At 45.7% G+C, this 69514-nt stretch overlaps 18 protein-coding genes across 18 annotated transcripts in view; 10 read left to right on the forward strand and 8 right to left on the reverse strand.

The window, feature by feature from the left end:
• Nucleotides 1-5347: 5347 nt before the first annotated feature.
• AOL_s00043g106 (uncharacterized protein) lies at nucleotides 5348-6505 on the forward strand (the record flags this gene model as incomplete). Its single annotated transcript, XM_011120593.1, has 1 exon — nucleotides 5348-6505. The coding sequence occupies one exon, from the start codon at nucleotides 5348-5350 to the stop codon at nucleotides 6503-6505; it is 1158 nt and encodes a 385-aa protein (XP_011118895.1).
• Nucleotides 6506-7455: 950 nt separating this feature from the next.
• On the forward strand, nucleotides 7456-8536 carry AOL_s00043g107 (uncharacterized protein; the record flags this gene model as incomplete). The annotated part of the gene is made up of 3 exons (XM_011120594.1): nucleotides 7456-7520; nucleotides 7607-7786; nucleotides 7867-8536. 3 exons carry the CDS (start codon nucleotides 7456-7458, stop codon nucleotides 8534-8536), a joined length of 915 nt encoding a protein of 304 aa, XP_011118896.1.
• A 1205-nt stretch (nucleotides 8537-9741) lies between these two features.
• AOL_s00043g108 (uncharacterized protein) lies at nucleotides 9742-11936 on the forward strand (the record flags this gene model as incomplete). The annotated part of the gene is made up of 7 exons (XM_011120595.1): nucleotides 9742-9981; nucleotides 10086-10632; nucleotides 10707-11297; nucleotides 11394-11426; nucleotides 11498-11576; nucleotides 11649-11709; nucleotides 11781-11936. 7 exons carry the CDS (start codon nucleotides 9742-9744, stop codon nucleotides 11934-11936), a joined length of 1707 nt encoding a protein of 568 aa, XP_011118897.1.
• Nucleotides 11937-17063: 5127 nt separating this feature from the next.
• AOL_s00043g109 (uncharacterized protein) lies at nucleotides 17064-17456 on the forward strand (the record flags this gene model as incomplete). The annotated part of the gene is made up of 1 exon (XM_011120596.1): nucleotides 17064-17456. One exon carries the CDS (start codon nucleotides 17064-17066, stop codon nucleotides 17454-17456), a length of 393 nt encoding a protein of 130 aa, XP_011118898.1.
• A 798-nt stretch (nucleotides 17457-18254) lies between these two features.
• Nucleotides 18255-18905, reverse strand: AOL_s00043g110 (uncharacterized protein; the record flags this gene model as incomplete). The annotated part of the gene is made up of 1 exon (XM_011120597.1): nucleotides 18255-18905. One exon carries the CDS (start codon nucleotides 18903-18905, stop codon nucleotides 18255-18257), a length of 651 nt encoding a protein of 216 aa, XP_011118899.1.
• A 5361-nt stretch (nucleotides 18906-24266) lies between these two features.
• Nucleotides 24267-26649, forward strand: AOL_s00043g111 (uncharacterized protein; the record flags this gene model as incomplete). The annotated part of the gene is made up of 3 exons (XM_011120598.1): nucleotides 24267-25158; nucleotides 25222-25662; nucleotides 25727-26649. 3 exons carry the CDS (start codon nucleotides 24267-24269, stop codon nucleotides 26647-26649), a joined length of 2256 nt encoding a protein of 751 aa, XP_011118900.1.
• Nucleotides 26650-27010: 361 nt separating this feature from the next.
• Nucleotides 27011-28324, reverse strand: AOL_s00043g112 (uncharacterized protein; the record flags this gene model as incomplete). Its single annotated transcript, XM_011120599.1, has 3 exons — nucleotides 27011-27916; nucleotides 28020-28149; nucleotides 28239-28324. 3 exons carry the CDS (start codon nucleotides 28322-28324, stop codon nucleotides 27011-27013), a joined length of 1122 nt encoding a protein of 373 aa, XP_011118901.1.
• Nucleotides 28325-29269: 945 nt separating this feature from the next.
• On the reverse strand, nucleotides 29270-29668 carry AOL_s00043g113 (uncharacterized protein; the record flags this gene model as incomplete). Its single annotated transcript, XM_011120600.1, has 1 exon — nucleotides 29270-29668. The coding sequence occupies one exon, from the start codon at nucleotides 29666-29668 to the stop codon at nucleotides 29270-29272; it is 399 nt and encodes a 132-aa protein (XP_011118902.1).
• Nucleotides 29669-30533: 865 nt separating this feature from the next.
• On the reverse strand, nucleotides 30534-33839 carry AOL_s00043g114 (uncharacterized protein; the record flags this gene model as incomplete). Its single annotated transcript, XM_011120601.1, has 1 exon — nucleotides 30534-33839. The coding sequence occupies one exon, from the start codon at nucleotides 33837-33839 to the stop codon at nucleotides 30534-30536; it is 3306 nt and encodes a 1101-aa protein (XP_011118903.1).
• A 4038-nt stretch (nucleotides 33840-37877) lies between these two features.
• Nucleotides 37878-39569, forward strand: AOL_s00043g115 (uncharacterized protein; the record flags this gene model as incomplete). The annotated part of the gene is made up of 2 exons (XM_011120602.1): nucleotides 37878-39069; nucleotides 39367-39569. The coding sequence occupies 2 exons, from the start codon at nucleotides 37878-37880 to the stop codon at nucleotides 39567-39569; spliced, it is 1395 nt and encodes a 464-aa protein (XP_011118904.1).
• A 2623-nt stretch (nucleotides 39570-42192) lies between these two features.
• Nucleotides 42193-44802, reverse strand: AOL_s00043g116 (uncharacterized protein; the record flags this gene model as incomplete). Its single annotated transcript, XM_011120603.1, has 1 exon — nucleotides 42193-44802. One exon carries the CDS (start codon nucleotides 44800-44802, stop codon nucleotides 42193-42195), a length of 2610 nt encoding a protein of 869 aa, XP_011118905.1.
• A 974-nt stretch (nucleotides 44803-45776) lies between these two features.
• AOL_s00043g117 (uncharacterized protein) lies at nucleotides 45777-51600 on the reverse strand (the record flags this gene model as incomplete). Its single annotated transcript, XM_011120604.1, has 4 exons — nucleotides 45777-45887; nucleotides 45962-51274; nucleotides 51366-51432; nucleotides 51515-51600. The coding sequence occupies 4 exons, from the start codon at nucleotides 51598-51600 to the stop codon at nucleotides 45777-45779; spliced, it is 5577 nt and encodes a 1858-aa protein (XP_011118906.1).
• A 2343-nt stretch (nucleotides 51601-53943) lies between these two features.
• AOL_s00043g118 (uncharacterized protein) lies at nucleotides 53944-60343 on the forward strand (the record flags this gene model as incomplete). The annotated part of the gene is made up of 3 exons (XM_011120605.1): nucleotides 53944-56424; nucleotides 56484-59190; nucleotides 59253-60343. 3 exons carry the CDS (start codon nucleotides 53944-53946, stop codon nucleotides 60341-60343), a joined length of 6279 nt encoding a protein of 2092 aa, XP_011118907.1.
• A 439-nt stretch (nucleotides 60344-60782) lies between these two features.
• Nucleotides 60783-62534, forward strand: AOL_s00043g119 (uncharacterized protein; the record flags this gene model as incomplete). Its single annotated transcript, XM_011120606.1, has 3 exons — nucleotides 60783-60913; nucleotides 61446-61692; nucleotides 61797-62534. 3 exons carry the CDS (start codon nucleotides 60783-60785, stop codon nucleotides 62532-62534), a joined length of 1116 nt encoding a protein of 371 aa, XP_011118908.1.
• A 619-nt stretch (nucleotides 62535-63153) lies between these two features.
• AOL_s00043g120 (uncharacterized protein) lies at nucleotides 63154-64593 on the reverse strand (the record flags this gene model as incomplete). The annotated part of the gene is made up of 1 exon (XM_011120607.1): nucleotides 63154-64593. The coding sequence occupies one exon, from the start codon at nucleotides 64591-64593 to the stop codon at nucleotides 63154-63156; it is 1440 nt and encodes a 479-aa protein (XP_011118909.1).
• A 1392-nt stretch (nucleotides 64594-65985) lies between these two features.
• AOL_s00043g121 (uncharacterized protein) lies at nucleotides 65986-67154 on the forward strand (the record flags this gene model as incomplete). The annotated part of the gene is made up of 3 exons (XM_011120608.1): nucleotides 65986-66474; nucleotides 66548-66699; nucleotides 66782-67154. The coding sequence occupies 3 exons, from the start codon at nucleotides 65986-65988 to the stop codon at nucleotides 67152-67154; spliced, it is 1014 nt and encodes a 337-aa protein (XP_011118910.1).
• A 1210-nt stretch (nucleotides 67155-68364) lies between these two features.
• Nucleotides 68365-68688, forward strand: AOL_s00043g122 (uncharacterized protein; the record flags this gene model as incomplete). The annotated part of the gene is made up of 2 exons (XM_011120609.1): nucleotides 68365-68567; nucleotides 68664-68688. 2 exons carry the CDS (start codon nucleotides 68365-68367, stop codon nucleotides 68686-68688), a joined length of 228 nt encoding a protein of 75 aa, XP_011118911.1.
• A 180-nt stretch (nucleotides 68689-68868) lies between these two features.
• The window catches only part of AOL_s00043g123 (uncharacterized protein), a gene marked incomplete at both ends in the record, with an annotated part of 2509 nt that continues 1863 nt past the window's right edge, over nucleotides 68869-69514 (reverse strand). The window contains 2 exons of the mRNA XM_011120610.1: nucleotides 68869-69182; nucleotides 69272-69514. The exon at nucleotides 69272-69514 is cut by the window's right edge and continues 10 nt beyond it. Coding sequence (XP_011118912.1) covers nucleotides 68869-69182; nucleotides 69272-69514 — 557 coding nt within the window. The remainder of the gene's footprint in view (nucleotides 69183-69271) is intronic.

Below are 69514 nucleotides of genomic sequence, written 5' to 3' on the forward strand. Positions count from 1 at the left end.
TGGCCGTGGCACACCGGCACCACACACCAGATCCATTGTGTGTGGGATGAAGTCATCTCATCGCACCCCGTTTCTCCTGCGTGGGGGCTACCTCACAATCTCGAACGTCTGATTCATGAGTTCAAATACGGGCTTCTACATGAAGTCATGCTGACAGACCTTTGCGATCCAGAGATAATGCATTTTCGAACGGCGAAGCAGTTTCGCAATATTTTAGAAAATCGCTCACGATAAATTAGCCTCCAGTGACGGTGACTTTCAGACAGACACACACACTAAGCTAAGAGATTTTGAAAAGTATTTGCTCCTTAAGTGATATCTAGGCATAACGGCGCCCGGCCAGGATCGAGAAGATCCATGGCGATGTTCAAAATCGCAATAGTCCCTCGTTTGATATCCTTGAAGCGAACCCACGTTCTCCAGTCGGCTCAGCTCATCCCAAGGTTCAGTAGTCGAAAAGTGGCCTCTCGCCCGCGCAACAAAGGCAGGATTCAGTGCTGAGATTTTATGCACTGTTTATCGATATCAGCGTGCATACACGCTTGCATACAACTAACTGACAATAAGCTGTGGCGGTATAACCGACCACTGGCTCGTGTGGCCTTGCAGCAAATGAAACGAGCACTGCCCAAAAAAAACCTTTAAATACCAAAGAAGGCTAGCATTCTTATGCTAGTAAACGTTTTTTTTCCGTCTCACACCATAAAGAGTGTCTACAACCTCTGATACGGTTAGAACAAGCGAATATTTGAGCCACCTCTTTGCCTCTTTCATCATTGTCACATCCATGGTGTTATGGTCACGCTTTTGCTCTGCTCAAGAATTTGCGAAAAACATTTTTGTATCCGCGCCACAACTTTTGAGAGGACCAGGGAACAGATTCTAGCGTCTTTCTGGAAGATCTGGCATATTAAGACATCGCGTTTCAGAAAAAATGTACCCGGCACAGGGGAACGCGGATTCAATCACACCCCGAAGTGGATATTGAATGGATAAACCACTCGGGCACAAAACCGCAGGAACGGTATCCTTGCAAAGGGAGATCTCGCTGAGAGACAGCAATGAGTGTTAGGGGATGATATCCTTCGCCAAGAACTCGGAACCCTTAATCTCTCGTCAACAAAAGTTCGCGTTCGTGGCCTTTTCGCTTCCCAACGAGTGATTTTTCGACGACGATGCAGTTGTGGAGAAACCACCATCAGCTCCCTAGCTTTTCAGGACCAAAGCTTGACAATTTTAAATGTCTGAGAAGAAAAACTCAAAAGCTCGACGCGAAGCTAATGATGCGAGCTGCCTGTGAAAGCACAAGTCTGCGAGACAAGGTCGATTTACAGAGAGTACTTTCCCAATGGTGGGCCGGGACCGAAAACCTTTCTCATTGAAAGGGGGAAGCTCGGGTGGCAATGAAGGGGTCATCTCCTGGGATGGCCCAGGCTCCTAAATCCGCCCTCGAGTCAGCTTCGCGAGAAAGGGGGACTTTTGTACCTGCATTAGCTCCAATTTGCAAGCAGAGGGATTGGCCTGTCTGCCTCCGTCACGCTGCATTGCAGTTACCGATGGGCCGGTTTACCCTTGATAGGAAGAAAATTATTAGTCCGAGGTTACAAGAACAAACACTCCTGCTCTGGAATGAACACCCGCCCTTTGTCCACTTCCGTGGAATGCTTGATGATCATCGAGAGATAGGAATTTGTTTCCTAGTTCCGAAGGGTAGTTGCTTGGAGATCAGATAATCATCATCACAACAGACGGTCGGGCGCCTCTAAAATTATCATATCTTGATCAACATGTTCCGTCGCATAAAGGTGACTTTACTCACCGGCTTCGCGTCACCAAAAGGTGGATTTCCAACCGTTTTCTCTACGCCGTCTGTACCACGGCAACATGTACATGCAACATCTCTCTCTTCTGAAACTCGAAAGAGGATGGCGGACGCTACGGGCCTTTCCAGGAACTTGGAACCCGCAGAGTACATAGTACATGTACACAGCCTTACCATTTCTCGCCATGTCACACAACGTGTTTCGTCATGCCAGAAGCCGGAATCCGCGTCCCCATCTATCTTTGAACCGGCGCCTGTGGATTGATCAATTGACTTGTACCCAATGCATGCCGACGAGATTACGCCGGGCAGTCGCACAGACGAGTGATTCGGCAAGACTCATCCAATCTTACCTGTCAGTGCGACCCAAATTAATCGTGAGTTGTGCAACATTTGATTCCAATTTCGTCAATGATATCCAGAAACAGGGCGTGCGAAATTACATGTCTACGAGACAGATCCGGTGGTATACCTATTTTAGGAGCCCCGGCGAGCGGCCGCTCGTATCCCCTACGCCAGGCCAGGGCTAATTTTTCCGCATCATGAGCCGGAGCTTTATGGTACGACACTGTAACCATTATGTTCGCAGTATAGTAACATGACATGCTCCAAGCAAGCCGGTAAAAAACAGCTAAAGTGCCCGAGCTATAAGGTTGGTTTTGCACTGAACCCCAGTATGCAACAAATGAAGCTGTGGTCCCGGTTCCTAGTTAATTGACCAACCACCCCCCAAGTTACATATACAACTGGGGAGGTTTGAAAAAAAAAAAAGTCTCTACTGTGTAAGTGCATCGGAAGGAATAATCTCCACAGTAAATCCTATAATTCGACAGTGCACTGGCCTGGCAGCATAACGCAGTCTGGGCGCTAGACAGCCTGTGAGCATAAGGAGCACAGGGAGGGCATGTAAAAGACAACACACAACAATGACCACGTCACTTTGCGTTGGAGAATCTGGCAGCTCCAGCAGTCCAGCAGCTTAACCCTAACTCTCACAACCAATCGTCAGTCTCGAGTCCACCAGTTGTAGTCTGCAGGACGAAAATGGGGTTAATGTATGATTACGATTGACATGTTCAATAACCTGATATTGAAGCGATTGCTCCCAGCTATTCCTTTCGTCGGAACTCTCGTGCTTTATCAGATAGCGCGGAGCTCTGGAACATGCATATATAGGTAGTTTCTTCATATGCGGCAGTTGCATATGCAATACTTTAATGATGTTCATCCCGGGGATTAATGGCTGAAGATGGACATATCCGATGCTCTTCGGGGAGGATCGTGAAAAGTCTCCCTCTTTTTTTTTTTTTTTTTTGGGATAGTATCTATATATACATGACATGTTGACAAATTCGCAAAAGGTATCTTGTTACGCCGTAGCTAACTAACTTCATGGATCATGGCTTACCTTGCCATTGAGAGTTAGCCAGGGCCTCCTTGCTCCATTTTTTAACATCTTAGATGATATGATGTAGATGACACGTATATGGGTGGCTGGGGGTGTGCAATTACGACCGACACTGCCCATTATCAGGACCTTACAGGAAAGTAGGGGTGGTGGTTGTGAGTTGGACTTGGATCCTCACATTCCTGTTGAAAGGAAGAAAGAAACAAAGAAAGAAAGAAACAAAGGAAATAGGTACGTGAGGTATGTAGTTCAGCTGTGTTCAACTGTTGGATATCCGATCCTGCATGATTAGACGTTAGAGCTTGGTTACACAGACTATAGACGGTTCGCTCCGATTTCGCCCTGGATTAAGTCGGTGCGCGATATGACCCGGTGAAGATACGGCATGTCGACATACATGCATATGCCGTAGAGTAGTTGCAGCCGTGAACCGGCGCGTAGTTAGAACTAAGGATACGGTATGTCTCAATGACTGGTTGAGAAAGGGTCGAAATATACCTTTAAGGGAGTTAGCAGGTCTTTCGACTGCCTTATCATATGCATGCACATTGCATTCCGAATGCAAGTACGGGACCGAGATACCCGTTCATCCTGTCATTCGAGTTCCAAATGTTGCAGATGCTGCAGGTATATTGCAAATGCATGTTGTCCGGAAAAGGCCAGTTTAGTTCGAAGACAAGTGTATCGCGCTCCGATCAGATTTCTAAAATTTCAATTGATCGAGTTTCGATTCTAGGTTCTAGTCATGTCTTATCTGATGTAAAGAAATATTGATCATGCCATAGCTGCATTACAAAGTTTACTGTGCCAGAGAAGCACAATCTTCAGTGGTAAAATTTTTTTCTTCCAACTGCCGTGTCGTATACGTACTGTTTTATTTTGAATCCTAAGGAATTTTTTGGTTCTCAATCACATTTCTGATGTCGCCCCAAGCTCTGCCTTGTTGGTATCATTTTTGATACGTATAAAATTTTGGGATACTATCTTGAGCCCACGCGCGATAGGAAGCCCGGATTGATATCCTATTGACGAACTGGACAGCGAGGGCGGTATCCTTAAATTACACAAAAATTATCATATACTATTCGATGTTGAATCTAAATTCTATGTAAAGAGAAAAGGTGTATACGTACTATAAATAACGCCGCTTTGATGAATCTCAATGGTAAGTATTACTAGTTAATGTACAGTATACATTTGATCTTAATATATTAGTACCATATGTATACGTAGATGTACTGCCCCAAATGGAGCACAGTATGATACCATGTGGGTAGATACTTGATTAAACACGTTCCATAGTACGAAAGGACAGTGAATGGTAGATATAATCTGTAGATATCATATGTAGCTGCATTAGGTATTTATAAAATACCGTGCCGGAAAGGGTTGTATTTTGAATACCAGTGGGATAAATCATTGGCAATGTATAGGTTTGAATATCATTCTAATGCCTACTGAGGCCTAAAATACAGGTTTATTTCAGTAGTACTACGATTAATCGTGTTAATACCGTAGTCCTGCCGTAATAATAACACCCCATTTGTCGGCATAGTACCCAATATAGAAGTTAGAATAAAACATTTACAATACATGTGCGTAGGCCGTATGGGACCGGATAGGGGCCTATGGAGGCCGCACGTGCGAGTCACGTTACTAAGCCTGGGCGCCTGGCCAGCTGGTGACAGAGGAAATACTCTGTACACAACTGTTCAAGGTGCTGATTTATACTATGTTACCAATTGCTTAGCCTCAGAAACAGACCATATGGCCATAGAAGGTGTCCCCTGAGGACCCGAGTCGGCCGGTTGTATAGTTGGTAGATCGACATCGCGAGAGTAAAACACAGATCGGTGAAAATGCAACAAATATAAGAATAAATCAATAATCGTCTACATATATATACGCCCAGGAGAAGCTAATTTATATGTAATAAATCTAAGGATTTTGAAAGCAACGAGCACCTTAGCTTAGCCATTGAAGTACACATACCGACTTATATCAATACCAGCCCGTCTATTCATCGTCTCCAAGAAACGTGAAAAGTTAGAGCCGGTCCACAAGTGCATACACGGCAGTAAACAAGATTCCAAGGCTGTCAGCCCAAAGATATCGAGATGGTACAGCATGACGATGACGCCGTAATAACATTTTCCGAACGATCTCTTAGTCTGCGCCAAATGGCAGCCGCAATTTCAGATGACAAAAGTGGCCTCCCTCCGGATGACTGGGTTGTGCCACCATGTGTACATCTAGACCCAGTAGAATGGAAATATTATGTGCGTGAAGGTAGATTACAACGGTCAGAAACTAATATATTCTGGAGCGAACGGAAGCAAGATTTTCCTCATCTCCTATTCGAAAGGACATCCAACAGGGAACCTGGCACTTGGATCTGTGGGTATTATATACTGAAGGCAGAACTTGGCTTCGAGATTGGAGCTGCCTCACGATCAGATCCACTCTGGGGTTGTGTCATCGGATTGATAACAGGGTTTCACGGTCTGAGAAGGAGGCTAGCTAGAGACTATAGGCGCTGTCAGGTCGACGTCAATAATATTACTTATGAAGGCACCGGAAATATATTGTACGACGTGATATTATCCCCTACGGACGGATTGTTCATCGTCTACAAATCGAATAGGCCCCATGATCCTGCGCCAATTCAGCAACAATACACCCCGGAAGGCCGTCTCATACGAAGCGAAGCTTCTCGGACTGCTACTTGGGGCGATATGATGTATTCTATCTGGTTCACCCAAGTTTTCGCCCATGACCAACCTCCCGAGGGAAGTGACCCCGGTCCGCGAAGTAGACTGCAGCTTCCCCCACGGCCTGATGTTGGATCACAGACACCCTCGTCTCATGAACCTCATTCTGGAAACTCGACTTCGGAGAGCCCTCTGGCACCCCGACTTGATGGACTATCGGTCATCATCTTTCGAGGTATGGACAATGTTAAGGGACTTCGAATTATCGACGAAGGGTACAACAAATTGAAATTGTGTCGCGAACTCGATACATTGCGTGTTACGCATTTAGACAAGCGTATTAAGTCACTGGTTTTCGATACTTTATTGATGGTTCCAGGGGTCTGTGGTATGCATGAAATGCTTTCTAGGCATTGCAATGCGCTCAAGTTCAAGTTTATCGAGGAGATAATAGTTAAATATTCGAGGGATGGAGGAGTCGAGGGTAGGATACTCCCTACAATCATGCTAAAGTTGGGGAAAACGAAACTACCACTTGAAGGTCATGGGCATACGTTAATGTAAAAAGGAGGAATGAGTCGGTCTGTTACTCGCTCCCTAGGGATTATAAGTCTCACATGAGGTCTTATCACTATCAGTATTTGCATTACTAAAGGCTTTAAGGATGTCCGAATATGAAATATTAAAACTTATGAAGCTTGGATCCATGTATACCCTAATTTGAAGTTCATGAATTCAATTCGCGATATCTTTTTTAGACACAAGATTGAAGCTGTCATTGGGTGTACACACATGGCCAATTCTTGAGGATTCGATGGCTTTCCAAAGAAAATTTGCCCCCATAACTCTTTCTGACGTTAGCTAGTTCGTTCCGCTAGCCAACTCTATAGCTTATATTTTAAATTTTCAAAGCTAGGGTTTTCAAAGATAAGTATGCGAGCGTCTGGCTCCGAGACTAGGTTTAATGTGACTACAATCCTATGGATGAGACCATTTCGTTTCTAGAATATAAGTATATATACGTATATATACGACTTCGAAGCCTTTGGCCCGTTCGTTTCGTTTAAATTTAGATGCGGATTAAAAGCTAGTAAGATTGAGGCAACAGGAATGACGAATCTAAAAAGCAATAATTCAAAAGGATCGCCGATTTTTATTATTGCATAATATCAAATCCGATAATAGCCATATGCTATGCTTGAGCTCTAGGAAGATATTGTCCTCGACATCGCATGCGCGCAGCGGCCAGCCGTGAGTGATCTGGTAGGTGACAAATATCTGTTGTGTTGCCGGCTGTTGGATATTATTCGCTGGGTATCGATCCGGTCAGTCAACCGGGCCGGTAAGTAAATCTAGTTACGGACCATCTTCCATATCTAATCAATGGCCCCTTGCAAGTTGGGATTCTATAAATCAGAGGGGCCGACTGTGGGGGATATGGTTGAGCATCCGCCAGATGGTCGTATATTGTCTTATTTAACGGTAGAAGTTAAGAAATTTGGTTTCACTCAACAATGGGAAAACTACCTGTAGTTGCTGTAGCGGGCGGAACTGGAGTTCTTGGGAAGGAGATTGTCAGGTTTGTATAATTTAAAATTGGATCCAATTTGGAGACGGGTGTGTCTTTCGTTTCTACCTTTCTAACTTCGTGGTGTAATAATAAAGAGCTTTGCTTGATCCACAGTTCCGAAGCAAGTACCAGGATGTTATCCTTCTCACTCGAAATGCCAACTCTCCTAGCGCTCTAGAGGGGATTAGCAAAGGTGCAATTGCCCGGGAATACTCTACGGACAATAGCCAGTCCATTGCAAATGCACTCAACGGTGTTGATATTCTTGTCAATGTGTAGGCGACAAAAACTCCGGATCTCCCAAATAGTCAGGTCGAATGATCCGATCTAACCGTGGCTATTAATATAAATTTAGGGTTGCTCCCGTTGACAAAGAATTCGAAAACAAAATTGCCGCCGCCGTCACGTCACCCTCGTCCAATGTCAAGCTTTACCTTCCTTCGGAATTTGGAGTGGAGCATTACCTCCATGACTTCAAACACGCGGTATGGGGTAAAAAGAAAGCACACGTTGAAGCCGTAAGCGGGCGGAAAGATCTGAAGCTATGCCTAGTTTTCCCAGGTCTATTTACGGAATACTCAATCGGCCCATGGCTCGGATTCAACACCAAGGAAGGGAAATATGAATTCATTGGATCCGGAGACACGCCTGTTTCATTCACATCGATTGTGGATATCGGCAACGCGGTTGCGAGCGCTCTCGCAAATATTCCAATCCAAAGTTTTCCTGAGAAGTTGTATTTCTCGGGTGATCCGGTTACTTTGAGACAAGTAGCTGAGCTTATGAAAGCCGCTGGTGCAAATGAGGTTGAGGTTTCGAACCTAGATCTGGTGGAGTATAAAGCCAAGACTATCTCGACTGAATCGGATCCTGCGGCGTGCTTGCGGTTCCTTATGGCGGAAGGGAAGATTAATAATGAGAAAAATGATAATGAGCTTGTTAATCCGGGCGGGAAGCTATGGAAATGGAGAACAATGAAGGAGTATGCTCAGGAAACTCGAGGCCGGCCTTGGGCAAACCTCTGACTGAATGAAATAGAAGGCTCTTTGATTGTTAGAAGCAAGGCAGTCTCAAAGGCGAGAATGAATACTAATGTTATGTTTGTTCAGAATTTGTAATTCTTTGAGATAGCAGTTTTGTCTTGATCAATATATCACCTAAAGCGTGTCCATAGCGAACGTCAGGTTTCGGCAAATCCCTTGATTTTATCGATATCAAACTTGATCCATGGATCCATTATTAAGCTTGGCAAATGAATATAACATAACCCGTAGGCTGGCAGCCGCATACATTTCGTATCGAGTTTGCCACAATTGCAAGTGGGATATCGTATCTGCGATAGGCATGCTTAGTTGTTCCTGCGGCTGAAGGCCGTTCTCCGCAAGTGTGTCGCGTAATATCTCCAGATTTAATATTTCGAAATTTCGGCTTATCGAATCGATCTAGAACAAGGCCAACATTGATACTATCTTCTTAAGCAGTAACTTGTCAATTTGTTTGTTCCAGCCTCCAACATATGAAGTTCTTCGAATCGAGTTTGTTAGTTGTCTGATCCGCTAGGAAATCGATTGATTGCACCTGGAAAACTTCAATGAAATTGCAAGCAAACAAGCTCTGAATGGAATCTGACGCTGCACTGGACCGGTTACGATCAAAAACATTAGGTACGGCAAAATCAGACGGGTTCTGGCAGCAGAATCCCAGGTTTTGAAGGATCAAAATCTGCAAGCCGGCTTGTCTTGGCGCACGTATTTTCAACTGATTGATCCCGAAGTTTTTATGGCCTGGATGGGTCAATCCTACACATGAGGTATATTCTGTGGCTACGATGTAATACCGACCAAGGTCCTTGAATCGATCTCAACCTAGGCCGTCGGTTTTCGCTTGTGCTACCTATAAAATTGATGGTATGATAGCCCTGGTCCGCCAAGCTTAGAAAGGCACAGATGTGGGCTTTTGGCTGCATGGTCGGTTTACCTTTGGCGCCCGCTGCAGCTGAATTAATCAAAGTTGGGAAGCTGTGAGCACCGAAGCTGGGTATCCGGATATCGAGTCGGCGCACCTATTTAAACCAGCGCTTCTCTTCAAAGCCTAAAATATTGCCAGCAGTAGTCTCAACGAGCAGGATTCTCGTGATATTCAGTCTAGAATTCCGAGGGTTTAATTGGACTTTTTCTTTCTCAATCATCTCAATTGCAATTTTTTTTTTCTTTGACAAAATTGGTGCAAAATGGGTGTTTTATCAGCCCTTCGAGTTGCATTAACGGTTAGTGCCTTTGTAGTACAGTGTGCAACCATTCCACTGGAACACTCGCAGCACGCGGAGAAGATAAAGCTTGCTACAAAATTACTATTTTCGCGACAAGCAGATCCTATCACAGAATATGATTTTCGTTTTGAAACATTAACGCCGTCAGAGACACTTCAATGGGTGGATTGTTATGGATCCTTCAAGTGTTCTAGGCTCAAGGTTCGTTCTTTGTGTGATTCATGTCTCCAACGGGGGGGGGGTTTCCAGGAGGGTTTCCGGATTATTTGTAAGGAATCATGAGTTAATATGGGCTATGAATATAGGTCCCGTTGGACTACCAAGATCCCTCCAAAGGCAGCGCCGCAGTTGCCGCAATGATGTTGCCTGCGGACCCTACTGTGCCTTTTCGAGGAACGATCTATTCCCATCCAGGGGGTGCAGGCAATCCGAGTGAGCCGTTCTTCATCGGAGTGGCTCAGATATTCCGAGACTATATCCTCGAACCCGGTTGGAACTTTGTGACATGGGACGCAAGAGGTGCTGGTCAGACTACACCAACTCTCACATGCTTTGAGACCCAAGAAGAACGATATGCATTCCAACAGCGCCAGCGGGCACTGCCGGCCCTCACTAAGGCCACCTGGCCAGAGTATCAAGCATATTACCGCGACTATAACGCTAAGTGTCAGGCTCTAAGCGGAGATGTGATTCCATACATCGGCTTCATCCAGACAACTCGAGACTTGGTTAGCCTTGCTACTGCAATGGGTCAAGATAAGATAAACCTTTGGGGGTTCTCGTATGGTGCCAATATCGGCGCGTTGTTGGTCGCCTTGTATCCCCAGAAGGTTGGAAAGTTGGTTCTTGATTGTGAGTTATCTCAAGTTCCTTCGATATATCATTTATGATTGTTTAACATGACTGACATTCGTAATCGGTACTAGCCGTCGGCAAGATCCATGAACGTTTCGCCCCAGGCACAAGCGTTGAGTTTGAGCTTCGAGATCATTGCAAGATGGTTGAATATTTCCTTCAGGCTTGCCACTCCACAGGAAGCACCGACGGTTGTGCCTTCTATTCTCCCAACATTGCTATCATGCGCACTCGCCTCGAAAACATCCAGAAGAAGCTAGTCACAAATCCAATCACAATGACCAGCCCACCAGGCAAATATAGCTCTGAAAACTTCAAACAAAATATGTTTGCTTCACTACCTGGTCTCGCTGGAGGTGCAGCATATTTGTGGCCAGCGCTAGGGTACCTCCTTGCCGATGTTGAAACTGCACTGGCGGGAGGAGCCATCGGTGGTACTCTGGCAAGTTTCTATCAAGGTGGATTTGCCGCCATTGAGCCTAGCCCACCCGTCGACGGCAGACAGCAGGGTTCAACGGATTCGCAACTCGGAATTCCGTGTACAGATTCGGGACCTCTCGGTAGCATCACACAGAAGGAGTTCGAAGCGCTACTTTCGAAGTTCAATAGGAAGGATCCGAACTTTGGTACTTTGTTTTTGCAGAACTACCTTGTCTGCACCGGTAAGTTGAAACATTCTTTGTTGCATTTTTTAGTGGTTAGTGCGTTGTTGGATTGTGAAAAGCTAATCGTACATATGTATATCCGCGTTTTGGTAGAATGGACTGGTGATAATGTCGAGAAGTTGGACTGTAAGCATCCCAAATTGAATGTTTTATCGAATGGGGTTTATTTGTTCTAATGATTTGGCTTATATAATCAGTTGCCCTACTGGACCAAAAAACCGACAATACTATTACTTTCATTTCTCATAACATCGATCCGCTTGGACCAGTTGAAGGGTAAGCCAGACATCCCGATCGATATTGATGATGTAGCCGCGCATATCTTCTAACCCTAATCCAAAAACCTAGTGCGAAGAGCATGAGCAGGAAATTCAGGAATTCGAGAGTAGTCACAATCGACGCGGTCGGGGTAAGTTCACCAAACGCCCAATGAGACTATCAAAAGGAACACGTGCTAATACCCTCCCTTATCAAATACAGCACACGCAACTGCTCGGCCCTAACTCCACGCCAGCATATATGATTGTTCACGATGTCTTCAATGTCCCAAATTATAAGGCACCGAGAGACCTTGTGTTAAAACCTGATGCAGGGACACGAGGCTTTGGCTATGATGCCTCCACTTTCAACCTATAGCTTAGGCGCGGTTCGTGAGTTGGGGGGCTCCGAGACCCCAAAAAGTGGGGGTGAATCTACGAAATGTCTATACGCAGCCTTGTTTTAGGAAATACTTAAGTAATATCGGCGATTGTAATAGTAATTTAATGATAAAGAACTAGTAATTGGATACTTAAAAGTGAGGTTTGAATGATACCGAGTGTGCATCGAATTTTCGAGTTTTAGTTTTCTTAATTTAAAGACGGGATCGGGGAGTCTTCCTTGATCTTGGATCTAGGAGCGTGTATCCGCCCCCTCGAATTCGTTTGGTTGGCCGGACGATTGTAAAACCTGCGTCTCAAAGGCACAGCATTCAAGCGGATTTTAGAAATATAAGTCGCAAAACTCGGCGCTAGAAAAAGGAGAGCAAAACCACAAGGGCCTATGATTCCGTTCACTCAATACGATTCTACGGTGAGTGGCTATAGGTGAAGGTGAAGGTGATTCAGTTTTCTACATGTAAAAAAAAACTCCATAGATTGATTGCCGCACGCTAACACTACGCCATGATTACTTGGTGGGAGGCGTGCCGGCACATACCCATGTAATTGCATATGCAGCACTTGCCCCTTCGATTCCAGCCCCATACAGTACAGAAATACGGCCACAGCTAGCTGCAAGTCCAGTTCTCATTACGGAGCTCTCGGACCTAAGCCCTCGTTGTTTCGGACACCCCGATTTCAGACAGAGAAAAAAAACTTCGTATACCCGCTTAACGCCGATTAAGAAACTTCTGAATGATATTATTTATCTGGGGAAATACCTGGGAAATATAATGCAGAATTTACGTCATTATGTGTATGGTATTGAGGCAAAATTTGACTGTCTATCCCCGCACCCACGAACCAAAATCTTTGTTCCTCTATGTAGATAAGACATACATGTAAATTTGCGCATCAATCGAAGGGAACCCTGTAATGTAATCATGCGGGGGATAGATTGCGGATCTGAGATCAAGGTCGCACAATAGATGATCATCTCAGCTCTGCATGGTCACTGAATCTAGCCCGATGGGGTGGATAGTTTTGTGGGAGCTAGCGGGGCTATCCCTGGAAGGATATTGGCCGCAAGCGCCCTTTCTTATTGGCTTAAGCTTGTTCTATAGATCGACCGCATTCCATAGTTGTTTTTTACCTTGAAAATGCAAGTATTATGATATATATTAACCTGCGAGATTCCCCCCCCAAAAAAAAAGTGAGGTCATAGATTTCAGGATCTAAGATTTCGATTCTCAATCTGCGGAGGGCGTATACGTATAGTACAACTCAATTATATGGAACATCAATTGTTCTCCGTTGCACTGGATGTATTGCATTGGTGTCGCCGCAGTTTCGAACGAACGTACTTGATTGTAGAGTGGTGTTGGTGTGTTATATTTTCGACAATTTTGTGTAACAGGATTCCTGGTTGATTGTAGCCTTTTAGCCTTGCTTTGCTTCTGTATGGTATTGATAGGCGGCATATTTTGCCGCTACAGTCACAAAATACTAGGTACCTAGTCCGTCAAACGATTGAGGTATTACGACTACGAAGTTCTAGAGTCTTCTAACAGTGCGATTCCAACCGTGAGCTGGTCACAGCCTCGTTTCCTAGCCTGGCTGTCGCGCGGGGTATTTATACATGTTGCATTTTTCATGATTGCTATTGGATATTCGGTAATTTGCACCCACGATTCGATAGCCTAGGTCTCACATTGCTATAGTTCTCTTAACATCTTAGGAACCCGAGACCCAGTCTCAAACCCTCTTGCCACTATTTTATCCGGCTCGGAAACTCGGTTGATCTCATCGAGAAGCTTGATCCATGGCAGCGTTTAAGTGTAATGGGGTGACTCATCAATTAGGAATCACTCAGCTGAAGAGATTTTCAAAAAGGGAGAGCCATCTTCAAAAGTCCATCAACTTGGGGCGGAATGGGTCTCAGGTTCTTCCCATGAAGCGGTGTTGGCACTTTTCGGACAGACTATTGATCGAGAAGAAAAAAAAAGAATAGATGTTGTCCGGCTAAGTTGGTGTCAACAAGTTTGTCAAGTATCCAAGAGTGGATAGTTATTCTTGATGTCTTTCGTGTGCCTTAGTGATTGGTTAGGTAAGTGAACTTGAATAGTTGTTTGTGGAGGCCTCTTACCTATGGTGAGGTGGCAGATCCTGAGTATGTTGGCTTCCTGCAAGCCGAAATTTCGAAATCCTATGTTAGGTAGACTTAGGAAACAAGCCGCATATATCTTGTTGTCACATCCACTTCCCCAATCGACGGTTCTTTTGATGTGGCAGATAGAAGTCAGTGGGTCTCTAATTGTGCCCAAATTTCAATATGATCTCGGATAGAGCGTTTGGAATTGATATATTGGTTGAGTTTATACGTCGCGGATGCAGCTGGCGGGCGGCACATATGAACACTGGGTGAGGCTAGCTAGTTTATACGCATATTTAGTTAGCTAATTACATCATTTTCGAGATCGGAATGGGATTTTTATGCATTAACTAACGGCAACAAAACTTTACTAGCATAAAAGCTAGATTAGTTGTACAATTGTACAACCTTAGTTTTCCCTGCATGCTGTGCATGCGCATGTATATATTAAGGGGTTCACGAACTACCTCGGGACCATGTCTGGCTCCACACCAGGAAGCGACCCCCAGACTATCAGTAGGACCTACGTCGTCACGTCGTACGTTAGCCTATTTCTTCCAGTGGAATAACTCGTAATTTTCGGGGAAGTTCGAATTGCTGCCGGAGTTACCTTCTCATTCGATTCTATGACCTTATTCGTAGCCAACATGCGCATGCATATGTATCCTACATATGATATCGTAGATGCAAACTTGTTGATTTATCCAGTCCGGATCTCGGTGAACTCATGAAACTTTGCATGATCCTAGGATCCTAGGAATGAGGCCTTGTTTCTGCAAGACATCAGCAAGAGCCCTGCAGTCCTAATATGAGAAGGTATTCAAACCTTTAGGTATTGCCACGTCCTCCCTGTTGTACTGAAGTCCAAAGCCCCACGGGCTCGAATTCGAGTTCCAAAGATGCATTTGATTCTCCACTATATCTGATCGAAAATCTCGGTGGCTGGGTATCTATAATTTGAAACTCCGGAAAGTTGCTAGCTAAGCTACGTTTGGTCAGCCTTTTTTTGTCTCAATTCCTATGTTTCGTTGGAAGAAGTTAACTGAAGTCATTTGAATCTCAGATTGACGAGCGCTAAAAGCTTCGCTAGAGGTACTTACGGTTAAAACCAGTACGGATTCGGTGTGTCCTTCCGATGATAAGGTGGTGCAAGACCTTGGAATGTTCGAATATCGATATATATATATATATATACCTATATATCTCCCGAGGCTGAGATAGAGAATATCGCAATTCCTATGCGCGAGATAGGCCGGCAGGGTAGCTAGTTAAAGTGATAGTATATAGTATACGTATATACAGGCATGTTTGATGATATCCTTCGGATATCTAGTAAAAATTCTAGGTAGAATGAGATCTAGAGGAAGGAACTCCGGAAATGCCCCGGCTGGGTCGACGAAATTAGTGTCTGTTGGATGTTAACATGTTTAGATTGATGAAGTGTAGGTCTGAAGGGGTTAAGGTCAAGACTAGGCCATAGCTAGCGTGGGTGACTTAGTTAAGGAATTTGAAAAAGTAGTCCGATTGCATTGTGGGGGGTGCACTGGTGAGGCCAAGCTAGGTGTACATATTGGTATGTTAAGCTAAGAGGAAGGGGGAATGATCAATGAATCGATCAAGCTTGTCGAGAACTATCATGTCAGACGTAACTACCTACTTAGGTAATGTTAGTCTGGTGGATGGACACTTCAAAAGATGCACCATGGCCATGTACATAGCGCGCTGCATGCATGGAACATACTTTACTTACACATGTACGTACACTCGCGTCGATGCATATGCGATGTACATCGATGAGGTACGTATACAAATTTTTAGGACGAGAAGAAGAAAATTAATTAGTTACTAAATAGGTAATTTACATATCACCGGTAGGATATGCACATATGTACGGTCTCTCATGCGTTGATTTAACTCATCCTCGATCGAATTCGAATGGAGTGAGAAATTCTTTCTTTTTAAATTTAGGTAGATATCCTGGAGAGGATAACCCCCCCGCCCGAATACAGTCAGGCTCAACCGTTGCATTATTCATAAGATTGGTGTCCGTTAATGATGACCTGACTGACACATATGCGGGTTCAGAATGTGCACAGTGTCCACTGATCGATTATCCGGGATATCCCCGAGCGGATAGGCACACGGCTTTCAACATACGTTCCGAGCAATTTCGAACTGGATTTCCATGATCATATGAAACTAAGGAAAAATAAAACAGAAAAAAATGATTTATTCATTTAACCCTTTTTTCTTTTTTTTTTTCTTCTTTCCCCCCCGTTCCAAGGCAGAGCTGAGCATCCCCAGATTAATTCTTTCCTAATTTTTGGGATTTTACTTATTGTGTCCATCACGTGACAAAAATACGTGAACAAAACTGTTTCGTGGCGTGGGAGGCATATGGGAGCTCATGCTCAAGTTAAGAGGTACTAAGAGGCATGCGCGCTCTGAGGCATCCTATTGTATATATAAAGGCCAGCGAAACCGCTCTCCCATCCAAATACTAAAATTCACTTGCAATTCACAGTCCATACCTTCACAGTTCAGTCCACCAGGATTACATTTGATATTTATGGAAAATTTGCCCCCGTAAATTCAAATCTAGGGCGTAACTCCCTGTGTAATAATCCTAAGCCTTTGATCCAGCTGGTTCAGCCTATTGTAAGTGTTCTTTTGAGCCTCACAATCAATCCTGCCAGTTAGGTTCCTGGGGTGCCCAACTGAAGGAGCTAGTGTGTGCCCTGTTTTCGGCGAAATGACTTCGAATCCTTGATCCACATATACAGGACTCGAGCTTATATTATTTCATCATCATCATTCAGGATCCACGATACCCACCTATAAAACCGTCTCTTCCCCCGAGCTGGCAGAACGTACGTACCTAAGAAACTTTCCGTTCCTCTCTTTCGCTCTCTCTCTCTCTCCGACCGAGTCCGCTCACGATCTTCCGGTTCTCCCCCGCGTTAAAGCCCAAATATGACAAGCCGTGTGCCTCCTTCATCCGCATCACATGTGCAAATGATGCTACTGTCTCTCCAGCGGGATTCCGATTTAACCTGGAACAAGCCGAGACTTCTCTTTCTTAAAATCACAGGGAACGAGGAGCCGGCAACTACACCAATCGAAATAGCAAAAACCCTGACACGGCTGCCCTATAACGTACGAGAGTTAATGCTCAACGCTATTGATACGAAAAACCGAACACGAACCGACTCTCAAATTTGGACGATAGCAAATCTCTGGACTTGGTCTAAGAAAAGCTCCGGTGAGAACAGCAACGAGGATCCGGCGGAGACCCTGCAGGATGTTATTGCCTATCTTACCCTGGTTCAAAGTGAGGAACTTCCAGGGTACGCCGAAACCAAATAGATGGGCTAGGGGGTCGTCGGCATCCTCTATAAGATGGAAAATTAGTGGTATCTTGTTTGCAGCGCTTTTGTTTTGTATTTTCAAAAAATATATGATTCCTTCAATGGGATTCGTTTCCTTAAATTGTCAAGTTTGTTTTGAAATCATTCTTGTAGCGTGGTTCTCCCCTCATCCACCTAATTATGGACCTCGCAATCGCTACTTCGCCACCTGTCAGCCTATTCCTGCAGAAACTCAGCCATTCATTTCGCGTCTCAGTAAATTGATATTTATGCTATGGGGCGGCTTGTTTGTTTCACTGATGATATCTAGCTGCACTTCTGGTAGCTATGTGTACATAAATTTCTGTCCTCGGGTTTTGAAGAGGCAGGGAGGTGTATTTTCGCACAAGTCAATTGTAGCATGCGTTTTTCATGATACCCAGGGGCGAGACCAACTGAGTCTGGTAGATCAATCAAAATATCAAAATTCACAAGGAATTCGAATCCTAAAAAGATATATAGAGAGCTCGTAAGGACTCAAATAGGAGCTGTGTAAACCCCTTCCGACGATTAGGCAACATCCCACTGTGAGATACGCATGTATATACGATTTACAAGGTCATATGTCGTTTTTTAAAACGCGTGAAATAAATATTAAATGCCAAAAGCGCAGAATAGTTAACGTTATTTTAAACTCCCAAGTATGCACTTTAATATGGCATGCTCTAATATGCATATGTCCAAAAATGTCAATATCGTTATACACGTTTCCCACGCTTCATCCCACGTGAAACCCTTGCTCGCTGCACGATCGCAATTAGTTTTGAATATTCTGGGGCACTAGCTCGACTAAATAGCCATCAGGATCTGAAACAAATGCGATTTGATCCAAAATTCTTCGGTAACTTGGATGGATTGCCCCCTTCCCTATGCCCTTCTCTTCTTCGTATGAACTGAGTGGTATGCTTTCTCTAGTGGAAATACCAAGCTCTTTTAAAACTTTCACGCCTGCCCCCTTTAGTCTTTCTAACGCAGATTTTACATCAGGAATGGTAAACCCAATCTGCCCGAATCCTAAGTGTGGGGCATCGTTCCCTGTCGAATAATGTCCGTGGGGCTGCTTCTCGGAACCGTGAATATGGTAAAGTTCGAGTAAGCCTAGTGTATGTGGTAGGACGCTACAGGTTTTCTCTCCCCAGGCTTGCAAATCAGATCGATCTGTGTCTGTCTGTGGATATCCGAGATAGTAGATTGTAAAAGGACCGGTGTTCATGGTGAAAACTGTGCGCATCCCCATTAAATTGACGTAGAAGTTGAGGGAGGCTTCAGGATCACGGATTCTAAGCATCAGGTGATTAAGTTTATACCCTATTGTGGGGTCTGAAGGTGGTAATGGAGGGTCTGTCCGATAAGTGCTGCCATTTGGCAGGAATTCGCCTGCAGGAAATGGAGACGGAGAGTCGGTCATGATTGTTCCGTTTGGGGATAGCTATAGCTGTAGGTTCGGGTGGAGAATAGTCTTGTGATTGAATTCCTTTTCTCTTCTTTTTTTTACTATATCTTCAAGATTCCATGGATGCCGATGCGATGCGATGCGATGAGGCGGTGGTTTGAAAATTGGCAGCCTAGTCTGCGCAGGCGGCACGTCGCGGCGGCGATGACAGAAGTGTAGTAAATTATGAATAGACGTGTGGATATCCGTGGGGGTCGACAGTTCTAACGTAAATATTAAGCCGACCGGCTTATTTAACTGACAAATCTATCAAATCCTACTACTTCAAAGCTTCGTAAACTCGTATCGCAATGTGTAGTTTTAATTGTAGAAGTATTGTGGCTTATATGGGGTATGTATATATGTGCTTGTGATATAGATGGAGATTCTGAAGTTCTCGCTTGAAATGCGCAATGCAATGCAGAATTGTCAATTGCAGAAGGATTGGATTATAAACAAATTGTAGAATCCGAACGCGAAAGTTATACAAATAGTGTATTCCCAAACCTTCAATCTGGGGCAGTGGGGCTATCCCGACAGCTAAGCTCCAAACATGGTGTAGCGGCTTTCGGATAAGAAAGTTCTTCGGATCGAGAAACACGGTTATCAACTACATCATCTGTGTTGCTGTTGTGTTTTTTTTGCGTGTAACACCGGACCCAACACAAATCGAAGGGAATTGTGGCGCGGGTGGCTATTACATGGAAGTAATTACATCTTCGAGGCCCATTGCATTGTCATACGAGCTACAGTTACGGGATCAAGGGAATTTACTTGAAAATGCCTCGTCGATAGCCTTACTTACCTTCAATATCATGTCCAACATACAGCTAGCTTCAACCCGCGGGCCCGACGCCTAGCCTCATAATATCTCTCATATGGACCGGTATGGCTCTAGCTAAGAGCTCTGTGTTGTTCTACAAGGCGGCTACCTCTTTACGATTCGATTGCAATTGGTAAGAGATCTAGGTAATAACTTAAGACGGTGCAGTGGCGGTGACACATATGCCTGGGAAACGGGAGGATTTGAATGAGGCAAAAAAAAAAAAAAAACGAGGATTCGAGGCTGGGTTACGAGACTGAGGCGATATATTTCTGGATTCATGGATGTATAATCGCGCACACAGATTCATATGATATCGATTCGGACTCGGGCTCGTCTCCCATGACCAATGGTATTGTTTATCATGTGTCTTAGTCCGGCTTGGCCCCGCGGCCCTAAGTTAGATTCTAGAACTATCGATCATATCCTGCAGCAGCTATATACCCCGCCGCCGCCACCATGGCTGCCCTGCGGGCAAAAATACCCCTCTTTCGTATGATCATCTACGTGTAGATAATCAATGATTCTTTGGTAGATATGTGGTAGGCCGATAGGAAGATAGAATTATTTTTCATATATAATATACTCAGCTGATATCGATATCTATAGTCTCGGCGGCTAAGTCGGGTTCGGTTTTGGACTTAGTATCCTCTCAAAGCTAGCCATCCTAACTCAAATATTTTGAAAACTCCACTCGAGTGTGCGCCAGCACATAAAATATATTCCTCAAGTAAACAGGCCCGTTAACCGGCTGTTTATTTGTTCTATATACTGATAACAACGGTTTATTTCTAAATACCCCGTGCCTCGAATTCAGCTGCTCTTGAGCTCAGCCAACGCCACCATGCATTGGAGACCGCCTGAAATATAGCCGGTATCGTAGACGACATAGATCATCAAAAAGAGGATTCAACATACTGTACACCAAGCTACCCTTGCAAGTTAACTGCAGACTAGCTTTTCGTATGTATGCCGTGCCAATTTTTTCCCACTTATTAGATATTCAGATTCACTAATGAGATTAGTCACATTTGCCTTCAATTCAACTGCTCATGTAGGATCAATCAATTGAACGTAGACTATGAGATCATGATATCATCGTACATAGACATAGCCCAATCGCAACTGCAATATTCTATGCATACTTCCGATTCATTCGCCCTAATCTATGCACGCAAGAAGAGTCGACTCGGCATGCATAGCTTAGGTTAGTCTCAATACCAACTGACCTATTAATTCTGAACAGCCTTATGTTATCATGATCATGATATATCGATAAGAAACTGCGGCTGCGGGTTCTTCCGGATGATAAATCTACCATATATATATGCGCATATGCATGTACGAGAATGCATGGATCCATGGAGTACGAAGTTGTGGCTTTGTCTCACTCCAGTCAATTAGTACACGGCACGTTAGCGTTAGCCCCGAGGCTGGTCAATTAGGATCTTAGAATCATTGGTCCTGAATTTTTTGATTACCGCGATATCATGCATGCGATGTGGGAGGTTTGAAATTTCTTCACAAACTTTGTTACATATATATAATCATTATGTTAGGTGTGCTAGAGTCGAGTCGATTACTCCATATCACGATCGTTTGCATATCAGTAGAGCTCTTCATCAAGATGTGAGAATTGATTCGCTGAATTAGGTAAATCTGAGTTGAAAAAATGCGTGAGATTTATCGTTAGGCAAAATTCAGACTTACGCGAATATGCACTAGTATATTAATATTCAACAAGTATCCAGCTGCGCAAGGAATTGTCTAAAACAGGAACCCACCCCAACTATATTCGAGATCTGTCCGATCGATCGTGATTGAATGATTCCTTTTGAGCTTTCCTAGCAATCCTAAGCAATCCTAGCGAACTTAGCTGCAAATCCTAATTAATAATTATCAGGATCTAAAAACCCTAGCGTAAATATAGTCTGGTGGAGCTCTATGTGAACGCTAGGAAGCGATCCCTAGACTAAGGTAAATACTATGAGACCTCCGGTTTAGCTAAAGTTACACAGACACAACTGGCTCGCGGTCGGTATCCAATAGGACATCGTGCTGCATACGATCACGATATGATCATACGTTATACACGGGATACTGATCCTTTTTCTAGCATGCATGACCGCGCGACGTATACATGAAAGCAACCAGTCTTTAATTTAGAGGCCTCGGCCGAGGAACTTCAGGGCTGGGTAGCATCTGACTAGGGTAAACGAGGTCGCGGGGTATACTAAGTTCCTATTGACATCGCACAAGGAGGGGGTCGCGGAAATCTTAAGAGCTAGCTGGAGCATCTACAACCTATATCAAAAATGCAACATCGTGATAACAAAAAACCGTTAGATGTCAATTCCGAAATGCCGGTTCTCATGCATAGTTTGAGTATTAATTGTAGGACATATAATATACATAACCATTTTTGTACCGATACTGAATCATTAAATGTGATACTTCTGATTTGCTTCCAATTTGAGTACACTGAGTTCGTGAATATTGGTAGGCAGTCGTGTACAGTTACATGCATGTGCGGGCTATAGCGCTATTCTTTTGTAGTGTTATCTGATTGGCCAATTAACTAACGGTATCCCAACATCAGAATTAAAACCCGGCCAATAATATATACGAGAAGGCTATATTCGAGCAGATATATATATAGGATAGCTGTAGATGCTATATTGGACTTTCAGGCTTGAGTGCCGGAACAAACTATTGGGTCTTATCCATCAATTACGCGACGCGACAGAGAGAATTAGGTATGTGGGGTAAAAGTGTACGTCTAGGCTCTAAAATAAGGGTTTTACTGCATTTTAATGGGGTAGACCACATATTTGGAGGTTATTATTACTTCTTGGGCTAGCTAACTATAGTACTACTCGCCAACGGTTTGACGAAGACAACGACTACATGTGAGGCCACGATTCGAAGCAGAATGATATTAGTCAGAGAGAATACTCTTTTGGACTATAAAATCTTGATCAACTATTCAGAGGAGTATACTAACCTCCAACACAGTACAACCAGCTCTAAATCTAGAGATACATAGGATTTGATTAAGAGCTCGAGCTTGAAGCACGCCGTCTACGAAATCCATCCACGCATGGCAAACAGTCAACGGTTACATTTTCGATGTAGGGAAAAGCAGCAGTGCGGTTGTAAAAGGAAAGAAGGAAGGCATGATAGCCTTGGCTCCCTAGATATGAGTCTAGAGTAGAATATTCGAATTGTGAGTGTTTTATCATGATTCGCGTACTATCAATCATTCCCTAGAATCTATAGATCTGGGAACGAAGGACTTACCACTGGGTTGTGTTGGTAGTGTGGCAGAATGTGATGAGGCTCGACGCCTCGTAAACTCGCCTGATATGTGGCCCTGTGGCGTGCGAAAGATGTACATATAGCTTGCAGCCTTGAGCCCTTGACTTTTCAATGTTATAGGATCCCGGCAGTGTGCGGAAAGGTTTACATGCACTTACGAGCCTGCGGCCGCGGCGGATTCGGAAGTGCCCCTGTGCTTTCTGTATTATTAATCATTTTAGACAGCGACTTCCGGTTAGTTGGAGCAAGATCTTGTCCAGATCCGTTGCCCTGCATGCAACGTCGCTGCCCTTTGAACACTAACTAGGCCAGCTTATAAGCCTAGTTATATATATATGTTATCGATGCCATGTATGGTTTTAGTATTCTGGAGTCGCTCATTTGTATGCGGTTCAGGCTATTAATGTCTGTTAGCAGACGTTTCTTTGTATGGGATGATACTGGAGACAAAGTTCGCAACTATCTCGGATCCGGAAACTGAGTTTTCCGACGGATTCAACTATCGATACAGGGATTTGGACCCTTCTTCTATACTTCTCCTACCAGGCGCCATTTTAGTTCTTACTGTTAGATAGGCGGCTCCAAGTGCCGTATTGTGGGAGAATATCGTGATATATTGACATGACAAGACTTAGCATACGTCAAGCCAACAGATATTCAATCAAGACGGAGGAGAAAGCCGAATTAATCGGTGATAGCATGGTGATAACAGCCAAGGGAATAGTGCCAGGGAATTTCAAAAAAAACGTCAGTTAAGAAATGCTTGTCATGAATCCGGGCGCTAGGGTAAGTTGACGTCATGTGGAAATGTTTGCTTGGTCGCTGACCAACCATATTGCAATTGCGCCAGGCGAACGGTAATGACCGGAATACCTTCATCCTAAAAAGAATCATATCGTGCTAACTAATTGATTAGTCTGCAGGCAGCTGAGTTATCATATCTGAGATGTCTGGGGAGCAAGGAGGGGTTCTGATTCTGGATTCAGAATTTTTCCATTGATTTATATAGTAATCCACTAGGTCCTGTAACTTTGTCGCTTTCAGACATCTATTTTTCTCTCACTCTCTAGATTTCTCTCCCTCGCCGCGCCATGCTTTCGTGATCTTGCTCCCACCTCTTTCGCTATCATATCTTTTCTCCGTTCGGCTTCGAAGCTTAGAATTTGAGATTTGAGACTCGAAATTTAGACGTCATCATGGCTAGTCCGAGTAATAGGCGACCATCAGAGCCAAGCCCCAGCCGATACAGTTCTAACAGCCCGGCCCATGGATACAGCTTTGCTGGGAGCAGCGCCTCTGGTGGCAACGCAGGTCTAGGTCTAGGTCCAAGTTCACCACACACTCAACACATCGACAACGCAGCAAGCACAGACAGCACTTTCCCCGTCGATAACCTCAACATTGAGCCTGTAAACACCTCCAGGCGGTTCTTTCCTCGTCGGCCGGTTGGTTCCAGGCCGAATAGACTCGAACTTACACAGTCAATTCCTTCGGTTGTCTCTTCGACAGGTGGTGTTCGAAATAGTAGAGCGAGCACTGTATCTGCGGCTAGTCGCCCACCGACAATTAGACTTCGTCGACTCCCTTCCAATCCCGATCTTAACAATGCTTATGGCCACGATCAAGCCCAGACTGCTCACCAAGCAGCTATGGCTCCTCAATCTTCAATGCACTTGAATGTTCCACTTCCTACACATACTAGGCCTAGGAGTCTGTCGGACCCGGCTCGGCACTCGTGGCTTAATGATCCTGGGCCGATCCGTTCATCCCAGATTATGTCTCCAGTGCAGGAAGTGCCTCCAGATTTCCCACCTACTCCTCCTCCGAAGATCCCATTTGCGAGCAACGGCCCTCCAGTTCCACCAAAAGAAGCACTGGAGGACGCTCCTATCCTACCTCTTGCACCAACACAAAGGCCGGCGCCGACTAGTCGTTTTAGTAGTGGGTTTTCCGTGGCAGGTGCAAGAAATTTACTAGGTATGAAGCAGAGGATGGACGATGTTGATCGCATGATGCAACCGCCTCCGAGGCTTCCTCAGTCTAGGAGGGAATATAATCAAGATGTCGTCGATTTGCTTGATGTAATTGGTACGTTACGAGTTACAACAAGCCCTATTTTTCATAGAGAGATGATATTAATATCAGAAATAGATCCCGAAGTCTCAACATTATCAACCCTTACAAACGTCCAAAATTCGCTTTTTATACCAAATCTAGGCAGTTTTATAAATAGACACCCAACTTATGACCTTTCATCCATCGCTGGTCGGGAATCCCGGAGAGGTTCCCGAGCCGAACAGCCAACCACCTCAATGATCGAAGATATACAAGTACCCCCGGAAGAAGAAGTTCCGCCCGAAGATAATGGAGCTCCTGTTTCGCCGGCTCTGCAGCGGCAGCGGAGTCGCGCTCTAAGTATAACATCGAATTTGACGGATTCCCATTATGCGGTTTTGCCACATGGAGTAACGATTGATGACTGGACGGAGGAAGAGAGAGCTATGCTTGACGACCACGTGCGACACCTTCTACATTCGAAACGTGAGAAATTCAAGCGAGGATGGCGAGGATTCAAACAATACGTAAAGCGACGTAAGTTATGCTTTCTATCCGAACTTATCAGACTGTTGCCCCTAACAGCATACATTTCTTTTAGCGTTGGGATTGTTCGTAACGATATATGCAACATTAATCACTCTTTTCGGTCTCGCCTGGGTTCTTTTCTTGATCGGTTGGATCTATGTTGGCGAAAAACAGCTTTACGTCATCAACATCATCGACAATGTCCTCGTCGCTCTCTTCGCTATTGTTGGTGACGGGTTGGCACCTTTCCGTGTCGTCGATACTTACCACATGATATTTATCGCCCGCTATCACTTCTTAACTTGGAAATTACGTCGGAAGCGGAAACTCCCCGAACTTCAAGATCACAACGACCTGCCCACTCGCCAATTCGTCTCGATGGAAGTTGACAGAGCCTCTGTAATAAGAGATCTTGAGGCTTCATGGGAGGAGCGTGATGAGTCGCCTGTGCTTGATGAAAAGCAACAGGAGCGATTTGAGCACCACTCAATGAAGTTTGCAAAATCGCATACCTATTATCGGCCACACGAGACACGTACTCATTTTGCCTTCCCTGTCAAGCTGTTGATTACGGTAACAATTCTTCTTGATTTCCATTCTATGTTCCAGATTACTCTTGGAGGTGTTACATGGGGTATTAGCTACCATCACCGACCTGCTGCTCTTACTGCAACTATACTCTCATGCTCTATTGCTTGTAATATTGCCGCCGGTATCACAATATCTATCGGGGATCGGATGACAAGGAAAAAGCGAATTATTGAGCAGGAGTTTAGGCAGGGTTTGACGGAGGAGGCTATTGGGCATGTGAAGAAAAAGGTACGGAAGGAGAAAGAGAAGGCGGCCATGGAAGAGTTAGCAGGTACGGCTAGTACGAGCGCTGATGCATTGGGAGGATCTAATGAGAGTTCGAGGTTGAGCTTATTGGCAGATGAGAAGGAGAAGGAGAAGGAGAAGGAGAAGGAGAAAGACAAATCCCGTTCTCGCTCGAAGTAGATGTCGCAAGATAGACCCACATTCCCTTTCCCTTTCTTTTCTTTCAAAAAACGGCAGCACGAACTTGATCTTCTTGACTTGCCTGACACGAATGGTATACCTGTTTTAAGTATATTATTTTAATATCCCGTCTGCTGCATGAGGGGTCCGATTCTGATATTGAAGAGCTTTGCTTGATGAAATTTGCACGAACTTAGCGCGCGTGGGTTTTTTTTAATGCTGGATCATGATTTACAAATGGGAGCTTCTTTTACATGTAAACGGTTTACAGGTTTGAAGCCACGATTATAATACGATAAGAAGTTTTCGGTACGAAGAATACATAAAAAATAAATTAATTACATGACGAAATCGATCAAGTTCAGCTCAAAGAGCGACGTACAAGTGTAGACTGCTGTTCATGACAAGCTCTTATAAACTGCAGGTTCTCCTCTTCGCTCGCCCCCTCAAAGGTTCCAATGGGTTCCCGAATGAGCCTAAAAACCGTCCCCTCTACCATTGTTATTTCTCTCCCCGCATAAGGGTATTCACAATTTGTGAAAAACCTCCCTCTTTCGTTAACTTCATCCTCGTCGACCGTTTGAACTTTCCATTTCCAAGCTGGTGGTCTATCTTCAAATGTAAACTCCCACAAGAGTTCGTAACAATCCTCGACAGTAGCTTCGTCTTTGAACTGGTAACCATTGTATAGCCACCCCCATGCCTCCCCTGCTGCGTCCCTCCTCTTACGCTGATAAACTAGCTCCAGCTGTTTAATCTTTCCAGTATCATACCAATCCATCACCTGGGCCAAACAACCCAGATCCCTCCGCGCCTGACGAACCTCCACGGCCACCTTTTCCAAATTTGGAAAGTTATCTTGAAAGAGTTTACCATATTCTGAAAATGGTGGAAGTGACCATTTATGGAGGTTTCCTGGCATTATGGAAGATATCATCGACTGAGTGATGAATATGTCATGAATATTATTTTTAATGCGTTTGTCTAGTTTTTCGATGATGTTTTTGGTGGTATGTCCGAAGCTGGCGAATATGAATCTACTTCTGGAAATTAATTCCAACAGCTTTGGAGTTATTTTCGTTCCATCGAAGTCGGTGTCCCAGGCTGCAGTGCCGGAAGTACAATCTTCCAAGGCCTTGAGAACACGATGACGTTGACGGTCGAGACTGTCAGAAAGTTCAGCCCCAAAGCGGCTGGATACTTGGGAATAATACTGTATTGCTGGTTCTGGGAAAGGGGAGAACTCGAAGCTTATTCCACCAGGGAACTATAAAAACATTGCCACTCTGTGAGTATACGTTTGCACTTAACCAGTCCGATTTTTGGGACTAACAGTACTAGTTTCTAGAGATGGGGATAGCAAGACTAACCATTTTCATAGCCTTGTAACTATGATTATAGTCAGGGAAAACCCATGGCGAATTATACACAAAGTTGACCTCGAAGGGGAGGAGGGTTTCATATATCTGGTCGCGAATTTCGCCGGGAAGAGAGAACCAGCTGTGATTTTGTTAATGCCATGGACCGAGTCATAGACCTTATATGTAATATAGTTGATAACTTTTAAACGGAGCGGATTGGTTACATACTCGAAATCTTTGTCATTGTCTGTACTTAAATTCTCTCCAGCAGCATCCGATGCTATTGTGATCTTCGGCTCTGAAACCTCAGACATTTTGAATCTTTGGATCGTTATATCTTTGTCCGTACAATTGGTCGTTCGATGGGAGACAATGAATACAGACTCTAAACCACAAAGAATTATCCCCAATAAAAAAAACGATACTTCCCTACACTTATATATCTATAGTTTCTTTCAAACACCAAGCTCATACCATAAGATAAGATTACTGTTCTCATAAACATAAGCCCTTAAATTTGTCATGGATTCGAAATGCGTTGCGTGAGGCTCCAGGAGGAGGTTGGGTTAACCATTTCGCTTACCCTGCTACCGGCCGACATCCATGTCCTGTGGGACACAAACGCATTTCCAAGCTACTTTCTTGACTCATCTTCTGGAACAAGAGGAGATTGATTGGGGATAGTGCTGAGAGGGGTTGGTAAATATGAGTCTCTGAAGACTAAACTGGTAGTCATCCTGACTCGGTGTGGTAATTCGATTAACTTGAAGCATTGAATATCGTGATCGCGCGTGCGCGCGTGATGCATGGTGTTTGGGGTTTCGAGTTTGCGCTGGCAACTCGCAAGGTGGATTCTTGTATCTGGACATGATAAAGAGGGTCCAATTGATTAAACTCTTAGATGACTAAATCTAACTATAAAATTTAATTCTTTTTTTTAACTTAAACATTGCGCTTTGATATCAAGGCCGAGTCTCGAGATCTCTTCAGAAAATGTCAAATTGATACAGGAATTTGAGCGGTGTATGCAACAAAAACAACACAGGCCTGCTGTCGACTTAAAGGAAAACCATGCTAACACTATTGTCTAAGCTTTGTTAGAAAAGGGAGATGCCCCACACATACTTTGGGGGGTATTGCCTATGTGATGGCGTATACACGTGGATAAATTGCACGAGATGTGGTTCTTTAAAAATGGGGGGGTAGTATTGTCTTTCCCAGAAACTCTGCAGAGAGAACAGCGCACCTCACTTGGTTTCTTAATCCTTCTTAGGAGAGTTCTTAGGAGTCTTCTTCGGGGAAACCCTTTTCCCTGGTCGCTCATCATCCTTAAATATCCTCGGATCGCCTGGAATTCTTCCATACGCAATATCGTAAAATGGTGACTCGTCCCAAGGTAATACTGAAGCCACGGGTGCACGGTCCTGAAAACACCCAGTTTCTCGACGAGCAGACGTGCCCTGGGTCGGTGCCGAATTCTTCTTTACCCTCTCGGGAGGTGGGTCGTCGTCGGTCTTTATCTCCCATGCTTCTTTCCAAGTTTTGATTTCAGATTTGCCGACGGATGGGGTGTAAGGTAGTAGTCCGTATTTTCCATATACGTTCTCCTTTCGGGTTCCCGGAGTGTCAGTGGGTTTATCTTGAGGATTGTCTGACATTATGAAGGTATTGTGATAGAGATTTAATATGAGATTTTTATAGATTCTTTGGATCTTATGGATGAGGTTTGGAGGATGTAGCACTAATATCTTGTATTTAGACTGCTGATTCTTAGGAAATCTTGGGACATTCAAGCAGTCTGCATTAATCTACGGCCGGCATTTTATATCCAGAGGTCTGATCCGTGAGAGATCTGTCAGGTGTTTAAAGTGGCACTAGTGTATTTACATATACGTGTATTCAAGAGATATCGAAGTCATCGAAATCATTAATATTGGTATCATGATCGCAGCTGGTCACAGTACTAAAGTTTGACCTAACCAATTACCCAAATATTGGTTCCGATTTGCGAAGCTTGGGCGCACTGTAGCACAAGATTCCCTATGTTTTCGAATTATGCAATGCTGATCCATCATACTTTATCCAGCTGCTACTCTATTCCCTCGTGTGATTCTATAACGTAATCCAATTCTAAGTGGGTACGGTATACATGCAAATATATATGCACCTGTCGCGAAACCGTTTGCGGTCATAGGGGTTCGTGACATTAAGCCCATGGTAAATTCTAGAAGCGATGATATATACGTTCAAGGATATGTCAACCGTCTCGCTATTGGTAGAATTGAACATGATTTTGTAATTCTTTACAAATTGTATCTCCATAGAATATGACTGAGAGTAAAACTTTTTGACTTTTGATGCTCTTGTAGACGCCGAAGTCTATATTAGGAATACATACAAAGAAATCCATCCAGAGACACCTCCACATGCTTGCTTGCCCAAAAATACAGATACTCAAAAACTTTAAATATATATACAATAGAAGTGTCTTGATATGAATGGTGACGATGCTTAATCACGCCATCAATTGCCATCCTCCGGCTTCTTGGTCGCAGGCGTAACATGAACTTCCACGTCGTCAATCTCGCCATCTGCTAGCTCAACAAACTCATCATCTGAATCGCTAGAGTCACTAGAATCACTATCATCTGATTCGTCGGATTCATCAGAAGATTCGATACCTTCTTGTTCCTCCTGTGCTTGACGAATCTTCTCTTGGATCGAATTAAGCTCCAGGAAAGCGGAAAAGATGTCATCTTGGGCTTCTTGGAACTCCTTTCCTTCTTCCTCCGTAATACCTTCGCCTAGTTCGAGAGGGGTGTCCTCAACACCCGAAAGTTCTGGGGGTATAGCTGTAGATTCTGTGTGTGCCCGGATAGGATGCTCTGGGTCTGGTGCGTCTTCAGGAATGAAATAGGGACCGTCTTTGAGCTCTAAAGGCTCATAAATGGACGGTGAATCTTCTGGGTCGTTCTCATCTTCTCTCGTCTCTGATTCGATTTTCTCTTCTTCGGGTGAAGGTTCCTCGACCGCAGATGTTTCGGATTCTGTGATGGATTCCTGGCCCTCTGAAGCAACTGGCTCAGTATTGGCTGGGGTGCTGCTGCTGTCATCTTGCTTCAAGGTTATTGGCTCAAAGGAATCTTCGTATTCCGGTTCTGCTTCCACTTCAGTTGAGCGTACGTTATCTTGCTCAGTGGGAGCCTGTGCGGTATCATGGGAAGCACCGCCTTCGAACGGTAGGAATTCGAATGCTGCGTCTTCCTCTGCTACTTCTTCTGGAAGCTTGGGAGCCTCAGACGATGTGTTTGTTCCATCTTCCCACGGTAACTCATCCTCCATTCCAGGGAATCGTGCGGTATGGGTGTCTACGGTCCTTAACATAACACCACTTTCCTCCCCAGGGCCAAAGTATCGACCTAAAGTCGCACCGCAAACACCGTACATGCGATAGATCCGTCTCCAGGCAAGGCCTTCGACAGGACTATCCACTTGAATAACACCGTCAATCATTGGAGCATACCTATGGTCTCCAACGGTCTCCTCAAGGAATATTGTTGTGACCTGGCCCTTTGGCTCCACGAACTTCCCTTTTTCGTTTTGGAATGGGTATCTAGCGACACGACCGGCCATTTGTGCGTATCTTTGGTACCCGGTTGTTGGGGCCATAATGTACGCGTGAGTAAAGTGCGGCGTATCCATGCCCCTTGCGGCCACACCTGAGGTGACCCAGATTGTAGTATCTGCCTTGGTTCGGACTCTTCCATCAGCAGATGGAGGGGGTCCGGGGAGGTCCGAGCGGCCGAGTGGTATATTTTTCGCAGCGCAAGTATCAGCCCTTAGGACCTCGGCGTTAAAACCTGCGTTCTCGAGGGCTTCGATATATTGTGCTCTTGAGGCAGTCGGAGTAAGGAATACGAGGACTCGCTCAGGATAATTATCCCGTTTCAGCAAAACATCCAGAATTTCAACGACTATTTTCTTCGGGATACTGGTATGTCTGAAGTCGTTTGCAAGCTCTGTGATCACATCCCTGACTTCAAGGTTTCCACCAACTATCCCCGTGGGGTACTTGTATTTGTCTATACTGCCTTCTTCTTCCTTTAGGAGATTTTCTTGGGCTGCTTCAACAGCTAAAGCTTCCTTGCTCATCAAATCTGATCGGGGATCTTCGTGTATTTTCAGCACATTGATATACTTCTCGATCTCGGCTTGTTCATCAGATGATCGAATCAGTGGATCTTGTTTGAACATGGGAATATCTCTCATCAGACCCGTGTTGATATCCACGCTCAGCGCATAATGCTTGATTCTTTCCGGAAGTCTCACAATGGGGCCGATCTTTTCATGGTCGAATAGCTTTGAGAAGTCTTGTATCCCAAGGTTTACCATTTGGTTTGCCTTGCTGTCGGTCTTAGAAAACCCAATCCAGTTTTTCGAGTAGACGAGTTTGGATCTCAGAATTGGCGATAGGTTTGGAGAAATGCAACAGAATTGTATGGGGTCTGGAGTTTGCTCTTGCTGATGAGCTAGCAATTCTCGCCGTGCAATCAAGAAATCGACACAAGTTTCCAGTGGGGTTGGTTTGGCCCATCTAGCCTCCTGCCTGATTCTCTTCTGTTGTATCATGTCTCCAAGTGCCTTGGGGGGCGGTCTCTGATTGACCATAGCATCTACTTCGTCTGCTACGATAACTTTCACGTTATCTAGATTAACGTAGTTCTTAGACTGTGGATCGTTCAGAATATCGAGAAATCTAGTGGGTGTAGTGACGATAATATGCGGGCTAGGGTTCTTTTTCAGCCTTTCGATTTGTTCATTCTCCCCAACTTCATCGCTAAGACGAGTAAATCCTTGGAAGATGGTATCTTTGGGAGGAGCAGACTGCCCAGACTGGGTGAGGGCACCGACGAGGTTATCTAGGGTGTCCATATACTGTTTCATGAGGTCGATAGTCGGAACGAAGATAATACCGGTGGTACTTGGTACCTTTTTAGAGGTACCATCGGGCTTCGTAACCACGCTCAAACTCCTTGCTAGCTGAAGTAGCCACAGAGTAGTAATAAAACTCTTTCCTGACGCAGCTGGACCAGTAGCGCACAAGCTATAGCCTTCCTGCAACAGCACAAGCATATTCCTTTGTGTGAATGATAGTGATTTGATGTTTGGATATGCCTTTGCCAGTGCTTTCTTCACAACCGGTCGTAGTGATGATTCTTCAAATGTAGTCGGTTTCACTAGATTGTCTAAAATCCGCTGAGCCGGATCCCGCTTTTCAGCTTCCTCACGTTGCAACTTGTGCAACTTTCTAGAGAAATCCGCATCTCGTGCGTTGGCCATGATTGCCTGCAGGTCTGGGAGGTTCTCCTGTGCAGCTCTGCCTACTACACCTCCATCGATTTGATACCGAGATTGCTCGAACTCGACTCCGTCGCTTACTTCATCAGGATATTCGTCTTCAGCCGGTTTGTATTTCCGAGGACCTCCATATCGCTTTTTCGAGATGTATGCATCAGCTTCGTCTCTTTCGTCATATCGTCGATTCTGGGGACGCCGTGGCTGTCCTCCCCGATGACCCCATCCATCTCCCCGGTCGTAGCTTTTTCCTCCCTGTCGTTCTCCTCCATATCCTTTACCCCCACCCCGTTGTTCATAGCGTTGGCGTTGTAACGAGGCAGCTGTCGTGTGATAATCTCGAGAGCATAACGGATTGCGCAAAGGACTGGACGGCGACGAAGACCACCTAGCAGACTGGAAGCAACGTTGACATATGTAATTCGTCGGCGAGGTGGCTTGTTTGCCTAGAAGTCGGCTGTTGAGACGAAGCATTGCATATGCGGCGTGCAAGGTTTTGGAGAGTTAAGTTCTTCACTCTCTCGTTTTTCTTGGAGGCCTGTCGCTTAAAAAATTATTGTAGTTCGCTTTGGGCTGGCGAACATTTTTGGGGCTGTGGCTTGGCATGTGCAGGGTTTCCGGAAAGGGGCTCAACACGCAAATTGCAACAAAGTGACCTCGATTTTGGTTGACATGCACGACCAGCACTTGCAGAAAGCCTCGTCTTGTCTCTTTCGCAATACTTATTGGTATTTAAATTTAATAGGGGCGTAGTGCACTGACTTATAATAGGCTCTAGCAGAGCTAATGCATATTTTCTCTCAGGACTGTATCCTATGTAGTATACGGTGTGTATCTAGCGCCCTTCAATAGAATCAAGAACATGCTAAAGGGGTCGACCGGTCGCAACGTTCCATAACGAAACTTCCCTTCGAAAGTACTAGTTTAAGTTGTTGCTATACGATGAGAGGGTGTAAAGAGCCCCTATAGAAACTCAATAAGTCTACGCAGGCAAATATTTCGTGCCCGTATGTAGACATGTACATTTTGACGTTTCCGATAATGACCCAGCGCGCAATACCCATGGAAGAACTAGAGTACTCGGCGAGATACGAAGGGCCCCAAAACAAGATTGGCTTACAATCAATCTAGGCATTCACTATGGCGCGGACTCTGATTAATTAAACTTGGATTTAAGGTTAAACACTAAAACGTTAATCGGTTCAGATCATTGTCCATGCAGGGCATCTGTAATATATTGATGCGATTTTCATATCCTAAAAGGGAAGGAGAGTGTATCCAATAGGCGAAACGATATTTGCTTGTAATATGCGTCTAATAGCGGTTTAGATTGCAGCCTAACATATAAAAATATTGTTGTCATAGCAATGATTTCATTTGATTGAGATCCTCCTTATCATTCTCGATAATACCATATATATGCATAGCCATGGCACAATTGTGCTGGGTGGCCCGTTTGACGCAACTGTAGACTCCAATTGCCAATAAGGTCATTTAATAGATCGATCATGGAACCTCGATACACATAGTCTTCTCAGATCATCTAGTCATTTGGCAAAAATCAAGGATAGAGGCGGCTTTCCAACTGCGAATGAGCTCTTGGGACCTTTGCCACCACAAAACTGAAGCTTTGGGAAAAATTCAATGCCGGACTATTATCGTAGCACAGCCTCCCATAGTTGTGATATAGTATCGGAGGGTGTATGCGAGACCTCTACGAGATACTTTTGTAGAACAGTATTTGAAGTCAGGATTTGAAGTTAGCAGAGCATTAAAAAGACCGAGTAGTGCCCGAGGTCTCACTTTCGATTGGTCGGTAGGATTGATAGCTTCGTAGTACTAACCCTACATGTTAGTTTTGTCTTTAATAGTTAGTACTTGAAGTAAAATCCTAATTTACCTAAAACGAACATACAGGGTGGAGTCTATGCCGATAGTTGATTCACTTGGCTGATTGCGGGCATCTTCACGAATATTGAAAATCGCGCGCGAATACTTGCTGCTTGAAAAAAAGTACACTAACTGCGGGGTCCAAAACGAGGGAGGGAGGGTTTGCGACCCCGCTCGATGTTGAGCAGAACAGACTCAGTGGGACCTCATAGCAAGCTATCGATATCGATATGGTCAAGGCATTTGATATGGCTCCAACGAAGGCTCAACCTTCCCATATCCCCCACTAGTACCCCCAAGAGGGATTGTACTTCGGGATGGCTTACCACTATATTATCGATTGGTCGAGTCCCCTCCGAGAGGGTCCGGACTTACCAAACCATCTACATAGATAGGAAGCATGTATTCGCGTGCGGGAGGGGGGGTGTGCGGAGTTCGGCCAACTTGTTCTCAACAGATGCATCTGCGCCAAGATGCACGAGCTTCGAGCTTGTCAATTAAAGCCGGGGTGCATACAAGTAGTTAGTAGATTAGGATCTGACTTTTAAAATTTTAGGTTCCGCAGATGGGTCTAGCATTGATATCGGATGCTGATCGATAATGTACAATGTTGCATATAGTCTTAGCTATTTTGAGGCGAAAGAGCCCTTGTATCGATAGGATTCGCGTAGACTGTAATGTAGAGAGCCCCAGTGCATAATAAGACAGACGGATATGATAGTTGTGGCTGTTAGCCCGTCTTAACTGTGAATGGACCTCATGGCTAGAAACATGACAGGCGCATGCGTGACACCGCCGCGAGCGAACGGAGGATTCTGAATCTGGACAGCTTCCAGACGTATTTGGGGGCCCGGTGGCGTGGTTGGAGGGCATTGAGCCAGGCGAGAGTAATTTCAACCGGCCAAACCCCAACTCGCCCGGGTACACCATCCTCCACATAGTGAAAACACCACCTTTGGCAAACCAGATAGACGTCTACAGACGAGGTATCTTATCGACAGACACCCGCATCTATCTTTCCTCGCATCTACAGGACGCCGCATCTACCTGCACCCCGGAGGAAACTTGTATGTAATCCTATCCAAGATGCAAGAACTTCGAACTGCACTGGCAAGGTGTACCGAAAGTCGACTCGCTACGATCTGGCTTGGCAAACGGAAATTTCCCAAAACTCATGCTTTTGCGACTTGTCCAAGTCTGGTTAGCCCTCCTAACGTCTGAAAGACGCAAAAGCTTGACATCACAGTCCGGGGTCCTGAAACAGCAAGTCACAGGGCCGTTGGGAGCCTTTGGAACCTTTTCGTTCGATCTTCTCAGGCGGATGCTTCATTCGTCAGTTCGAATTCGTCTGCCCTCGACTACAACGGACAAAGCAGGTCGCCTAACATACACGACATTACCTCCTAGCACTTCGATCTAATCTTCTAGTCGAGGGGGAAACATGCACGAATTCGAACCAGCCAATGGCCACATGCTTAAGTCGCACATGTGCGTTTTCTAATTAAAGAGCCAAAAAGTATGTGAACCCCCTTCATATTCATATCGTGAGAATTCTGTGACATAATACAGTCATGATCAGGATGCCCTGCAAATTCCAGATTCTTGGCGAGAAATGCTTGTTTGTGTGATCCACTGCCGCACCAAAATGCTGAACTCCTCTCTGTCTCCGATGCACAGTCCTAGGTTGACGAACTATCGAAAGGGCCGCTGGCCAATGGTAGCCGATGTTGTCGAAGCTCGGTGAGAGGTGGGTTGTGCTTACCGAATTCAGGCGGCCGCCTGCCTCAAGGCATCCACATCCGACACTTGACATGTTGAACCTCACAACTGTTCTGGCCGACCGAGCTGCTGTCGAGACCCCGGGCCGGCAGCAGCACAGGAATCAAGTTGCTGGTTCTGGCTAGGTGGCTCTCGCTCGCTCAGAGTTGACGTCTAGGAAACAGTCCACTGAAAACCTATTTCTTTTGGGCAACTTCCATTAAGGGAATTGGTCCCATAAGTTCCTTGCTTGGACAAGCAACCCTGGCATGCTGGCTTGGTCTGCACCAGCTCCTTCTGATGGTCCAATTCCAGGCAGGTTGAACCAAAATTTCAACTTGAAACTGGTCGAATGTCTATGCCTGCGCTATCTACATACCCCTTCGATACGGTCAGTCATGGAAACTGATCGCAGAGAAATCCTTTATGCGAACCAAAAAAAGAATCCGCGATCGATTACCTCAGAAACTATCCCACCAAATTACCCCAGTACCTTTTTTTTTTCTTTCCGAGCGCCCGTTTTCGAACGGTGCATCAACGGTGGAAGGGTTTTATGCACCATCCTTCAATGTCTTGTGGAAGAAGAAAATAAATAGCACATTGCAGATGTATGCAGCATCGACAGGGATGTGAATTCCACACTGATATTTTGGAAAAATAAAATATACCCGGGTTCTTCTCCAGAGATTTGGGCTGCGCGAATATAATACTTAAGTATCATCCCGGATACTTCAATCTTTCTCTTATCCTCATCATCACCGATCTGCCAGTGCAAGTGTTAGCCAGAGAGATCTGACTTCATTTGATATATTTCCGTCGCAACACTTCTATCCCTCCCTTCCTCTCCACATCTACACATCCGCAATGGCTTCAGCGACATACTGTGACATGCCCGTCGTAATTGACGGGTATGAAGCTGCCAAGGAAAGGCAAAGATACTTGATCGAAAAGATGGAGGCTTTGGACATGACATTATGGTTGGCAAGAATACCATCCGACCAGAGGTTCTACTATCCTGGTAAACTCATCCGGGACGACGACGACAACATGGAAACCGAAATTTTGGACATCATGCGTGAGATTGAAGATTTACAGGAGATCGTTGACATCTACGAAGATGTCGATGAGGATCTCGAGTGGGAAGTTGACGAGGAGGCACTAAGAGAATTCGAAAGGTTAACAAGAGGAAGGAAAGCCGAACTTACCATTCCAATTCCAGAGGGTGCTCTCTCGAGGAATCCCTCTCCATGCTCAAGGACTTGGGTTCCAAGGCCTGCCGAGCCCGACTTCGAGAAGCCATTCAACCCATTCCGAGAAGAATACTTCCTCGGACTGGAAGACGCTATTACCGATGAAACAGAATTCATCACAATTCCTGGCGCCGCGCCACATTCTTTGTCCACCATCTCCCACAATTCACTCTTTGGAGATTTGGTCGATTACGTCAGAGAATGGAACCCCTTCGATGTTGGAAGCTCGTGCACTTCCCGATCCTCCTCCATGGACTCTACATTCTCCTTCAATGAGATGGTTTCTGATTCGTCAGTATCAAGCGATGCTGGTGATGACTGCTCTGTCAGAAAGACTTCTGATGAAAACACCAAGACAACTATCATGGAGACAGAGACAATGACTGTCCCATTAGTACTTGATGATGGTCGCTTCAATACCGCAGGATCAAGAAGATCATCAGAAGACTCCCAGGGCCCATGGCCTGAGTACCTCGAGTACGAGATGGACGTCGATGAAGAGATGGACTACGATGATTACTATGAGTACGAGGAGATGGCACACCAAACTCTCGTCCATACTACAGCCAAGTACGCAGACCTTGGGTCTAGTCTACTCAACAGCACTTTCGATAAACTCCCCACCAACCATATCATCTACACTGAGCGTGCACTATCGGAATGTTCGACAATATCGGATTCCGAACCCTGCACTCCAACCACTATCAACCCACATATGATTCACATCGAACTACCAGCATACAAGGTCGACTACTACCTTGCATTCGAAGATGCGGAAGACCAATTCATCAGAACCAAGTTTTTAGGTAAGAATCCACTGTTTTTATGTAGATCAACACCATCCCATCCCGAAAATAAACCCTGCAACTTGAAACCCTTCCGCTGGATAAAAAGCCTCACACCCACACATGATTGATTCCACCCCTCCATTCCCGCAATCTCCACAGTTTGTTTCCGTGAGAACATTTCCTCCGCATTTCTGTTCCGGCTAAACCGACGCACGGACTTCTGAACCCCGCGTGGTCTTTTATAATTTCAACCTGCATGCATGAGGATGATGTGTTGAAAACTTGGAATATTGATGCTAACGGATAATTTCGTAGATTCTGCCGTCGAGTTGGATCAGGCGTTTCCTTCCTTCGAGTCGGTACTATCGACTTTTGACCCATCATTCGAGAATAAAACATTCCAGCCAATGATGTTCCAGCACAATGCATCCATGGAGACACTCGACCTTGACGACCCAATGGACGTTCTCGAGGCCCAAAGGTTAGCTGGCTCCTTCGCTAGGATGTCCTCGCTATAACTTTCCCTCACGATCCGGATCAAGTGATACCGGATCTACCTCCCTGGCCGTTTCATATCTTATCTTCCGACATTTTACCCTCATATACATCTACCACATCTACATACATCTCCTTTTCTCTTCTACCATATCCTTTTCTCTTTCACTTCGCTGTATATACCCTTTTTGGCCTAGCAGGTCGCTGTACATATTAACTTTTATTTCCTTACCTCTTGGGGGGGCATCGACATTTGGGATGGCTCATGCTTTTCGGGTTTGTTTCACTGGTGTTCACGGCGTCACTGGTTAAAAGGCGTTCAGATGGACTGGGTGGGAATATTCTTTTCCAAGCTTCCTCTACCTTTTTCTTCTCAGTCTTTTTTCTTCTTTTTTTTCAATTTCTTTTTTTTTTTTTTTTTTTGTTTCTCACAGTTTTCTTCTTCGATGCTGGTCTTTTACGGTTGGACACCCTCAATCGTTCACACTCACTTCTTTTTTTATATGCATGATACCCCGACCCACTTACACTCATTCGAGAATTGTTTTTTTGTTTTTTTTTTTGCCCTGTATAATCGGGCCTGACACTCCTTGCACACCAAAAAGAGATACCAAAAGTCTTCTTCCATTCGTTTTTTTTGTTTTCAAGATACCCGCCTCCTGTCCAGGCGACCTGACATTCATTTCCCCACAAGGATATACCCATCTACACTCTTTCAGATACGGGATTTCCACACATTCATTCAGTTGGTTTTTTTTTCTTTAATTTCTATTTTCGTCGCAAGACTTTGGATCTTCATCATCTGCACACACATGCACTCAAGAGAACTTTCATTCAACCCCGACCTTTCCTTCTTTATGCTAGCCTCTCTTTTTTCTTGTAGCTTTTCAAAACAAAAAAAAGCACTACATTCATTCATTCACATGCACGCAGGCGCACACACTCTCTCACTTCATGGTCACTTCGACAGCTTTGAAACATTCTCTCTCTTTTTTTTTCTGCCTGTTTACTTTTCTAGCTAGCTACGTAACGCTGCGAGCGTCAGGGGGTTGATGTGATTAGCACATTCACTACATGTCTGTTTACTTAGTACTTATCTATCGAAGATACAAAACTTTGCTTTAACAAAAAAAATGGAAAAATGAAATTAAAAAATGGAATAAAAGATTTACTCGAAACATTACTCTTTCTCTCCCAATTGTAAGAATCATCGTGAGGAATTAATTGTTCAAGTAGTATTATAAACAAGTTGAAAGACACCGATGGTGTTCTAGTTCGAAGTGAGCTAGCTATAGCTAGCTGTAGCTGTCATATGCCTAGTCTAGCTTAACCCGCCACAACCGCCACAGAGAGTCTAGAAATTCAAACCCTCCTAGCCACAACGGGGAGTTCCAATTGTCGCGCTTTGGTGATACGTACTGCAGCCCATACATACATACATGCATCTGACACATGCATAATTCCCCCATCATCACCATCGGATTCACCTAGTATTAAATTCCCGAGAAATGGATCGCTGCAGCTTGCAGCTACTCGATATTAAACAGACACACAAACCTGCAGAGTTTAAAACTTGTGAAAGAGCTTCCTTGGGGCAGTGCAAAAAAACAATCAACATTGCATTGTATCACATACCAGACGTCAACGTCAGACACGTACTATGTATTTGTATCGCAGATCGGTTTTTCTAGCTATGTAGCTAGCTACCTAGCTACCTAGCTACCGATGACTTTCTTGCAATGCAGTTGGTTGTAATGCATGGGCTTATGTCTGTCTTAAGCAAGTTACTTAGTACAGTTTTTTTTTTTTTTTTGGGTCTTACTATATTCAGCTTCGAGGTAGTATAGCATGGTAGTCGAGCGCCTGGATTCGAGGCTAGGTAATGGTGACAATTCTCACGCGAAGTAGCTTATGCATCTGCAACTGGCGTCCACACTCCATAGCTCCACAGAAATTCTGGCAAAGCCCAACTTAACTAGTATGACCACCCTTTTACCCGAAAAAGGCTTAAAAGCTTAAAAGCTAAGAAGTAAGTACTTATGCAAGCTTGAATTTTTGAGCTTTGAGCTTTTTTGCCTTGCATTATATTATATTAAACGGTATCACCGAAATTCCTCGAAATTTCCACGAATGCAACATTATATACCCTTGCACATAAAATCAATGCATGCCATTCCACCAGGTAAAACATCGGATCCGCTTAGGAATTCAAAAAAAAAAAAGGAAAAAAAAGAAAAATAAAAAAGAAAAGAAAGTTAAGCTTGACGAAAAAAAAAGACATGCGGTTTCAAGTCCTAGCTCTGTGAAGAAAGATGACGAGCTTTTTTATTTCGCATGATTTTTTTATAGTTGCAGGTTTGATATTGATATGATCTTCGCTATCTTTAGACCCATATGTAGTTTTATCGATTTTCAAAGTCGACTCGCGCGCGGATTAGCGGTAATGATAAAATTTTAAATTGGGATATACCGTGATATCGATTACGAGCCTACGAGGATCAAGCGATCCTTGAAACTACGGGACGAGACGAGATCACGCCTACGAAATGTTTCAATTTGGAACTGAAGTTTTGTGAGATTGGCCCAATCTATCGGCCAGTAGAGAGGGAGTGGTGTTTCATTCATCGTTACTAACCCCACCCACCACTAAGCTTTCATCTCCGCCTCTAACCTCTCCATCTCACTGGCACTTATGGGTGCCAAACCATATTGAGCCCCATCGGACTCCCTCGACCCCCCCTTCTGAGGGCGAGCAACATCCTTCTTCTCCCCCTCCTCCACCACTTCCTCCAACCCGCTCTTGTTCCTCTTCGCCTTCTGCTCCTCCCACCCCCCACCTCCCTCCTTCTCTCTCTCCAACTGCCTCCTTGCCCTCTCCTCCCTCCTCCTCTTATCCTTCTCCGCATTTCCCAGCTTACTCGACTCCTCGGCCGTCAGTCCCTTCTTCGAGGCCTTGGCCATGGGGCCCCAATAGGCCCCCGGGTTCTGCTGGTACAGAACATCCCCCTTCCCCTTCTCCCTATCCTTCCCCAACATCTCATCAAACCTAACATCTCCAAAGTCTTCTTCTTCTTTTTCCTCTTCTTCACCACCGGTTACGGCTGGGTACAATATCTTGTACCCGGCCATACCCGGGGTGACGCTCCCCTCCTTCACGGGATTCAACTTCTCCCAGGCCCTCATAACCCTCCAAATCTGGTCCCAGGGAGCATTGGTCTTCAAGCTCCCAGCACGGCAGTGGGATTTTGTAACATGGTATCCCAATCCCAACAGTGCCCCCCGGAAGGCGGACACCGATGGGGCCGTGCAATGTAGGACCCTTGCCAATTGTGTCGGCATTATGAATAATGCCAACGGATCGGCCGTTGGGTTCCGGGTTTTGGGATAAGATGTTGACCCTGAGGTCTTGCTGACCTCATCTTCATCTTCATCCTTTTCTCCTTTTTCCGCCGCTTCCTCCCTCTGCTTTAACTTCCTCTTTAACGAGGGCTGGTGGTTCGGCTTTTCACCTCCCTCAGGGTTAATTACCGCCATAACAGGCTGTCCATTGGCCGGCGTTGGCTCAGTCGCCGCTGGTTGGACCTCAGAGGTGGGAGCGTCATCTCCCCGTGGTGAGGGAGGCATCAACTCTCCCAGGGCAAGTTTGAGCATCCCACTAACCCTCCCGAGGGTTTCATACTCCTTCACCGTCTCTTGTCCCAATACATTCGACAGTAAGTGGTTGATAAACCCGGCATTGTGGATTTCATCCGACCACATCGGTCCCGCCAGATGCATCTTAAACCCGCAGTGATCACACCTCCCATTCTCCACTGCTTGTGAGACACCATATTTATACGAAGGTATATCATTCGTATTATGCTGCTTGTTTTTCCTCTTGTCTTGCTGTCGAACCCTTAACGTCCCCAGCTCTTGAGCTTTCCATGCTCCGCATCCAGCACCACAATTGAGCAGGACCATCCCTTTGCTCGACAGCTTCTTAACATTCTCCGCACTTTTCCTAACCCTTACGAAGACTCTGCAATAATAGTCAATGCTCAAGCTTAGCAAAGGTTCGATATACAGCCCGTACTTTGCCGCTGTAGTAGCAATGCTCATCAATACCATCCTCAACCCTGTTTCGTGACTAAAGTCTCCTTTAGCGGGTAGCCCACCATAAGTAGCAAATGTCTTCTCGGGATAACTGGTACTGGCAAAGATGGCAGCGTCGGTGCAAGTAACGCTTAATAATCCACCATCTTCTAGAGCCTGTACTGCCGAGTCTATGAATTGAGTAGCAGAGCCGTAGGGATCGAGATCGATAACGTGGTACTTCTGGGGTGCTACTAATCTCATCTTGAATGGATTTTCGGGTGTCGGAGAAGGAATGTAATTTGGAAAAGCGGTACGGTACATATGTCCTGTTGCATTATCGTGGTTTGGAGTGATGATGTGGGTGAGGTCGTTGAATTGGATGTTTCGATATATGTATTCGACGGCTGTGGGGGACATGTCGTTCGCTGTGACATGGGTAACGAACGGTAGTTCCTTGGCGTATCGAAGTGCTCTGAGACCGGTGGCTGATAGAGCATCTAGGACGGCGAATCTTGGTTTTCCTTTATTGTCATTGTCCGGTTGTTGTGGCTGTGGTGGGGGGATAGTTTCGTCTGCCTGGGGTGCGGGTTCGGCCATATCAATATCTTCCTGTTCGACACCATTGCCTTGCTCGCCAACTCCACCCTCGAGATTCGTATCAACAACCTGCTGTCGTTTTTTATGCTTACCACCGCCTCTATGTTGTCTCCTGGGAGTCTTCCTCTCTGATTCAACTATCTCTCCAAACCCTCGAGTAACCGTCATTGTCAAATCGCGGTTAAACTTTTGAATGTAATTATAGAACACTTCGGTCGTATTCCCTCCTTCGACAGGTGGTAACAAAATCTTTGCTTGACCTTCCGGTTGAATTTTGTAGGTTATCCCATTGATGATTGTGGTTTCTAGTGTAGGGGCAGATTGTGCATCTGATGATTTGCGCTTTTTGGAATTAATTGTCGCTTGCGCTTGTGCTTCTTGTTTGGCTTGTGCTTGGCCGCCTGGTGGTGGGGGTTCCGAGGCTATTAGTTGAGGTGCGGTGGGAGGAAGAGATGTTGTTAGGTCCGTTTTGTTGGATGTTGTCGCTGTGGGAGCATCGGGGATTGAGATATCAGCTGCACCGTCGGAATTGGTGTGTAAAGCTGCAGCTGCACGACGAGCGGCTCGAGCTTTTCGTCGAGCCATTGTGAATGATGTGAGTGAGGTATTGATGAGTAAGGGAGATGATGACAATGGCGATGATACTGGTAATGATGGTATCGATAGGATTGGTGGTGAAGCACTAGAACGCGTGGAAAAAAAGGACGTCCGTTGCTGAAGGTTGATGGAGGATGAGATGATGATGGTGGGAGTGTGAGTCGAAGGGGAGGTTGATATGACTGGGTTAACGGTGCTGCGACTTCTCAGCTGTGTTGTGGCGAAAGAGAGGAATTTCTGGTGGAAAGGCCAATTTATAGCCGGCCGTCCGCTGAGGACACCGAGAAGATACCGCGCCGACAACTTGGCGGGTAAATAATCAGATGCCGTAGATATTATATCGTACAAGGTCGAGTCGGTCGAATTGAAGTTGAAGAAGTAAACGTTCTAGATCGAGATTTTGGCTCGTGTGGGAATTAAAAATGTCTGCATCCATGTGTATTGCCAAGAATTCGAGCTTGCCGCAGAGCCTCAATCTCGATATCTCTCTTCAATAGTACCACACACGCGAACTATACTACCAGCTGGGTTACGAATCTCCTCTAATTATAAGTACCATAATTGATATCGAACTTCAAGGTCAAGGAAGTGATCGAATCCGATTCATTAACGCTTTTATATACAGGATCCCTCGAATGGTTCATAAAGCAAAACAGAAAGAGCAAAGCAAACCTCGCAGAAATTTAAAAGCAAGTATTATAAACCCTGATCGTGAATCTCTCTTCCATTCGTAGGACGAGTGCATGCAAAGAATTGACAAAGAATGAAATATAATAAAAGGAAAGAAAACCAACAAGAGCGAATGAACGATCCCATTACAAAATTCTCTATAAGAAAAAGGAAAAGAAAAGGTTACCGAATCCATGAAAAAGTTCCTGTGTAATTCTATCTTTCATGCTTCATTATGAACTGCCTCCGCTGAGCTCTCTATTGTAAATGACGCATCTATGCATGTATCATGTTTAAAAAGTAGACACTGCAACTGCAATCGCTTGAACATCGCTATGGCTGATTGTCACCTGGACGTCCTTGATTCCATTCTTCTCTGCTGCTGCCAATGCATCTCCATGGAGCTGTACAATATGTTAGCATATATTCTCATAAGGGGTACTGTATTAAATGCGTAGGGAAGAAGTATATATCGTACCTTAACAACTGGCGCACCCTTCTCATCCCTCTCAATTTCAATCTCTACCAAAGGCGCCCCAGCACCTTTGCTTTCAACCCCCAAGGTCTTCCAAACTGCCTCCTTGGCACTCCACCTACCCGCAAAGCTGGCTTGTGGATTAGGGGCCTGTCGGCAATACTCCTGCTCTCCCTTTGTGAAGTTCCTCTCAATGAAATTCTCATTCTCAATATTGATCGAAGATAACAACTCAACGTCTACTCCAATCTTACTATTGCTCCCCTTCACGCTCGCCAAAGCCAACTGTTCGACAACTTTCCTAGTGTCATCAGGGTCAGCGGCCTTCTTTGGCGGTCGGTCCGAGAAACTGTAAGATCCGTTCTTCTTGTCAGGTGTAACTCTGGCAAGAGGATCGAGGTAGACTGATGTCTCCAACTCAGGGGTATACGGAGCGCTATTCTTGGCAACAAACATATTGTTATTGCAAAGCGAAGAGTGGAAGTATCGGTATGCCTTCTTGTGGCGCGCATCCACCTTGGCCTTGTAGATCTCGTATGTTTGCTCGTCAAGAGTGGCGAAGAGGTATTTGGGATGGATACCGACAGCTTGAGCACCCTTCTGTCCGAAGCCGAACGAAGTGACCGAGAAAGCTTTGATACCATCTGTCTGGAGGGAACGGCTGGGGAAAAGGAGGTATGAAAACTGCTCGAAGACCTTGTCCACATTGTCTGCGTTTCTGTTGCCGGGGACGAGACCGGAATTGAGGACCTGAATAGCACCGTTCATCATCCATGCACCGGCTGCACCCTTGGGATGACCAGTAAGGAACTTCTGACAAACAACGAGCAAAGCGTTACCCTTCGATCTACCCAAGTGGCCGAGCATATCATTGAGCGACTTGGACTCATTCTTGTCGTTGGCAACGGTGGAGGTTCCGTGCAAACTAGCGACATCGAGGTCATCGATGGTAAGACCCCAAGTGGCTAAGGCACCACGGAGAGGAGCAATCTTGGGATCGTTCTTCCAGAACTCATTACCCCAAGAGTTAAGAGCCTCGGACTCTTGACGCTTGGCCTCGCGTTCAATGTGCTTAGCACGGTCATCCACATACTCTCGCTCGGCAATACCTTCAAGCTCACCGGATGCCTTGAGAGCGGCGACCTCATCTTGCAAGTACATGATCTCGGCTTCGGTCCACGACTTGATCTGCTGCTTGCGGGCTTCGAGCTGCCTCTTCCTGTACTTGATATCAAGAAGCGGCGACGGGAAGCGGCTTGCGGTTTCACGAGCAGTGGTCATGATACCACGACCAGGAGCGGGAATGCTGCGGCCAGTCTTGTCAGTAGCGGTGGCAGTCAAAGCGACAATACTATAGATGGGAACACCCATCTCCAATGCTAATTTGGCGCTCATCAAGACCTGAATACCGCAACCTTGGGCTTCCATGAAACCGGCACGAGTGGTAGTAGTTGGTCTAGACATCTCTCCAGGTGTTCTACCGTGCGCGAACTCCTCTTCGGCGTTGCTGGTAGCCTTCATGTTTGCGAATTCGTATGAGGCTTCTTCCTGGAAGTCATCGAAACCACCAACGAGGACGCACTTGGCCTTTCCGCTGACGATGGTATCATAACCAATGTCAACTGATTCAATGGCGGTAGCACAAGCACCTGATGGCGATTTGATAGGACCAGAGGAAGAAAGGAGCAACATGTTGACCCAAGCACTCATGGTATTGATAAAGGACTCTTGGAGAATGTCCTTTTGGACTGGCTTGTCGGCCCATCTATCTTTGTACATCGCTTTGAGGGCATTGACACCACCGACACCAGATCCGACACAGTTGCCGAGTTCAGAAACATGGACATACTTGTAGAATTCGTAAGGATCGGTGATACCAGAGCTCAAGAGACCCTCAACCACACAGACGAGAAGATAGAGAGTGACACGGTCGACTTGGCCAATAATATCATCGGGGATACCGTATTGCTTAGCATTCCAGCCAGCTGGGATCTGACCAGCGACCAATCGGTCGAACTTGAGAGCCTTGGGGACGAGCAGGGTAGCACCCTTCTTGATGCGGATGGTCCATTCTCCGGTCTCAACAATCTCGAATGTCTCAACGAACTCATTGTGTCGTCGTCGGAATTCTTCAGCTGTCTCCTTAGAAGCCTCAAAGGGATCGAGATCCTCCTGGATAACGATTTCTTGGAGAATCTCCTTCTTGTTTGGATCGTACCCTCCGAAAAGCTCTGGCTCAATCAAACGGATACCGGAGTGCTCCAAAATCTGTGACTCGTATTTCGCCTTGATGTCCTTGTCGTCGACTGGCTCGCTCGTCTTGGAGTCAACCCACCCGGAGTAGTGCTTGCCCTTCAAGGGACCGTTGTGATTCTTGATGAGACCCATGATCCAGGCCATCTCGACGCATCCCTCCAAGGAGAACTTTCCGTAAGCTTCCATTTCCCAACGAGTTCTCGAGTTACCCCATGGTCCAATTTCAGCGAAACCAGTGACGACGACGACCTTTTCAAGGTCAACCATGCCACGGAGATCTTGGGCGAGGGGCTCGAGCGACTTGTACTCTGGAAGCTCAGGGAACTCGAACTTCATGTTGGCACGAGGAGCAACAGTGATCTTCTTGTAAAGCTCAGCAGAGCCATCGCCGTTTATGACTTTGTGTTCGATGGAAGTCTCACGAGTAACAGCCTGTCGAACTTCAGAAGTGGCCATGATCTCAGCGCGACGAGAGCTCATGATATCCTTCAAGTTGGGCAAGAAGTGAAGAGCACCGTTGAGATCGGCGAAGACGGGCTCGACTTGGCAAAGGTTGACGATAGTTGGTGCCATCAATCCCAAAAGATTGAAAGCCATCTCTTGGCCAGAGAAAGTACGAACACCGAGCTTCTCAACAGCTTCAGCGGTAATGTTGTTCATGTTCATAAGACCAGTTCCACGGGTCCAGCCAATGACGGCACCGCAGATAGTAAGGTAGCTGGCCCAGGATTCAGAATGCCATCTGTTGAAAAGAGTCTCAAGACCCAACTTGGATTCAGAGTAGAGACCATCATTACCGAAGGTACCATGGTTGGGAGACAACGGAAGAACGACCTGAGCGGGTCTGGTTTGAATGCCAGCTGCGTGCTTCTGGGCCTTGACAGCACCGATGAGACGGATAACGTTGGTCAATTCGATACGGTGAGCAAGCTCGGATTTAGAGTCAATACCATCAATTTCACGGCCATTTTCTGGAATGGCAGCGAATGGGATGATATGATCGAGATCCCAGCCGAGGCCCTTCTTGGCGTCGTAGATGTAGTTAACCAAGGCTTCAATATCTTGCTTGCTACCCTGGTTAAATGGAACAACAACGAGACAGGATCCCTTGGCTCCGTATCTAGAGTAGGTTGCCTGGTAGTATTCAGTAGTCTCACGGGAGAAGCGGCTGGTCGTAACAATGACGCGGGCACCACCGGAAAGCAATCCCTCAAGGACCCGAGAACCGATGGAACCGGCACCGGCACCAGTAATCAAGACATTTCTGCCAGCGAAAGATATACCGTTGACCGCGGCCTTCTCCAATGTATCGAGGTAGACACCAGTCAGTTTCTTGCTGTAGCCCCATTCCTGACCGGATCTGCTCTTCAAATGCAAGAAAGGAATGCTTCGCATCTTTGCGTCACCGCTCTTTCCAACGGCAGCAGCGATGCTTCTGGCGCCCTTCTTTGTCTTTTTATCGTTGAACAGCTGACCCTCGTTCATCGCCAAAGCCCTATAAACGTTGGAATAGAGTTGCTTGATTTGAAGTTGGTCGGTCTTGGAAAGCTTGTGCTGCTGACGGATTATCTTATAAACCTTCTGCAGGTCTTGCTGAACCTTTGTCTTGTTGCCGTATTCTGAAACCTTTCCTCCCGCGGCCATCTCCTTGACGTAGTGCTCCAATTTTCGGACTGAAGGTCGTGTGACTTCGGCGTAGGATAGATTTCCCTGGTTGTCGATCGTGGTCTGTGGGCCAGTTGGATAGTCGACATCCTTGTAGACCGGGTTGGCGTTTAGAGCTTCGATACAGTTGCTAAGGAGCTGACCGGCTAGTTCTTTGGCAAGTTTATAGGTCTCACCGCGCTCTGTTGGGGTATGGTCAATATTGTACTGCATGAATTCCAACAATGTGGGATTGCTTCTGTTCATGATTCGGATGCAGTGGCTGACAATGTCACGATCAACGAGCTTGAGCCTGCCGAAAACAACATCGTAGTACATTGTGAGAGCGTCCTGGCGGACCCAATTCCACGAGGAGTCGTAAACGCGGGCTTTCAGGCTGGAGAATATCGGAGCAATGCCTTCAGCGTAGTAATCACCGTGTTCAGCATTCCAGAGATCGAGTTGGGCCTGTAAGACGGCCTGGGACTCTTTCGAACCGATGTGAGCCTTGTCACCGGCTGTGAGGTCCATCTTGAGGTACCTGGCTAGGATCTCGAGCTGTTGTTTGAACAAAGCCTTTTGATCCTTTGTAAGGGCATCGAGTGCAGCAGAGTCAACCATCATGCCGGCACCAGCGGCGGCAGCACCTCCCGCAGCAGGCGAGGATAGTGATACACCAGATGCTGCGGCATATTTCTGTGTGATGTCGTCGAAGAACGCTTTGGCATCGTTATCAGATCCCAATCTAGCAGCAGGTTCTGCGGTGATGGCCATCAATAGAACACCATCTTGTCGACCAGGACCAAGTCCCCACCTTGTTTCCAGGTATTTTCTGGCAGATGTCATGTTGAAACCACCAGGCATCTTGGAACTGATCATGCGGGCAATAAGGGAAGAACTGTGCTTTCCAAGCTGGCCGTTGAATGTGGCCTGCATTGCTGCACCGAGTTCGTCTAGAGGGGTATCTTCTGGCTTTTCGGGTGTCGAACCGAACTCCTTCTGCAGGTCACCAAGAATTTCATTTTGTAGTGTCGATTTACCTCCAACCAAGTCTTTGATGGCTTTGGAGAGAGGGATATCCGAGAGACCTTTCTTGAGCTTCTGAGCAATCAAGCTTCGTACAACGTCTGTAGCTGAAACCGGAGCATCTGGGACGGAAGCAGCTGGACCTGCAGATGGTGGTGGAGGGGCGGCAACAGCAGCAGCAGTTGGCGCAGCTGATGAAGAAGAGGAAGAAGCAGCTGGCGCCGAAGAAGCGGCAGTTGGTTCTGGTTCTTCGGCCTCTGGTTCGGCCTGGTAGTAGATTTCTTTGCCATCTTTGTTGTAGCTGAGAACCTGGCGCTGCAGCGATAAGGCAGCATCGTATGCTTCATATTTTGCGGCTAGGGTCCGTCGGGCCATACCAGCTAGTGTGTCCTATATGTAGATAGATAGAGGAAGAGGTTAGATCCCAATGCCCATTCTGGAAGTTGGAGGGAGTAAGAAAGGGAGGAACGGTATAACGTACTGCTGGGCCGACTTCAACGATTCTCTCGGCTCGTTGCTCGCTAAGGATGACATCCTGGGTTTCAATCCTACGAATTGATTAGTATATGATGAGTGAATGATTGATTGATAGATTGATTGATAGGATAGTAAGGAAGAAAGGGGAAGTACCATCTGACAGGGGAGGCGAATTGGTATGCGAGAAGTTCGATGAGGAGCAAGTGGGAGAGCTCCTGCTCCTGTTCGTGGGTCGGCATGACGAGAGAACTTCAATGGGATTCTGTATTTTGATATATATTCCGTTAGCTTTGATGGATTTAGTCTCGATGCTCTTTCAGGATGTCTAACGTACGTAGGTCAATTGGATGAAGTCGAGGTAATTTGGTCGTGTAACGTATCGGTGGTGGAGTGGTACGAATGAACACGAAAGGGACAATTCACACCAACTGTGGAAGATTCTACTGATCTAATAGCTGTTTGTGAATTGATATTACACACAACAAACAAACACTATAGTTTAGTGTATTTGTAGTATATTGTGTAGAAGAGTATGATGATGATGATGGTGATAAAGAAGATGAGGATGATTTTTGGGGGGGGTGGAGTGAGTGAAGTGAGTGGGTGAGGGAGAAAGGAGCGGAGGTGTAGTAGTAGTAGTAAAGGTAGTAAGTAGTGTACTTGATAGCTTCGAAGCTGCGACAACACAGAGACACACACAGACCAGCCCACCAATGGAGAAGAAGAAGATGTTGATGATGATGATGATGATAGTAGAGAAGTAGAGAGAAAAGAAGAAGAAGAATGAGAAGGAGAATGAGAAGGGGACAGAGATGTTTAGAATGAAGATTCGAATCAGCCTCCTTCTGTCCGAGATCTATTCTATTTGACTGTACTCTACTGTAGGTACCGTGCCTATATTGTAACAGGTATGAAGCCGAAGAATCAAATCAATCTAGAAAAAAAGCGTGTCCCCAATGCAATGTAATGTAATATACCGGGGACATAGTATTATCAACGTGAGTGGGGTACGGAGGACTATCGACAAGCTATCCGACCCTCCCCCGGGGTTATTCTCTAGTTTAACAATCCCTCCCGGGGTACAGAAACAGGGACAGGACAGGGGGGAAGCTCTAGCTTTGGTAACAAGCGGACCAGTCAGCCAGCTGCCCCAGCTGTTTTCCGTTGGGATGGAAAATTAAATTGAATCTCAGTCAGTTCAAACATCCCCAATTCAATTCAATCTGATTCAACAACCTCTCTCTTTCCCTCTCTCTCTCTGTACGGAGTATAAATTCGATTGCGTATGTATAAATTTAATATCTCGATGAAAGGTTGAGATGAATTCAATGTTCGGCTCAGCCGAGATCCGATGTGATCCGTCATTTATATGTTGGATTGTCCACGTAACTATACTATACTATACTATACTGTACTATACTATACTATATCTCTGACTCTCTCTCTCTTCAACTCGAGTGTCTACCTGTAAGTGCCCCACGTATGTCCGTTACGTATGTTTCTACAGAACTACAACCGTTATCGATATCCCATTTCTCGAAAAGAAAATAAAAAAGAAAAAGAAAAAGAAAAGAAAAACAGCGGCGGCGAAAAAGTCGGCGGTTTGTTTCAGGAACGAGTCTTTTTTTTTTTGAATTTTCGTCTGGTCGTTTCCCAACCCCAACGAGATTTTGTATGTGTATCAATCAATATACCTATTTTTGCCTCTCTGGTAACTACCAGTTATCTAAAACTAACTGGATCGCGCCGTGAGAAACCTCGCTTCCCTTAATTCCCCGGGTATCTTGATACATACGTAGAATAGATATGTTCCCCGGGATGCAGATAGCACTCACATTCGGGAAGCAGGAAGCGTATGCAGGGATTCGGAAACCCACCTTTCTAGCGTGGCCCGTTTTTCTCGTTGGCAACTTTTTGCTGCACCTCAACAATTAACCCGCCCACACGCAGACGCCAAATTGCAAATTGCAAATTGCAAATTGCAAATTGTATATTGCAAATTGAGCTTCATATTACTGACTGACGGACGTATTTTATTCCCAAGTAAGTTCTATCGTGTTCTGTTCTGTACGAATCGCGGGTTCTGGGTACTCCGGAGCTAAACAAAGTAGCTTCCTTTCTGCCGGGCGAGACAATTATACTATCCTGTCCTGTCCTGTCCTGTCTTGTCCTATAACTCGGTGTAAAAAGAAGAACACTGTCTTGAGAGCTTCTCTTTCACCATTATCATCATCATCATCATCCTCTCCTTCTTCTTCTTCTTCTTCTTCCCGACTATCGCCACTTTCATCTCTCCTTCATTCTATTCCCAATAGATAAAAATATACCATACACGATAGATTGTATTGTTCAATTGGTGTGGTTTTTAATCATATAGTCTTGTTCACTCAATTGACTCTTATCTGCTTCTCCACGTCCCCCTCATTATTTCACACAAACCAGAGGAACATCACGGACGCTAAAGCAAAGAAACTCTCTAATAACAATCACAGCTTCACGATAACTTCTTCTCCTTCCTTCTCCTCTTTCTCCTCCCCCTCCTCCTCTTCTTCTTCTTCTTCCTCGTTTTCTTCTTCTTCACAATGTACGGGACTGGAATCGTTACCGGAGTTTCGACTCCTCATACCGCCTCGTCTCTCCGACCCCTCGTTCTCTCACACGGCTCTCTGGAGCATACTCTCCTTATCCCCACCAGCTCCCACTTCCACGCCACACAGCTACGGGACCATTTCAATGCTACACTACCAGTTGCTACAGAGGAATTGGCACAGGACGACGAACCTTCGTCCGTTCCGGAGCTTGTAGCTCGCTTCTTGGGCTATGTCGCGACCCAGGTCAACGAGGGTGAAGACGACGAGCAGGGGTCTTACGAAGACGTCCTGAGACTCGTTCTCTCCGAATTCGAAAGCCGCTTCCTACGAGGCAATGAAGTCCATGCCATAGCTTCTACTTTACCTGGAATCCCATCAAAACACCAGGTCACCATCAGATCTTACTATGCTGCCAGGCTGGCTGCAAACCGTCCCATCAAAACCCATGCATCTGCTCTCCTACGAGCTGCTGAGTCTGGAAATGCCAAACTATTTGCGGTTTTCGGTGGACAGGGAAACATTGAAGAATACTTTGACGAATTACGCGAGATCTGGACCACGTACAATGGCCTGATTGAGGATTTCATCTCCAGAACCGCATCTCTCCTGCTAAAACTGTCAAGCGACCCCAGAGCTGGCAAGGTTTATAGCAAGGGTATTGATATCATGAGATGGCTGCAGAACCCTGACGTTACACCAGATCTCACCTACTTGGTTTCTGCGCCGGTATCTTTCCCATTGATCGGTCTCATCCAGCTATGCCACTATGCCGTCGCTTGCAAAATCCTCGGTCTGGAACCGGGCCAGGTCAGAAGCCTCATCAAGGGTACCACGGGTCACTCGCAGGGTATAGTAACCGCTGCAGCTATCGCCCTGGCATCCTCGTGGGAATCATTCGAAAAGGTCGCCAAAGACACAATCGAATTGCTTTTCTGGATCGGATGTCGTTCTCAGCAGACTTACCCGGTCACGGCTCTCGCCCCCTCCACTTTCCAGGACTCGATAGCTCAGGGAGAGGGTTCACCCACCCCCATGTTGTCCGTGAGAGACATGCCAAAGTCGGCGGTACAGACTTATGTCGATAAGACGAACCAGCACTTGCCTGCCGACAGGCACATCCACATTTCCTTGGTCAACGGCGCCAGAAATGTCGTCGTGACCGGCCCACCTCAGTCGCTTTACGGTCTCAACTTGACTCTCCGCAAGGTTAAGGCTCCAACCGGTCTCGACCAGTCCAAGATTCCCTTCACCCAGCGTAAATCTCGCTTCGTCAACCGATTCCTTCCGATTTCTGCCCCCTTCCACTCGCCATACCTCCAACCGGCTGCCGCTACCATCGAAGCCGATGTCAAGCACATCGTTTTCTCGAGGGGTGATTTCGGAATCCCAGTTTACGAAACCCACGAGGGCAAGGACCTAAGGACTGCCGAGGGGAGCGACAATGTCGTACCCGAGCTCATTCGCATGATTACCCATTACCAGGTTCAATGGGAGAAGGCGACCCAATTCCAAGGCGCCACCCATATCCTCGATCTCGGTCCCGGTGGTATTTCCGGTATCGGTGCTCTTACCCACCGAAACAAGGACGGTACAGGTGTCAGGGTTATTCTCGCTGGGACCATCGAAGGGTCCAACGTCGAATTGGGCTTCAAGCCAGAGCTTTTCGATAGAGACGATGCTCATGCTGTGAAGTACAACGTTGACTGGGTCCGAGAACACGGCCCCAAGCTTATCAAGACAAAGACCGGTGAGACCTACGTTGATACGAAGTTCAGTCGTCTTTTGGGTATGCCACCGATTGTCGTTGCTGGTATGACACCAGCCACGGTTCCTTGGGACTTTGTCGCTGCGACTATGAATGCTGGATACCATATTGAGCTTGGTGGTGGTGGCTACTATAGTGCCAAGGGTATGACGGAGGCGCTTCGAAAAGTGGAGGCCGGGACGACGCCTGGTGCAGGTATCACTATTAACTGTATCTACGTCAATCCTCGGGCTATGGCATGGCAGATTCCATTGATCCAGAGTCTCCGCGCCGAGGGTGTTCCGATCAATGGTCTAACCATTGGAGCCGGTGTTCCATCCCTAGAAGTCGCCAATGAGTACATCGAGACATTGGGATTGAAGCACATCGCTTTCAAACCTGGCTCCCTTGACAGCATCCAGCAGGTTATCAACATTGCCCAGGCAAACCCCAATTTCCCAGTCATTTTGCAATGGACCGGTGGCCGTGGTGGTGGCCATCACAGCTACGAAGATTTCCACCAGCCAATCCTCGCTATGTATGGTAGAATCAGAAGATGCTCAAATATCATCTTGATTGCCGGTTCCGGGTTCGGTGGTAGCGAAGACACTTACCCATACTTGACCGGTAAGTGGGCTGAGAAATACGCATACCCACCAATGCCATTCGATGGTATTCTCTTTGGTAGCAGATTGATGGTTGCGAGGGAAGCACATACCAGCAAGAACGTAAGTACATATTCATGTCGCAACGAAAGCGAGATCACACGACTAATTCAGTAATATAGGCCAAGAAAGCGATTTGTGATGCTCCTGGATTGGAAGACCAGGACTGGGAAAAGACTTACAAGGGAGCAGCCGGAGGTGTTATTACTGTCAAATCAGAGATGGGTGAGCCGATTCACAAGCTTGCGACCCGTGGTGTTCTCTTCTGGCACGAGATGGACCAGACCATCTTCAACCTTGACAAGGCCAAGAGAATCCCTGAACTCAAAAAACGACGTGACCACATTATTAAGAAGCTCAATGCCGATTTCCAGAAGACATGGTTCGGCCGTAACGCCGCTGGCGAAGCCGTTGACCTTGAAGACATGACCTATGCTGAGGTCATTAACCGTATGGTCGAGCTCATGTACGTCAAGCACGAGAGTCGATGGATCGATAAGTCTCTTAAGAGCCTTACCGGAGACTTCATTCGCCGCGTGGAAGAACGTTTCACCACCGGTGAGGGCAATCCATCGCTTCTCCAGAACTACGCCGACCTTGATGACCCATTCCCTACCGCCGTCAGAATAATTGAAGCCTACCCTGAAGCGAAGACCCAGTTGATCAATGCCCAGGATATGCAACATTTCCTCATGCTCTGCCAGCGTCGTGGACAGAAGCCAGTCCCCTTCGTCCCCGCTTTGGATGAGAACTTTGAGTTCTGGTTCAAGAAGGATTCTCTTTGGCAGTCTGAGGACCTGGAAGCTGTCGTAGACCAGGACGTTGGCAGAACATGTATCTTGCAGGGCCCAATGTCTGTTCGATTCTCAACCACTGCTGACGAACCTGTCAAGGACATCCTGGATGGCGTTCACAATGGACACATCAAATCATTGATCGCGGACTTGTACGATGGCAAGGAAGCGTCCATTCCTGTTGTTGAGTACTTTGGTGGAAAAGCTATTGAAGAAGTTGACGAGCCCGATGTTGACGGCCTGACCATCATCAAGGATGGTAACAAGCTTGTCTATAGGCTCTCTACCTCCCCCTCCTCTCTCCCAGATACCGATAATTGGTTGCGTCTCCTTGCCGGAGACTCTCACAGCTGGCGCCATGCACTCTTTACCACAGATGTTTTGGTTCAAGGCAGCAAATATCAAGATAACCCGATCAAACGTATCTTCGCCCCTGCTGCTGGCTCTCTGATCCACATTGTCAACCCTGATGACCCTGAAAACACCGTCATCACTCTTCAAGAGGCTAGCCAAGGGCAATGGACCAAGACAATTGAAGCCAAGAAAGAGGGTAACATCGTCAAGCTCGAACTTATCGAACATCGTACTGCGGATGGAAAATCATGCGTCATGTCCCTTCTCTTCCAATACCACCCAGAGTCCGGGTATGCCCCTCTTCGCGAAGTCATGGAGGGACGAAACGATCGCATTAAAGATTTCTACTACAAACTGTGGTTCGGCTCGGATGAGAAGTTTGACTCGTCTACTTCCGTTGAAGACGTCTTCGATGGTGGTGAGGCTAGCGTGACTGGCCAAGCTATCGCTGAGTTTGTTGACGCTGTAGGCAACCGTGGTGAAGCCTTCGTCGAGCGTTCTGGTTCTGAGAAGCAGATCTCCGCGCCAATGGACTTTGCCATCGTCGTTGGCTGGAAGGCTATCATCAAGGCCATCTTCCCTAAAGCCATTGATGGGGACTTGCTCAAACTTGTCCACTTGTCCAATGGCTTCAGGATGCTCCCAGGTGCTGAACCCCTCCAGAAGGGAGATACCGTTACAACCACTGCCCAGATCAATGCTGTTATGAACCAAGACTCTGGCAAGATGGTCGAAGTCACCGGTACTATCTCTCGCGAAGGAAAGCCGGTCATGGAGGTCACCAGCCAGTTCTTATACCGAGGTGTCTACAATGATTTCGAGAATACGTTCCAGCGGAAACAGGAGACTCCAATGCAAGTTTATCTCGCCACTACCAAGGATGTTGCGGTTTTGAGATCCAAGGAATGGTTCTGTCTCGATGACCAAGACGTTGATCTCCTCAATAAGAATCTTACGTTCCGTCTCTCTACACTTCTCCGTTACAAGGACAAGGAGACCTTCAGCAGTGTTCGCACTCTCGGCCAAGTTCTATATGAGCTCCCAACTAAGGAAATTATCACAGTTGCCACCGTCGAGTACGAAGCTGGTACCTCACATGGCAACCCAGTTATCGACTACCTCCAACGTAACGGAACCTCCATCGAGCAACCAGTCTTGTTTGAGAACGCTATTCCGTTACATTCCAAGACTCCTTTGGAGATCCGTGCACCAGCATCAAACGAGGCCTACGCCAGAGTTTCGGGTGATTACAATCCTATCCACGTCTCGAGGACATTCTCGAACTATGCCAACTTGAAGGGAACAATCACACATGGAATGTACAGCAGCGCGGCTGTCAGGGCATTCGTTGAGACATGGGCGGCTGAGAACAACATTGGTCGTGTCAGGAGCTACACGGTCAACTTCGTAGGAATGGTGTTGCCTAATGACGACATTTCGATCAGTTTGAAGCACTCGGGTATGGTTGGAGGTAGGAAAATTATCAGCGTGGAGGTTATCAATAAGGAAACAGAAGATAAGGTTTTGATCGGTGAGGCGGAGGTCGAGCAGCCGGTCTCAGCGTACGTTTTCACTGGTCAAGGTTCGCAGGAGCAGGGTATGGGTATGGAGCTCTACGATAGCTCTCCAGTAGCTAGAGAGGTTTGGAATAGGGCTGATAAACACTTTATGGACAACTATGGTGAGTTTTATCCAATATTACCAATCCACGGGAACATTTTACTAATTAAATTTTCACGATAGGTTTCTCGATCGTTGATATTGTCCGACATAACCCTAAGGAACTCACTGTTCACTTCGGAGGACCTATCGGAAAGGCAATTCGTCAAAACTATATGGCTATGACATTCGAGACGGTCAATGCCGATGGTAGCACCAAGTCGGAGAGAATGTTCAAGGAAATTGATGAGAACACAGCTTCTTACACTTACCGTTCGCCGACTGGGCTGCTTTCGGCTACTCAGTTCACACAGCCAGCTCTTACATTGATGGAGAAGGCTAGCTTTGAGGATATGAGGAGCCGAGGTCTTGTTCAGCGTGACAGCATGTTTGCAGGTCACTCCCTCGGAGAGTACTCCGCTCTTGCTGCATTGGCTGAGGTCATGCCGATTGAGTCATTGGTTTCCGTCGTGTTCTACCGTGGGTTGACCATGCAAGTTGCTGTCGAACGTGACGAGCAAGGACGATCCAACTACAGCATGTGCGCTGTCAACCCATCCCGTGTGTCCAGGAACTTCAGTGAGCAAGCGCTGCAGTTTGTTGTGGACAACATTTCAACCGAGACGGGTTGGTTGTTGGAAATTGTCAACTTGAACGTTTACAACCAGCAGTACGTTTGTGCTGGAGACCTTCGTGCATTGGATACTCTTACATCGGTGTTGAACTTCTTGAAGCACCAGAATATCGATATCCAGAGCTTGATGCAAAAGTTATCTCTGGATGATGTCAAGGAGAAACTACTTGAGATTGTGCGAGAGTGCAAGAAGCAGACTGAGTCCAAGCCACGACCACTAGAGTTGCAGCGCGGGTTGGCGACTATCCCACTGCGAGGAATCGATGTCCCCTTCCATTCTACTTTCCTGAGAAGCGGGGTTAAGCCCTTCCGCAACTTTTTGATGAAGAAGATTAACAAGAGTTCGATCGATCCAAGCAAGTTGATTGGGAAGTATATTCCTAATGTAACAGCTAGACCATTCGCGATTACAAAGGAATACTTTGAGGATGTATATAGGTTGACGAATAGTCCGAGAATTGGGAATGTTCTGGCGAATTGGGAGAAGTATGCTGGGGAGGATGGGACCGTCAATGGTATTCCTGAGGTTGTTACTGCCTAGACATTTTATTATCACTAATGCCGTTTCCGCTTTCTTTCTTTTTGTTATTCTACACTGTATAGCTTCTTCTTCTTGATAGCACCAGGGCGCATGCATCAAATTTTTTTTTTTTTTTTTCTCCTGTTTTTTGCTCTGTCCGTTCGCAACGTTCAGTCGATTACTTGGCTAGATAGACTCTATGTAATACGTGCTTCCTTCGAAGTGTATAAATTCGAATTATACAACTTTATTTTTCCTTTCGAAAGGTTCGGTGATTCGGTGAGATTGAACCCATGATTACGAGTCTAAGCTACGTAACCTTGCAAGCATAGCATACTCGAGTCAGTGATCATGTAACGGAGGCGAAGGGAGTGAAACAAGCCTTTTGGCAGGTGCCGTGGAACCGAGAGTTAGGCGTGTTGTCGGAGCAAAACGGCATCAGATCTGATCTGATTCGGAAATGCAACGTGGAGATGGTCTGGATAGTGTGTTGTTATGTTTGACCGCGCATTCGCCGGCCGATTTTGCGGGTGTTCCTGGAGTCTTGGCGATCTTGGCAGATTTAAAGCTCGGAACCCGTCCAGCCGAATTGTAACTTGGACGAAAAAAAAAAGATCGAGAAGAGCCAATCTCAGGCCACTGTCAGGAGCATTTGTCAGTTACTTCAGGGGGAATGTAGAAGAGATAGAAAGTATATATAAGGTATAGCTGTCCTGACACAGTTTTAATTTTTTCAATTTTCTATAGAAATCTACAAGGTCTTCGGTTCAATTGGTGGTGATATCTTTTTTTGGTGGTTGTGCTTGCTTGCTTTGCTTGCGCATTTTCGTTCCTCGTTTGGGTTATCCCTTTCAAGCTCTCGCTCTCTTGTTCTCTCTCCTTTCTTTTTAAAACTAAAAAAAAACATTTAATCTCCCCAACATCCAACAGTTTTTTTTCTTCCCTTTCGCTTTCACCTTCTACTCCTTCCTCTTCTTCTTCATCTTCATCTTCTTTCGGGTTTATTTTGTCATTGTCATTGTTCAAGAAGTTATTCTCAGTAGACAGCGATGTAAGTTTCATATTGTCATCTGCGCGATCAATTGGCGACACCTATATGCTAAGTTGAAAAAACAAAATCTAGGTCAAATTCTACCTTCGTCCCGGACGGGGCGACCTACTGGGCCCATTACGACCACATCAGCGAGATCAATGGCTCCTTCAACATCTTCGAGAAGATGTGGGCTGCCTGGTATGCTTGGATCGCAAATGATGTCCTCGCTACCGGTATCATGTCCTTCGTCATGCATGAGCTCGTCTACTTTGGTCGCAGCTTGCCGTGGATGATTTGTGATGCTATCCCTTACTTCCAGAAATGGAAGATTCAGGATGTATGTCTCTTTTTCTCTCCCCTCTCTCTCTTGATCTTTGGTTATCAAGATTTTATAGGAAGCATGAGAAGAAGAATGCTAACGCGTGTCTCCTTTGTTTCTAGCAAAAAATTCCAAACGCCGCCCAACAATGGCGCTGTATCAAATCGGTTCTCTTCACCCACTGCGTCATCGAACTGCCCCAAATCTGGCTTTTCCACCCCCTCGCCAAAGCCGCCGGAATGTCCACCGACGTCCCATTCCCAGCCTGGACCACCATGGCCTTCCAAATCGCCATCTTCTTCGTCCTCGAAGACGCATGGCATTACTGGCTCCACCGTCTCTTCCACTGGGGCCCACTCTACAAAAGCATCCACAAAATCCACCACGAACACTCCGCCCCCTTCGGTCTCGCCGCCGAATACGCCCATCCCCTAGAAGTCCTCACCTTGGGTATCGGCACCGTCTTCATCCCCATCGGCTACTGCTGGTTCGTACCGGACTTCCACGTCATGACTATGTACATCTGGATCTGCCTGCGATTGTTCCAAGCTATCGATGCCCATTCTGGTTACGATTTCCCGTGGTCTTTACACCATTTCATCCCCTTCTGGGCCGGTGCTTCGCATCATGATGTTCATCATGAGAAGTTTATTGGAAATTATGCTAGCAGCTTTAGATGGTGGGATTATATGCTTGATACTGAGGCTGGTCCTGAAGCTCAACAGAGGAGAAGGGATAAGAAGCGTGCGGAGAGGGATGCTAAGGCTCTTGCTGAACAGCAGAGATTGAGCATGGAGAGTATGGGTAAGGATGCGGCGGTTATGGGATCCCAAATCGCCGTGGAGAAGAAGACTTCTTAAAAAAGAGAAAGAAAATTTTGCCATTCGGATGAGAGTGGTTACTTTTTTTTTCTTTTCTAAGGAAAGAAAGAGAGGGGAGAGGGAGCTTGGATTGTAAAGTGGGAAAGATGCGGAGGATGTACATGATCACGAACGACCATTAGCGAAAAGAAAAAAAACCAACCTTCACTTTATTTTGCTGATATTACAACAATAAACTACTAACTACTAATAATCAACTTTTTTGGACAATGACACGAAAAGAAAGATGAAGGAGGTCAAGGGGGTGGGAAAAAAGGTCTAGACTTTTGTTTGCTTTTGGGCGGAGTTGTAATCCTGGATCTTGATATTGCGTTTTTTTGCTTTCTGTTTTTTTTACCACCACCAATTAACATTAATACTGGGGAGGAGAGCGAGAGAGAGCGAGAGAGATGAAGGGGGGTGAACTGGAGCTGTACATAATAAAGACATGTTTCCTCCGAAATATTAACTATAGCACGAAACGAGGCATTAGAACGAAATCACAACTACATTACCATATAATCTATCTATCCATCTATCTATCTATTATGTGCTCTTATGTAAACCGCTGAAAGTATATCTAGAGTACAAATCCAGGCTATATAGGTGTACGCTACATCTACAAAGTATTCCCATCAATCCCCAATCCCTCATATAGTGTCTCCACAATCACCCGTATAAGCTCTTGAACATCCTTATCCTCATGAAACCTCCTGTTATAACAAGCTGCCAACCGAATCTTCCCCGCAAAGGTATACAAAAACACAATAATCTTCGTATTCCCTTGTACCTGTCCCATCCAAAAATCTTTAACTCTCCCCCCGCTCTCCCCTCCTTCTTGAGCACTACTATCACCCTCCAAGTGGTTATTAGCCACAGTCAAGTACTTCTCCACAATTCCCAAACTAGATACCACCACCGTCGCCTTCCCCGCAGAATTACTAGGACTCAACCCAGCTTTTACCGCTTCTTCAAGCATTTTTAATTGTGGTTCATGATACCGAATGTTATCTTTATCATTCTTCCAATCGTCGAACTCTCTCTTAACATCCTTTGCAAGAGATATCAAAGTAGTCTCCGGCGTGATTGGCATAACCGGTAATGGGGTTGTAATACAAAACAACGCCGCATAAACCGGGGTGTTATACGGAGCTGGGAGGGTATCACGAAGACTTATCGGAAGGGTTGTGGAGAATACACCACTAGTTTGATTTGTGAGTTTTAGAATCGAAAAGGCGGTTGAGGCGGTTACGGCGTGGGTTATTGTTATTTCATGGGATTTGCAGGTTTTGAGGAGTAGTGAAGATTGTGAACTGGTGAAAGTGTAATCGTAACGATGGGATTCGTAAGGAAGGGTTGGGGAAGGGTTTGAAGAGAGGGAAATGGGAGGGGAGGCGAAGTAGGCTTGGACGAGTGAGGCGTTCTTTTGCACAATTTCGGGGCTTGCGGGTTGGGTTCCGGTTATTTTGAACGTAGACGGGCTTAGGAGGGACGGACTGTCTGTTAGGGTTGAAGATTGGGTAGGAGGGGAGAAGAGGGAGGTAAGGAAGTTGTTTAGGAGCATGAGGGATCCTACGCCGTCTATTATTTCGTGACGAATTTGGATGAATAGTTCGTTTGTGGAAGGGGAGTAGTAGAGTTCTGCAGTTTCGGGGTGGGGAGGGTTTGATGAGAGGAGTTTTATTGATTTTTGGGATTCTTGTCCCTGTTTCCCTTCTTCTTCTCCTTCTTTTGATTCTTGTGGGTGAATGATCTTTACGGTTGAATCGACCCATTCATCGATTTCAGCTGATGATTTTACATGGAAATCAAATCCAGTGGGGATGATTTTACATCCTAGAATTGGGTGGGCGTAACGGAGAGACCGCCAGGCGGCTTTTAGAGATAGAGACGAGAAAGGAGACGAAGAAGAGAGGGTTACGCCGACTACGACGGCTCGTTGGGAGATCGTGGGATTCATTGTTGCCATGTAGTATTCATACTTTTCGAGATGGTCGAATGGACGCTGGTAGTGGGTTGGGGACCCGGTGGGGGAAACCCAGTCTTGTATGTCGGCCATGTTTATTATTTTATCTTATATATATAATAGATATTAAATATATATAAGTATATTGGTGAAAGTATAAGTGCGATTTGATAAGATATCGAGATATGAACTCTAGAGTAGTTTAGTTAGCTTCGATTGTTCGTCAGTAGGTTGATATTGGGTTTTATATACTTGATATAGGAGGATATATCGGTCAACTGCCGGAGTGGATCTCTTTTGTCGTTTAGCTAAGGTCTTGGTTTCGTATTTTGTTCAACTAAACTAATTCGCACACGGCGATTTTTTAGATAGACTTATATCAAAAGAAGATATAAAATTAATCAAATCGTGATAGTTTTCCGTCGGCCGGCAGTTGATATGTTGTGATTTGGTGTAGGCAGGTTGGAAGATATTGATATCGACTCCTGCGCAGCAGGTTTATATACCCTCTTCTGAAATAGCTGAGTGAAGTATCATCCTAGCTCTAAGCAGCGCCAGCTGAAAGAGCCACCTCGGAAGTTTATTCTTCTTTTGAATAAGAGCATGACCATTCTTCGTAATTTGTGAAGGACAGTGGCGTGGGTCTGAACATTTCAGCCGGTCAGCGTTGTATATTAAACTTCAAAAATTCGTATACAACCAGTGAATTGAGTTGCGACTTACGAGAGACATCATACGGCTGGAACCTAACTGTGGAGACAGCTAGACAAACCCCTGTCGATTTTGGGGTTTTCTCGAACGAAGAAGACATCAAGATGATACCAATTGAGTCTTACAAAAGGTTGGAATTCTTATTATCTTTGACCAGGGATAGATTGTATAAGCTGCATTGCATATTGTCATGAATTCAAATGAATTCAAGCTGTTGTATTTTTTTTTATTGTGTATGGTAGGGCTGAGGTGCAGCATATCACCAAGCTCAAGACTTGGAGCTAGATCAATCCGGCGAATTGACGTGCAGATATTAGATGTTATATGATGTCATGGTCTATACCGACTGGTTAGTGAGAATCTTTCTCAATTTGAAATCATAATGGCTTACCATTGGGACCTTTGTTCATGATATCTTTGAATTAATGTGGTTACAGTGTAGTTGAGAGAGGATGTAGGTTGAAGGTTGAAGGTTGAAGGTGGAAGGTTGAAGTAGTCCTGAGGAGAGTGGCACTTGTTGGCTGTTAAAATTGCGGCTTAAAATGCGCCAACAAAAAAAACGCGACTTTTCTTTGTCCCATCTCCAAAAACCTTCTTTCTCCATCATCACCTTCACCAACCTCACTTCACCTCACCTCACCCTCATCAACCTCCTTCATCACGCTTCAAATCCCCACCCCAATCATCGCTTTGCAGATTCAATCGATCTATAGTTGTTCGATATAGAATCACCATATCCTAATCCTTCTCGTCAAACAAAAACGATCTTTACAAATGCCATCACCGACACCGCCCCCAAATCGCGGTCGGTCGTACAGCCGCTCTCGCTCTCCTCGTCCTGGAGCACGCGACTATTCTCGCAGCAAATCCCGGTCTCGTACTCCCAACAACGCTCCTCGAGGCCGTTCGTACACTCGTTCTCGCTCTCCCCGTTCCAGAAGCCCTCGCTCTAGATCCCGTTCTCGTTCGTACTCCAGATCTAGATCTCGCAGCGCAGGTCCTCGCAATGCTGCAGGCGCCGGAGGTCCTGCCGATAATGCTGGTAGTCCTAGGAACCGTGGAGGCGACAAGCGAGGCAGAAGTTATTCGAGGAGTTTGAGTCGTAGCCGGAGCAGGACTAGGAGCTATTCTAGGAGTCGCAGTCCCTATAATCGTCGTGGAGGTCCAGGAGGCGCACAAGGTGGCCGGTTTAACTCAAGAAGCTATAGTAGAAGCTTGAGTCCTGCAGGCCCATTAGGACTTCCCGGTGGGAAGAGCTCTAAGGTATGTATTTCCCCCTATTCGTCTCACTTTCCTTCTGATGGGTAGAAGCTAATAAATCGTCCTTTAAAAATAGATTGTGGTTGAAAAACTCACAAAGAACATAACGGTTCCACATATAACCGAGATTTTTGGCGTATACGGCACGATTAAAGATATCGACATGCCGATGAACAGAATGTTCAATACGAATCGTGGAGTGGTCTACGTCATATACACCTCCCCACAGTCAGCACAAAATGCGATAGCGCACATGCATGAAGGACAGATTGATGGAAGTGTCGTTAGCGTCTCATTGGTTATCCCTAAGAGACCAGTTGGTGGATATAAGGGCAGCGGAAGGAGAGGAAGATTTGGACCTGGTGGTGGCGGCGGAGGAGGAGGAGGAAGGAGCAGGAGCAGAAGCCCAAGAAGAGGTGGAGATAGTTATCGGCCGCCCGGAGGTGGCGGAGGTGGAAGCGGTACCGGCGGACGAGGAAGACGTAGCCCGAGCTACAGTAGTTATGGAAGTCGAAGCAGGTCAAGATCTAGGACCAGGAGCCGGTCTAGAAGCAGATCGAGGTCAGATAGCAGGAGCAGGAGCAGAAGCCGCAGCAGAAGCTACTCAAGCTCACCGAAGAGACGATCCGGAGGCGGTGGTGGAGCACGTAGAAGGTAATTGCGCTTACAGCTATAACCTATGAAACAATACGACAATGACGTTTGATTTTAAGAAAAGCGGTTGGAAGGTGCGGAATCTTTTTTATTTTTATTTTTTTGCTCCAACTTTTTTATACGAAAAACCCCCGTTGAAAACAAGCACAAATTATTTCGTTTTCTGATTCCTTCTCATTCTTTCCCCTGCCTTCTTCTCCTTTTCATGTATTATTAGTGGACCGCACGACCTATTCGGATTTCCCTTTCTTTTTCACAGTCTCAAATTCATATCTCAATAGAAAATATTAATAGAATTTTATTAAATATAGGTGAATGGTGCAATACGAGACTAACTGAATGGGTGGTATATGATCTGATGTACTGGTCTCTAAGGGGCGACAACTGGGCATAACGACAGTAGAATGCTGGGACCAATCGTAGATGTATTTCCACTGGTACTGGAGTCATTCTAATGCATATCGTTAATGCATTAATGTATGTATAACCATTGTATGACATATAACATCTATGAACTTATATAGATTTAGTTCCGGGGCTTACACCTGTAGAATCGTATATATCCAGACCCTCTGTTCGAAAAGGTCAGCCCGAAATCAATTGACCAATATACTACATATCCATAACCCCGGGCTCTAGACTAGCTACAGTGGTACATGTACTTGCATTGTGCGTCGACCTCTGACTTCCCGTTGAGAATGTATATGTGGTAGTAAGCCTGAGGTCACACAATGAGGTGGCGTTTAGCCCTTTCGAGTCAAGTCTCGGCCTTTTGGACTGCGAGATAACGTATATAACGAGATATCGAAGTATATTATATAGAAGAGCCATGGTAGTTATTTAAAAATATCATTCCTACATGCATCCGACATCCTAAAACATCCATCTGTTTCAACAGTAACGGCAATTAATTCTATCATACGCACTCTTTACTACCAGACCTCGCATTCAGCCTACCATTCAGACAATCACTGCCACCAATTTTGCAAATTTGCCATCTTCACTCAAGTGCTTGTATAGCTCGTACTTGTAAGTTTGTCTAGCTATTCTTTCATATAAAATTTACCTTGTGTAACTTGACCCAATTAAACGACGAGGAGAACATAATATTGTTTGTAATATATATCAGTATAGTAGCTAACAAGTTCAACTTCTTCAGGTATTCGATTTTAAACCGAGACTACTAGACCTAGTCTTGGGTAGGAGACCACTGCTAGGACACATCACAACCTTCCAACAATGCCCTCTCAATCACAATCTCCACGCTCGAATACAGGTGGTAACACCAATAGCTCTACCAAAGCCTCTTCGGGCAATAGCTTGCTGCCATTGGCAAAAGAACAAAAGGATTCTGGTTCCTTGAAGAAGTCCGGGGGAACCAATGGAGGTTGGGTTATGAAACCCGTCGAGTACGATCCTGATGGATATGGAGATCAATTCGCGTAGGTTTCTTCGTCTGTCTATCTATACTCGAGATTTTCTTCGGTCTCATAAAATTTGTGTCTAGCTGACAATTAGAGACGCCTTTTATTTTATAGATTTGAAATCATTGTTCGGAAATAGACTCTTTTCATTCGAGTTTATATCTATCTAGATTTATACCTAGGTATTTAGAGATATATTTGCAGCGAGAAGGATGTTTATAACGAAGACTCGCAACACAAAGACTTCAATAAAATACAACGTTTGAACCGGCCTGACTCTGAATTGTTTCTAAAAATATTAATTTAATACGTATTAATACTAAGCTAAGCTATTTTTGATACTATCCGCTTCAGAGTGGGTCGGAGTCTTGGGATATTTATATCGATATATACCCCTTTGGTTATCATCGCCCGCCGCCCACTTTTCGGCTACACCGGGGTTTTTCAAAGGAGGTCGTTTGTAGTTTTCCGGTCTCCGAGCTGTAGGCCACAAATCTGGCCATATACCATTGAATGCACGCTTCGGCTCACCCGGTTTCATTGGGTCTTTAGCGATTGCGAGGAGATAATCAAGCGGGTATTTGTAACCTTGTGATATGAAGGTCGCTAAAAGTCCAGCTACTACTGGTGTCGCTATGATTAAGTTCATTCGTGAGTTACAAAATTCATTCCGTACGTATAAAAGGGAATGAAAATATTTCGGTGAAGACGTCTAGACTTACAGTATGATGTCCCTTGGAAATACTGGTATGAGCCGGACCAATCGCCGTCAGGGGGGCCATCGCCAGGAAGATATGCTTTTACGGCGACTACTTTCCATGCTTGGGCGGAGATGCTAACAAATTTATTGAACGCAAACCTGTTGAACCCTTCATCGTTATGGCCGCCAACAACAAGGAGGTTTATGTCCACTTCGGGGTCTCCAGCAAGCAGTCGGGGGTACGTAGTGAGTGGGATAAAACCTT

The sequence above is a fragment of the Orbilia oligospora genome, assembly GCF_000225545.1.
Source record: "Orbilia oligospora ATCC 24927 unplaced genomic scaffold scaffold00043, whole genome shotgun sequence".
Taxonomy (NCBI): Eukaryota; Fungi; Ascomycota; class Orbiliomycetes; order Orbiliales; family Orbiliaceae; genus Orbilia; species Orbilia oligospora.